The 72,089-nt window shown below is 41.5% G+C and overlaps 2 long non-coding RNA genes across 2 annotated transcripts; one reads left to right on the top strand and one right to left on the bottom strand.

Moving 5' to 3' along the window:
• Positions 1-16,471: 16,471 nt before the first annotated feature.
• On the bottom strand, positions 16,472-37,640 carry LOC144728910 (uncharacterized). Its single transcript, XR_013587628.1, has 4 exons — positions 37,558-37,640; positions 37,090-37,166; positions 22,057-22,117; positions 16,472-18,008 (listed from the first exon to the last, which is right to left on the bottom strand). It is a non-coding gene; the product is annotated as an uncharacterized LOC144728910 (long non-coding RNA).
• Positions 37,641-37,932: 292 nt separating this feature from the next.
• LOC144720613 (uncharacterized) lies at positions 37,933-51,483 on the top strand. The gene is made up of 2 exons (XR_013585783.1): positions 37,933-38,910; positions 50,234-51,483. It is a non-coding gene; the product is annotated as an uncharacterized LOC144720613 (long non-coding RNA).
• The last annotated feature ends 20,606 nt before the right edge of the window (positions 51,484-72,089 follow it).

The raw sequence follows: 72,089 nt of genomic DNA, 5'->3' as shown, positions 1-72,089 counted from the left end.
ACCTATTGCTATCATACTGTCCACCATGTGACCTCTGCCCCAGCAACTGTGACCTTCTGTTAAAGCCCCCAGTTAGACTCCATTCAAAGCAGCTGATGTTTGGAATTTCCTCTCTGGATGTGGACACTTCTAATACCATCGAATACAGACTTAAAACCTTCCTATTCTCCTCTGCGCATTACTCTCCACGTGTAAAATATATTGATCAGCAGTGATTTTACCTTCCTCAAAACCCTACTCTCCCAAACTATCCTATTTCGTATTCTAAAAATAATATATAAATGTATTCCCTAATCATCCCCACGATTTAGTAAATGTGCATGTTCTGCTATTTTGCAACGCGTCTTGAGATGCAGTTGCGTTAATCTGCTTTATAAATTCAAATTGTACTGTATAGTGTTGAGTAAGCAAGGCAGTGTTAATGTATTTTTACAATTCCTGCTTAGTTTTGCTATGCACCGTTATCTACCATTCCTTGAGTTCATGTAATTAAAATAAAATAAACGGCAAAGGATCTGTGTAGTTTTTAATAAAATACGCACTGACCCTCATATTGCTTGGTCAATGTGTGGTAAAAGTATGGTGAATTACATCAGAGTTCTATCACAAGTGAAATGTATTTTCCGACTGAAGAAATGCATATGAGTAGTATATGTCATCATTTCTAAAAAAATTCATAGGCTCCCCGGGAGGTCACAAGTCAACTGTGCAGCAGCTGCAGGATCTGGCAGAGGGTAGATAGCATTGGCAGGGTTTATGACATCTGTATCTAGATTGGACTGCATATGACATGCCTGTCCATCCAGCCATCCTGAGACACCTCACATGTGTTTGTGAAAAAATACACAACCCCAAAACCAATAGCTGAAAAACCTACCGTACAGATTACCAATATAATTTATTGTATCTGTATTGTGTTTGTTAAAGATGATCAATTAAATACTTGTCGAAAAAGTGTGCTTAACAAAAAATGTATGCTACTTAAGGTTATAAATGTGACCATGCGGGTTTAAGTCCATATGCTTGGTGTATGCGTCAATTTGCTTGTGTTTGCATGTTTCCATGTGCACATTTCTTAGTAGGGCTGTATGCCCTTATAAAACACATTAACAGACTGTCTTGCCAGCTTGTTGACTTTAATAAATTATACCAATAAATATCAGCTCTTCTAAACAAGCAGTTCATTTCATAATTGAGATGTCACATCTACACAGTATTGTATCAAAAAGACTCAGATGGTATGCATGAATGTTATGGTATAATTGCAATGTGCTACCTTGTTAAGTCTGAGGGCAGATCAGTGACCTCTTTTATATATATAGACCAAAGTGTGCATTATATTAACATCAAACCATTTTCATCATATTACAAAAATATATATTTTGCAAAAGTGGTGTTGTTAGTTTCAGTGGAATATGTGGATCTCTGTCATAGATTATAGAGTTTTCTTGACATTAGTATGCTGGGTGTGGAAAACTGACGTGACTTGCAATAACAACCAAATCTGAAAATAAAACTTTAATTATTTTGCCATTTGTTAAAATAATGTTCACGTGATAGCCTGATATATATAGAAATATATATATTTTTTATAGACTTCTCTTATAACAGCATCATATGGTACTGTATATTTACTTTGCTATATTTGTTTGTCTTTTCCAATTTTATTACAATTGTACGATCGGCATTATGTCATGATACATTATATCTTGCAGACAAGAACAGTCTGCATAAGGAAATTTTAAATGACTACTACTGGGATTCTTTTCAGTGACCAATGTTATCATGATCATAATAATACATCTGATTCATATTATGCACGTAATTAATGTAGTGAATGGCTTTGAATTGTATTTGCTTCATTGCTATTTTATTTTATTTGCTTTTGTCAGTTGTGGTAACCCAGGTGACTAGTAAATAAGCCTCTTTTTCTAGTCTCTTGAGTGCTCACCACCTGGTTAAACAAAATCAACGTGAACTGGACCAGCAGACATTAGTGGTACCCAGTTGATAGTAGAAACAATGGGACGAAGGGGTGTATCTTCTTTATGTATCTTTGGTAAGCCATATTATCTTGGTGGCCTGGCCGCTAAGATGCCAGCGAGCAACATCAGCAAAGAAGAGCGTTTTGAATTATCTCAATTAAAAATGAGGGATGACATTGTCATCCTCTCAGCCGACAAGGGCAATGCCACTGTCATCATGGACAAAATAGAATATAACAACAAAATTCAAGAACTACTCAACGATGGCAGCTATACAAAAATAAGAAGAGACCCCACCAACAGCCTCGTCATTAAATCCAACAAAATAATTTCTGATTCAACCGCATTAATTGATCAAACCAAACAGTTCTCGTTGAAACCTTCTGCGGCCAGGCCACCAAGATTATATGGCTTACCAAATATACATAAAGAAGATACACCCCTTCGTCCCATTGTCTCTACTATCAACTCCCCCACCTACAAACTGGAAAACCCACCTCTGCGGTACTAAACTCTACTCACTTGGTATCGACAATCAAGGGTATTTCCCTGTCTCCAGACGACCTGCTGGTCAGTTTTGATGTGGTTTCCTTGTTCACCAAGGTTCCTGTACCTGACACCATCGCAATCATTGAAGGCTTTGTTCATCAAGGACTTAATACTGATGTACCCCCCCCCCCTGGTGAGACACTGCTTAACCAACACATACTTCACCTGGAATATAACTTTCTACAAACAAACTGAGGGCACCCCAATGGGCTCCCCCCTATCTCCGGTTGTAGCCAACGTTTTCATGGATAAATTTGAGACTGACGCCATCCAGAATGCCACTCTATGCCCGACCTTATGGAAGAGGTACGTGGATGACAATTTTGTCATCTGGCCACATGGCCGGCCGGCTCTAGACCAATTCCTCGACCACATCAATTCCATACACCCAGCCATCAGATTCACCATGGAAGTCGAAAAGGATGGCAAGCTACCCTTTTTGGATGTCCTAATTAAAAGGAGACCTGATGGTTCAATGAGCCACTCTGTCTACAGGAAAGCTACCCATACAGATGCTTACTTAAAACCGAATTCCCACCACCATCCATCTCAGAAGAATTCCCTCATCAAGACTCTACACCATAGAGCCCAATGCATCTCTGACCAGGAACACATTGCCAGTGAACTCAAGCACGTACACCAAGCTCTCAAGGCTAATGGTTATTCCAACTACACAATCCGCAAAGCCATCACTCCATGAAGAAGGATCCTCTTGAGGAGCCATTCAAAACCATCACCTTACCCTACATTGCGGGGGTCACAAAAAATATCTCCAAAATCCTGAATAAACACAAGATCCAGGTCCGATTCAACACAGTACATAAAATCCATGATCTGGTCCCGTCTGTAAAAGATGTGGTTCCAGACATACAGTACCCGGGCGTCTACAAACTAAGTTGCCTCTGTGGTAGCAGTTACATTGGAGAAACCAAACGACATGTCTCGGACCGAATCCGTGAACAGAAAGCAGACCTGAAACACGGTAGGACGAACACCTCAGCCGTGGCAGATCACTGTTATAATTCAGTGGGATCACATGATATTGACTTCTCCAAGACGGAGGTTCTCTGCAAGCCATCCGGCTACCATGAGAGATTCGTTCACGAGGCAATCCACATATACAAACACAGTGACAATTTCAACCGAGAAGATGGATTCTGGCTCAGCAATTATTGGAAGGATGTGATAAACCATTTCGGGTCTTGATTGATTTTGTTTTACGGTGACTTTCAGACTGCAGTCCATTCGCTGGCATTGCCTCTTAGTACTTTTCACGCGACGATCAATGGTATGGTTTATAGCAGATTGTATAATAATAATAGTATAACAGTGTAATCTTTAATATAATTCATGAGGTAAAATATAGTATCGTAATTGCATAATGAATATACAGTAGTGTGGTATACAGTAAGGTTTTTAGAATAATACATAGTGTAATATTACAAGTCTAATATTATTATTGTTTATAGTAACGCAGTGTATAATTCAATGTTGGGGTCTGTCTATGGCAGTTTATAATACGGGGTATAGTCGTGTGATGTAAGAAAAAAGATTAGATGGAGGCATATTATAATAATTTTTGCGACATTGAAGTGTAATCTATAATGACGTATTGTTAGTAGCTCAGCTTATTGGAGATTATATTGAGTATATTGATGATATGTATGTAGTTTATATTTTAATTTTTTTATCGGTTCACTATAGGATAGTCATTATATAGTGTATTGTATACCCAGTTACTTAATGTTAATAGCTCAGCTTATTGGAGAATATATTGAGTACATTGATTATATTGATGTAGTTTATATTTAGTTTTTTCACATCGGTTTATTGTATGATAGTGGGTGGTTGCAGTTCTTTAGTGTCAACATACTAAATGCCTCTGTTGATATGTAAACTCTGACTTTAACATAGCCACTTCCATCACCAGTTACATGCTAATTCCTCACATTAACATCATGCTAATCCCCCAGTTACATGCTAATTTCTGACTTTAACATCCTGCTAATTCTCTCACATTAACACAGCTTATTCAATGCTAAATTATTCTGTTGATATGTAAATTCCTTTGTCAAGGCGCTCTTCTCCTCCCACCCAGCTTAAAATACGCTGCCAGCCTAGTAGTGTTCATTGGAGCGTTGTCTTTCAGACAGCTCTGTCTTCACCTGAGGACGGCTGCTTGTATTGTGGCTGAAACGTCATGAGAATTTGATTTTATTATGTTTTATTTTTTTTATTTTATTATTTCCCTTCTACGTGACTTTACCGAAAGAACCAAGAAGATGAATCCCTGCAGTCACGAAAGCTTTAAATCGAAATTATATTTCATAACAGGGTTCTTCAATAATCCACACAATACTTGAAAGGGCCACGGAATAACGTGTTCTGGTGGGCCACGTGATGTTGTTTCTCATGTGATGTCTTCACATCAATAGAACACGTAAGGATATGGTCTAAGCGATGTAGCCCCTCACCTGAACCCTAACCGGGGGATACAAATAATTAGGAAGGGACAAAACGGGTATCGAATGTACCCTGGTGTGAACAAATGTTTGTTATCCTTTGGGAACACACATTTGGTGGAACAAATATAAATTTACTTGTGGGTTCAGAGGCTAGAGCACTAACCATTGCACCAACGCCCCATTGTATTATCAGTTTATGTATTTTAAGTGCACTTATACAAATGCCAATTGTATTACTTTTATAGGCACACTAAAATGGAATAAAAATGTATAGACTTTAACAAGTTTAAGCAACTTATATTAAGTGCAATTTATTTCAAACAGGATATATCGTAAGAATAAACATGTTCATGATTTATAATAGCTTTTTCCTTTCTAGCAATAAAGCAGGTGTTAAAATGTTCAAACACCAAATAGAAACCTTTAGTAAGGAATCATGTCTGCAGTAACCACACATACTTGTGGTGAACATGCAAACAAAAACATGCTGTGGTAACATATGCATTGTCTTTGAAACTGATTGGTTTACACCAGAGACAGTTTTCTTTAGGGCCTAGTCTCCACTAGTGTTTGACCAGAGAACGCCAAAAAGCAAACAGCAAAAATACAATGCACTGTCAAGGATAGTGCAAATTTGTTAAATACACATACAGTCTTTTTAAAAAAGGTCTTGTAGACGTTATTTCAATACCATAAACAGAATGGTTGAACATACACAAACCTCACTAACAACTTATTCATTTTGCCGCATTCTGTTACACACAGCATTGTGAAACATATGAATGATTCCGCTTATCAACTACCGCCAAAGTATCTAGTGCTTTATGAAAAGGTGGTAATTATCATAAACTGCTAGAATGCATAACTGGTGCAAGTAAAAAAAAAATTGCTTATTGTGCGTGCAATAATACTTTCTTGAAATGTCTTAAAACATATGACAGTAAAATTGACAAATGGTAAGAGCAGGTTGTTCGGGAGGAAGATAAGGTTGGCCACATGGAATATTGGAACAATGACAGGAAAGGTCAGGAATTAGCGGAATGTTTGAGGTGGAAGAATGTCGACATCGCACACATCAAGGAAACAAAATGGAAAGGCAGCAGAGTGAAAGAGATGGGCTGTGGTTTTAAAATGTTATACCATGGAACAACAGGAAGGCAGAATGGGGTTAGAGTTGTGCTTATTGAGGAGATGAAGACAAAGATGGTGGAAGTCAGAAGAGTGAATGACAAACTGGTCATAGTCAGACTGGTACTGGAGAGTGGGGTTGTAAATGGTGTGTGCGTATGCCCCGCAGATGGGCTGCAGTGGGTGAGAGAATGATTCATTTTGGGAGAGCTTAGACCAGGAGTTTCAGAGCTTACTGGTAGATGAAGCAGTGGTGATGGGCGCATACTTAAATGGAAGAGTGGGAAGAAGTAAGAACGGATACGAAAGGAACCATGGAGGATGTGGATATAGCAGTAGGAATGGAGGAGGAGATGACATTCTTTGAATGGCCCAGACAAATTATCTTGCAGTGGTGAATACCTACTTCCAGAAGCAGGAGGGACATTTGATGACCTACCAGAGTGGAGAGGTGAAGAGCCATATATATTGTATGTTGGTGAGGAAGCAGCTGAAAGGAGTGACGAACTGCCATGTGATCACTGGAGAGTGTGTGACTGGACAACATAGACCACTGGTGGCAGATTGCGTTGTGAAAGAAGCTAGGAAGAGGAAGGTGAGACAAAATAACTGTAGCAGGGTGAAGTAGTGGCGACTAAAGAATGAGAAAGAAAACTTCTTAAGGCAAGCTTTGGAGAACATGGTGGTGGAGTGATTAAGTGCAACAAAAAAACAAGAGCGAAAAATGCCAAGTTTAAGAAGTGACAGAACACGAGAGAGAATGACCATCTGGATGAATACCTGGCAGCAAAAATAGAGGAAAAGCGAGTGGTAGCATTGGCAAAGACAGCATTTTCACAACTCTACCAGAAGCTTGACAGCAAAGAAGGCGAGGCGATGGTATGCCATTTGGCAAGAGCCAGAGAGAGAAATATTAGGGACATCGACCGTGTAAATCTCGTTAAAAACAGTGAAGGATAAACAATCTTGGAAGAGATAAATGTAAGAGAGAGATGAAAAAAATACGTTGAGAAGTTGCTGAATGTGGAAAACGCATGACGTGAAATGGTTGAGGAACATCAAATGATTGAAGTAGTTGCAGATACTATAAGCAGACGAGAGGTGGTGAAGGCTCTGGGAGCATAATACATCAACAGGCAGTGGGACCAGATGACATTCCAATTGATGTGTTTAAATTCATGGGAGAAAAGGGTGTTGAGATATTGATGGGGCGGTTTGGGAAAATCTGGATGGAGAAGAAAATGCCAGATGTGTAGAGAGAGAGTACATGGTTCCCATCTTTAAAGGGAAAGGTGATGTACAAGAGTGTGGGAACTACAGAGGAATAGCATTGATGAGTCACACCATGAAACGCTGGTAAAGATCATAGAAAGGAGACTGAGGAAGGTGGTGGATATTGGCGAGAGTCAGTTTGGATTCAGACAGGGAAGGTCAACAATGGATGTAATCTTTGCACTGAGAGTATTGATACGGTGTTTATTGATCTAGAGAAAGCGTACAACAGGGTGCCAAGAGAGCTCATCTGGTGGATGAGAAGAAGAGGCATCCCTGAGGTATATGTCCGGCTGATACAGGATATGTATGAAGTAGGGGAAATGCATGTGCGAAGCAGCTGTGGGGTGTCGGAGAGCTTTCATGTCAAAGCGGGAGTGAAGGAATCCTACAACCTGAGCCCCTTCCTGTTCATCCTGGTGCTAGACACACTAACGAGAGATATTCAGAGGGAGTCACCCTGGTGTATGCTGTTTTCAGACAACATTGTGCTATGCAGTGAAAGCAGAGGTGTAATGGAAGATGATTTGAAGATCTGGGTGCAAAATATAGAAGGGAATAGGTTGAAGATCAGTCGGACAGAGACGGAATACATGGTGACAAATTTCAGTGGAAATAATGCAGGATTGCAAATTGGAAGTGACCAGTTAAAGAAGACGAACGAGTTGGGTGCAACGATGTGTGCTGATGGTTCACTAGAAGGAGAGATGAGAACAAGAACTGGATGGGTTAACACAAGGACAGGGTGAGAAATGAAGACGTGAGAGGAAGACTCAACGTGGTAGAAATCACAGAAAGATGAGAGAGAAAAGGCTGGTGTAGTTCGGGCATGTGGAGAGACAACAGGTAAATTATGTGGGTCAGAAGCTGCAAGTAATTCAAGTTGGAAGGAAATAAATCAAGAGGAAGACAGAAGAAGAGATGGGGGGGGGTGATGTAGTGCCATCGGACATGGTGAACATCCATCTCCAAACGTATTTAATGAATTGAACGAGGTAAAACTGATGGAAAACACAGCACAAATACAGCAACTGTTAATACTTGGAAATATCAATACAATGAATGAACACTATAGCATCATAACATTGTCTTAGATAACATGAAACTCAACAATAGATCCTGGATGGACTAGGCACCTACATTAGTACTGAATAGCTATACAAGAGAATAAGCCACTGTGTTAAGTAAGGGCAAATCGTGTAATCACCATACTGCAGCCTACATGTACGGCGCTGCACATAACACTGAACTGTGGATGAGATATTTTGTCATCCTTGCTCTCAAGATCGCAATAAGGTTACATGGGTACAAGTCTGACTCGACTTATTCAATTACAAGTAACATTCACAATAAGGCAAGTGGCAGGCTTCGTTTTTAACTAGGCCTCATATTTATCATAACAATTTAACAGCATTTTAAAGGCATTTACAGCATTATAACGGCCATTCTAACATTATAACAGAATTCCCAGTATTATAAGAACATAAACAAACGTACAGACAATGCATCTCAAAGTCCCACAATGAACAGTTGCACTATCTTCACTGGGACGCTATTTGTGTCACCATTATGTACTCTGTGTAATGGCTGATACCCTGCCGCATAGCTTAGCCTTAGAGGATGTCAAATCGTAACTTCCTGGTCACGTGACCAAACTCAACATCCAAACAGAACATTAAGAAAATGAAATGGTGGGGGGGGGGTCACAAGACCTGGACCACCCTGTAAGAAAGTAGCCTGGGCTGTTCAAGATGTCAGGCAACAAGAAGAAGTATTATTATAGGGCCTGGTCGCTTCTTCTTCCTCCGAGCCTTTCCCCCCACTCACGTTATCCTCTCTCTCTCCACTCATTCTTGTCCTGACATCTCGCAGCAGCGGCGGATTTTGGCTTAGCCATTGAACAAAGACGGTCACTGCTTCACGCACTTTCAGATGCGCTTCTGGGGCCGTCTGGAACGCTCTTCCTTTCGATAGTATGCCGTCACTGGAGCTATGCACTTTTAAATTGGATCGAAAACTCATTCCTTTGGAACTGATTTTTGTCTTTAGTTTGTTCTTCCCCCACACCTCCGGTTAGCATGGTTGGCTATGCACGACGTGAAAGAAGTTCAACATACTTATGTACATTTCCATTTCCTCATTTGAACACACACTTGTCTCGATCCCATAATCTTTAGATCCTCTTAATTTTTGGATAAAAAAAAATGGGTTACATTTTTTATGTTCTTTGGGTCTTTCGGTAAAGTTACATAAATAGGTTCAAAGAAAATAACAAAAAAATAACAAAAAACTACGACGTTTCAATCACAACACAAGCGATCATCAGGAGGAAAAAAGAGGGGCTAAGTCAAGATTTACACTTTTAATGTTGGGTAAAACAGTGGATACGCATGCAGCAACGGTCAGAGTAACCATCCGCTGCCGATAGGTGTCAGTAAATACAAACTACAGTGTGTACATGACAACGCAGTTTATCTCCATCATCGGACCTCCTTTGCCAGTACCAAAATATGATAATAGGGGTTTCCCCTTTTTTCTGGAAATCAGTTGTTAAGATGTTAAAACACCACAGTTTGGTGTTTTAACATCTTAACACCTGTTTTGTTTCCAGAAACAATGGGAAAACCCTATTATCAACGCTGTTAATGTATCTGAAACTGGTTTTCATGGCCGTGAGTGCCATCTGGCGGTTACACTACTTATAGTGAACATTCCAGTCGATGAAAAGGGATTCTTTCGAACAAATGGTGTTAAATTTTAGAGCCGTGGTTACCTTATTATTAACGGCGAGTCTCTTCCAGCATTATATACGTATACATATCATACATTATTTGGTGATGCTGCTTCTGCTGTGGGCACAAAAAACCTAAACACATTCGTCAATAACACTGCATTGAAATAAAACATATTAGACGACGTTTTGGTTAATGGCCCTATTCCCAAAAAGTCGATGATTATATATTTTTCAATTTAAGGCGACAGTGTTGTTGATTATTGTTTGAGTGTTTTATACATATAAAATAGTTACTATATTATTCACACATTTTATGCTTAACCTGACCTTCATAAATACCAGAAAATACAAGTCTTTAAATATTGAATATAGTTTATCAGGCAGTCACCAGAGTGGATGTAACATGTTCACAAATGTAAGAAAATTAAATTGACTTATCAGATGTGGATTCACACACGCATTTACCTGCTGACATAGCACATTTTGAATCCTAACACAATGGGAAACACAACACTTAAAGGGCTTGACCACTGGCCAAAATGTATCTATTACTGTACTTGCATAAACAGTCCAGCTTTAACTACAGTAAAAAGGCCCCCAAAAGGTGATGTAAATCTGAGAAACAAATATATCTAGAGTTCCTTGATTAATCATGATATTTTGGGATTTGGCAGTCAGAAGAATATTGTCCAGTGGACACTCTATGTGAACTTATACCACGTTAGAAAATTAGCCTTTACAATATTTAATATCACATTCAATTGTTTTTTTCATTGAATGTAGCAATGATGATTCAGAAAGTGTGAAGGCCTGGTTTTAATGGCACTTCATGGCAAATATTACAGTAAGTTAAATCGTAAGTTGCAATATAAACATGAAGCAACCTAAATGAGGTGTTCTGGCCCCGTGGCTCAGCGTGAGAGGAAGTAAATCCAATCAGAAGGTTGCGAGTTCAAATCCTAGTTGGGGGTTCAATCAGTCCATGATCTCTCCAGGATGGACAATATCAGTACCACGTTGCGGAAATATCAAAAATGCTTCTCCTCTGGAGATATTCGCTTCTGCCGCAGGAATGTGGAATTTAAACCACTGGCTCAGAGCTGTAAACGGGAGTTGAACACCACCTCAATGCTTATTTGAGCAAAAAATCACTTTTTTGAGAAATGTATGGTTTCAAGAAACAACACAGCCTACACATATATAGTATTCATAATATTGTCTGGACGTTTTCATAAGTCATAGATGCTCACAAACATGTATATACTTGATTTGAAGCTTTCATGACTGCAGAAATCCATACTCTTTGGTTCTTTCGTGACTTTACCAAAAGAAACAAAGTATGTATATACTGTAATTAGTATTGTATGAGGATCAACATGTAAATATATAAATATAAACCCATGAATACATAGCTGCATCAAATTCTGTAAACTCTCAAACTCTTTTGAAATATATTTGCACAAGTACGAATAACATTGAAAATGCGAATTCGTTGAATTGTTGAATGCTAAAGGTTTTAGCCTAATTAAAGCTGATGAAAATGTCTGTCTCTTGTAACAGACGTTGTTACATAGGACTGTTTTAAAATGGTGGTTAAGTTGCCGTTTACTAAATTTATTGTAAAATTTTAACTATACCTGTGATTATCTCACAGCCATGTAAGTGTTGGTTGGCCATTTTATATAATACCAGAATTCTTAAAGTAGTGCATGGACAGCTGACATACCTTATTTCACAATTGAGCTCAGTTGATATGAATTGAGGTCAATTAACTTGGCCTGTGCTGCTTCCAGAATTGTGGGTTTGTGTGTATATCTGCCCACACTAAAAATGTATGTGTGCGCGTATATTCAGAACATCATTAATTCCAGTTACCCAATGAAAACAGGTTAACACATGTCCTAAAGATTTGTCATACGCAACAGCGATCTCGGCACATGCTACAGTGAAATCGGAAATGGGGAGTGAATCAAACATGCGTTCCATTAAATTGTAATTACAAACTAAGCCAACATTTTCCATTTGATAAAGCCTGTATTTTCATTTTACTTGACATTTCATTACAATTCCAAATACAAGATCCCGTTGACATTTAAAAAATAATTTCCAAGGTGCTTTTGCGGAGTAGTGGTGGTGTGCCGCTGCTGCCGTCATACTGTATGATCAAATCGGTTTGCTCACTTAGTTTTTAACCAAAGGAAAAACGATGATTATTTTTTGATGGAGTGGGTGGTAATAAAAGTACCGAGCCACAAATTGAAAAACATATCAGTCAATCATCTAAATGTTATAGAGGGCAGTGTGTTATGGGTTAAGTAATCATTTTGTTGAATAACACAATTTCGTTATTTCTGCATATTAAAATCACCACTCATAGAAAAATATATAAATAGTACACTCTCGGAATAGTTTAACGACTAAAATAAATGTATATAAATGCGTTTTAAGATGTATTTGTCAGTGTCCATGTTTCCTATCCGTATGTCATAGCAGGTAATATAACTCCTCGAAAACATTCTTAAAGCATATTGGAATGTTGGTGTTCATTATCCAGTTCGGTTTTTCCAAAGCACTTCAACCTGCTATTGTACAATTCTTTATTTCATCATCCATTCATTCAGCAGTGCAATGATCATGTTGAATAATAATTCATATTTCTTTGGAACAAAGATTTATTGTATTGTTTGCACATACAGTTATTAATTGAATCAGGTGATATTTAATTGTGAGAGAATCAATCAGAAATATTAAACAAGCATAAAGCCATGATAGATTGCAACATTTCATTCAAATGTACTTAAATAGATTTAATTTTCCGTAAGAGTTCATTCCTATGTTGTGACTGAGAAATCTCATAACTGCATGATGGAAATTAACATCAGATGTTCACTCATTTTTTAAATCAGAATGTGTATTGTCCTCTTTTTCATGGTTGTTGTTACAGTTTTTTTTTAAATGAAAGCATAATTGTTTTTTTTAAATGTAATTTATTTGGAAGCAAATGGACATATTATTTTATTTAAATGCTGCCTTACATTTTTCCATTGATGGCTAAATGATAGCCATCTTGTAATCGTTTCTTAACACAGGACTGTACCAATGTGTCAGCGACCGGTGTCCTCCGAGGGAATATTTGCATCAGCTCGATCACATCAAGGCAAACAAAACCCACACTATAATTTAAAGTGTTGTGGGTTGAAATCGTCATGCAACTTAACCACAATCATCAACACCAAGGGCCAAAAACACAAACAGCACAATGTATAGATGCTGCAGTCTCTGAATTGGTTTCTTATCTGTAATATCAAGTTTGCAGTTCAAAGGAGCCTATTAATGTGATTAACATTAATTCCTATATCCTTTTATCTTTATTTTTAAAAACAATTGTTTAGAGTATTTCAGTTTTTGGCTTGCTGTCTTGTCAATCTTTTGAAGGAATTTGGTTGTTTTTGTACTGAAAATCTTACAGCTCATTTAAACTTTATATATATTTTTCTTTTTGGAGTGGAGGAAACTACTAGGTGCCAGCAGACGGCTGACACATTACAAGGATCCAGTTGCCCAGACTATTTTGGGATGTGTCTATCGCTAGCTTTCATTGAGACATACTATGCAAGTGGATTACTGGTCTAAGTTTGTGCATTATCTCTGCTCAAGCAATATCGAGAGACACGTCATGGCTCACAGCAATGACGAATGAATAAGGTAAAAATAAACATTTAGAATCAATGAAAGGAAATACAACTAAATAGAATGGCATTTGAGCCTTCGACAAGCATTTTCTGATAAATATAGCATTGCCTTTTTTTACTTAATCAAATTTCATTGTAGAGGTGTGACTTTTTTAGTAAATAGCCCTGGGTATACATACCACTGTTATTGATTGGAGCCATCAATTAACAATGTAGAACCTAATATATAGAAGTAACATCAGAAATCCACAAAGATTTCGTCAATCATTGTATTCACGATAATCATTGTATTCACGACAGCAGTAATATTCGTGGAAATGCATACACTCTAGTTGGCCACTTTGTTAACGACTAATGCAACTATATATTTTAAATTGAACACGTTTCATATCCCTTATTACACCTATTAGCACATTTGTTTCTCATCATATTTATTCCACAAAGGTATTATCTTAACATTCATTCCATTGCACAGTGCTTTATATGGTGTGCAGACTTCCTTTGCAGGATTATGGCAATGCTGGCATCTGATTAAACACTTCCAAAGAACTACGCTTATCAGAGAACAAAGAATGTGCACCAACTGGCAGACATCACATTTCCTTTGGTATTATGGAGCAACATAGCCATGTTTTTTTTTTATTAAATGTCCTTGTTTTAGAATAGGAGTTTTACAAACTAAGCTACGAACCCCTCAGTCTAAGTTGAATTCAAAGCAACTGCTCATGATGGTGAGTGATATCTCGATTGACCTTTCTCTAGCCCCCCTTCAGTAATCCACACTTGTGGTGAAGTATGGTCAAACCCCCTCCATGACTGACAATGTGCAGGCATTTACATAGTGGAATATCTGACGAAGGCCTGAAAAAAGTTTTTATAATGTGTAATTTCAAACCAGTTGCTTTCACACGTAATGTATATATTCAAATGAATGTACTTAGTGTTACTTAGTCCGAACTACCCCATAAAACATTGACATTGTTTGAGAAATAATCAAATCATATTTTTGGAGTCATGAAAAATGTTTGTTTTACTGATTGGGAATTAATCAAATAATTTCCATTCCGTTTTAATAACATACTCTTTCCACATCCTCTTAAAAAATTCTAACACTTTTCACAGCCAGTTGATATTTATGATAATTGGTTCTTTACCCTTCTATCTGGCAACAAAACTGACACCTTTTTACAAGGAGTCATGTTTGCATAGACCGCAATACCTGCAGTCATAATACAAACAAAAGAACATAACTCTGATAATGTGCACTGTCCTTAAAGTTGATTGATCCACACCCGAGACAGCTTTCCTTAGAGCCTAGTCTCATATGGGTTGGACCAGATGACGCCAAAAGGCGCACAACTCAAAGACAATGCACCATCAGAGTATGAGAGCTCGGGGCAAACATCTACACTATGGGAACCTCATTTGCCAGTACAAAATATGATAATTGGTTCTTTACCCTTCTATCTGGCAACAAAACTGACACCTTTTTACAAGGAGTCATGTTTGCATAGACCGCAATACCTGCAGTCATAATACAAACAAAAGAACATAACTCTGATAATGTGCACTGTCCTTAAAGTTGATTGATCCACACCCGAGACAGCTTTCCTTAGAGCCTAGTCTCATATGGGTTGGACCAGATGACGCCAAAAGGCGCACAACTCAAAGACAATGCACCATCAGAGTATGAGAGCTCGGGGCAAGCATCTACACTATGGGAACCTCATTTGCCAGTACAAAATATGATAATTGGTTCTTTACCCTTCTATCTGGCAACAAAACTGACACCGTTTTACAAGGAGTCATGTTTGCATAGACCGCAATACCTGCAGTCATAATACAAACAAAAGAACATAACTCTGATAATGTGCACTGTCCTTAAAGTTGATTGATCCACACCCGAGACAGCTTTCCTTAGAGCCTAGTCTCATATGGGTTGGACCAGATGACGCCAAAAGGCGCACAACTCAAAGACAATGCACCATCAGAGTATGAGAGCTCGGGGCAAGCATCTACACTATGGGAACCTCATTTGCCAGTACAAAATATGATAATTGGTTTGTCTTTGAGTTGTGCGCCTTTTGGCGTCATCTGGTCCAACCCATATGAGACTAGGCTCTAAGGAAAGCTGTCTCGGGTGTGGATCAATCAACTTTAAGGACAGTGCACATTATCAGAGTTATGTTCTTTTGTTTGTATTATGGCTGCAGGTATTGCGGTCTATGCAAACATGACTCCTTGTAAAAATGTGTCAGTTTTGTTGCCAGATAGAAGGGTAAAGAACCAATTATCATATTTTGTACTGGCAAATGAGGTTCCCATAGTGTAGATGCTTGCCCCGAGCTCTCATACTCTGATGGTGCATTGTCTTTGAGTTGTGCGCCTTTTGGCGTCATCTGGTCCAACCCATATGAGACTAGGCTCTAAGGAAAGCTGTCTCGGGTGTGGATCAATCAACTTTAAGGACAGTGCACATTATCAGAGTTATGTTCTTTTGTTTGTATTATGACTGCAGGTATTGCGGTCTATGCAAACATGACTCCTTGTAAAAAGGTGTCAGTTTTGTTGCCAGATAGAAGGGTAAAGGACCAATTATCATATTTTGTACTGGCAAATGAGGTTCCCATAGTGTAGACGCTTGCCCCGAGCTCTCATACTCTGATGGTGCATTGTCTTTGAGTTGTGCGCCTTTTGGCGTCATCTGGTCCAACCCATATGAGACTAGGCTCTAAGGAAAGCTGTCTCGGGTGTGGATCAATCAACTTTAAGGACAGTGCACATTATCAGAGTTATGTTCTTTTGTTTGTATTATGACTGCAGGTATTGCGGTCTATGCAAACATGACTCCTTGTAAAAAGGTGTCAGTTTTGTTGCCAGATAGAAGGGTAAAGAACCAATTATCATATTTTGTACTGGCAAATGAGGTTCCCATAGTGTAGATGCTTGCCCCGAGCTCTCATACTCTGATGGTGCATTGTCTTTGAGTTGTGCGCCTTTTGGCGTCATCTGGTCCAACCCATATGAGACTAGGCTCTAAGGAAAGCTGTCTCGGGTGTGGATCAATCAACTTTAAGGACAGTGCACATTATCAGAGTTATGTTCTTTTGTTTGTATTATGACTGCAGGTATTGCGGTCTATGCAAACATGACTCCTTGTAAAAAGGTGTCAGTTTTGTTGCCAGATAGAAGGGTAAAGAACCAATTATCATATTTTGTACTGGCAAATGAGGTTCCCATAGTGTAGATGCTTGCCCCGAGCTCTCATACTCTGATGGTGCATTGTCTTTGAGTTGTGCGCCTTTTGGCGTCATCTGGTCCAACCCATATGAGACTAGGCTCTAAGGAAAGCTGTCTCGGGTGTGGATCAATCAACTTTAAGGACAGTGCACATTATCAGAGTTATGTTCTTTTGTTTGTATTATGACTGCAGGTATTGCGGTCTATGCAAACATGACTCCTTGTAAAAAGGTGTCAGTTTTGTTGCCAGATAGAAGGGTAAAGAACCAATTATCATATGTTGTACTGGCAAATGAGGTTCCCATAGAGTTGATATTTAATTTACAAATACATAATATATTTTGTTTAATCATGTGATCACTATACAAACACCTGCTTTAATATAAACAATACATTATTCTTTCAGATGGCTAAATGAAATTTAACTGCGAAGAGATTAATATCTAAGTTAGTTAGCCATTCAATTGCTTTGTGTGAGAGCGGGTGAATTACTGCTACACGGCTTTCAAATTTATATTTGAGGCGGTGTGAAATGATGTGATCCAGGGTTTGGTACTCGTAGTCGCAGTCACACACAGGAGTATTGTATGACCACGCCATTTCGATTCTGAAATTGGCATCACGCAGAGTTTGTACCGCGTATTTCCAAACAGGCATTGTTGATCTCGGGCCGTGGATGTGAGATGTTGTGGAGATCATTGATTGGCTTGTTTAGGTCAGCTTCTTGGCGATGCAGCTCATGCAGCGTTGCAGCTTAAAGGGAATATTTGGTTCCTGCGATATCTGACAGCACAGGGTGCCAAGGGAATGGCGTAGATTTGTTAAGTTCTCATCACGTTTAGTTGGGTATTAATGAGCCAACAGTGGTAGCTTTTTTCCAAAACTAGGGCTCAGTTCTCTGCTGTTGAGTACCCCAGGGAATCCATCCCGCCGCTCGAACCAACTAAAAAAAAACACACACACACGAAACAATTAATTTATTACATTTCATCTACACAATGTAATAACAAACCGCTAGGATTGACCAGTGAATGCAAAGTGTATTAAATGCACCATGCAAACAAAAGCACCTTAGTGGATGTCATGGAGATAACAATTCTGTGTAACATCAACAGTAACTCAGCATTGTATGATATAATGCTACAAAAATGGATTGTATTATAAATGCTATATATTAATCAGTCACAAAAGGCTTGCTTACATTCTATAAAATGCACTGGTTCACACTAGTGTAGTTTCCTTCTCATGTATAATATCTTTGAAATCCTAAATATACATACATTTTTGTATAGTTTTCGTATTCTTTTTCTTACGGCTGTCTTAAATGTTGTGCATCTCATCCCACCATTTTGTTTGACTTTGTATGTTGGTGGAGATTGTAAGTGTACATTATGACAGCTCATTTTAGTAATACAACGATGATGATCTGGGGCAAGCACTCCCTGGGCACAAATCCTGTAGCTCAGTTCCACAAATGAGAGCTAATGTCACTACTCTACCCAAAAGTAAAAGTGATTTCAAATAAGCATTGTGGCAGTGCTCAACTCTTGTCCACAGGCTTGAGCCAGTGGTTAAAGCTACACATTCATATGGCAAGGGCGATTATAGCAATAGACACAACGATGTTGACTTCTCCCCACATTTCATTTAATCGATCCCATAGAGATAATGGGCTGAGATACCTGCCAACCAGATGTTGAACTTGCACTTTTCCGATTGTGAGCGAGCCACTTCACTCTACCACTGAGTAACCTGGTTGAATAATCTACCCCATGCTCCGAGAGAATATTGCAAAGTACATCCATATGCATGTCTATGCATTCGTTGCTATGTATGCTATAAAGCATGTGCTTTTATTCCGTTAATATTGTGTCATATATGACTCGACATTCCACACCAGGATACCACACCAGGATATGCATTAACCTTACACCTACTCAGCATCAAGGCACAATTGCCAATCCTAATCTCAAGCTTGTGCGTGGGAAGTGGATAATCTATGAACATGACCACTGCACAATGTCTGTGTTATATTAATTATATTTAAAACAATGTTAAATATTTTAAATATCCTACCCTTTGGCAGCCTACAAAATATGGTGGTAAAATGCATATACAGCAAATGATCATAAAATACACTTAACAGTATGCGACTGTATTGTTTTCAGGAAAAAAACTCTAATTAGGACAAACTGAATATGAAATAAGAAATAATGTGAAATAACATGCTTGGAAAATGATCGCAAACAGGCTATGTTGGAACGTCATGATGGCAATTCTTATATTTTAAGTTACCTGTTTTGCATATTGAAAGTCCATTATTCATTATTAGCAGACTTTTAAATGTGAAATTATGTTTGCGATAAAGCAAAAACATGCACAATGGAAAATTAACCAAACAATACTTATTTACGCAGCGATAATTGCGATTGTGCTTCTGCCTGTGTATTTATGGTTAACAATGATAAATAGTTAATAAACAAATAATAGAGTGTTTTTCAGGCTGACTAAATTTCACCTGTGGCATCGTTGTTTTCTCAGTGAGAAAACAAAGAGTGGTTCAAGCAGTGCTATGAACCTGATGATTCCCAGCCACAGCTGACATGACCGGCGAGCGAGATCTGAACTGGTCCACGCTCGCCAACGCCTACCACCCCCCCCCCCCAAGACAAAGATCCCCCATACATACTTCGCAGACTCTTGAGGCAAGAACTGTTAGCGAGCACCTATGAAGGCTGGCACGCCACACGAGGGGGTGGTTGGCCAGCACCACCACGCCCTGCCGCTTTTGTCTCCCGAGTGGCGATGTTTACATACTCCGCAACAAGCACTCATTTGAGGGGAGGCCCAGGACCGGTTCAGATAATCGTCACTGGCTTTGGTGACCATGAGCGGAAATCGAACTCGGGCAGCTGGATTCGTAGCACAGCGCGCTAACCACTGCTCCGCCACTCTCCAGATCTCAACTGGTCCTCCCTCCCCATTTTAACCCACACCGACCAGTTTAGTGAAGTATGGCCACACTGCGATTGACGTAGGGCAGCGAAATGTGTTTTTCAGACTGACTAAATATCACCAATGACATGTGGCTACTGTATGTTCCCTCAATTGAGCAAAATTCCCTTTGGTAGGAAATGGACATGAAAAGTGCTGAGGGTTTAACTGTGGTGGAGACGCCTGACGCTGCTGAAGTGACTCATGACTGGCTCACTAGAGGGCTATGGTTCTAAGAAGTACACAAACGAGCACAATCTAATTCGCTGGCCAATTCTCACAGCAGTTAACACAAACACGTTAATGATCATAAAGGGCCCGTATTATTAAAATCGCTCGAGTCCTCATGCATGACAACAGTTGATAATGTTATATTCGTTTTCAACGTGCACTACTCTTTCACACCCATTTTAAACATACTCTGTTTAGTGGCATCCTTCATTGAAATTCAAACGAAGCTGATATTGTTGTTCATGAGAATTAGGTGGGGAAACGGTTTCACTGCGGTAACGATCGGCCAACAGCGAGTCTGATTCACAATAAAACTTTACTCAGCAGAGGTTGAGTCATCCGCCAATGCCGTTGTTAGTGTACATGCTTATCCCATATGATATTAATAATCAGCATTTTTTTGTTTAAGTTGTTTCACTTTTCTAGTTATTTGTAGTATGACTAAATATTTCCAAACACTCAGTCAACGAAATGAAAAATATGCAATGCCATAATCAGCCATGATCTATCCACTGCTGATTTAAGGCCTCTGCAGGCTGTCTCCATTGCTCACTAATATGCTATTAAGCTCATTCCCTCCTTTAGTAGCCACTGCCATTTAGTCTCAACCACTGGAAAACATCCCATATCGTAATGTATCATGTTGAAGCTCATTTATTTTTCTTTTCATTCGAAATTAAGTAGTTAATTGATAAGCAGGTATTTAACCTATATATGTCCACTAATCTGCGTTCCTCTTTCTCTCAGTGCAATTTCAAACGTGCAAATCTCCAGGCTTCCTTGCACAATTTTCTAATGATATTAATTTTGTTCATTTGTTTTGTTCAGTGTCAGTTTTTTCTGATCCTAGGTCACATAATGTAATATGCACTGATTAAAAACGTTATTTTTCAGGTATATTGGTTTTCATAATCAAGTAACAATTTTCAAGAGTACTCCAACCTGCTTTCATCTGCCTCTTCATTTCCTCAATTTGATTGCAGTCTGCCTTGACTAACTATCCAAAATATACATACTCTGATGTGTTATCCAATTGAATCCTTCCAACAAATAACTGAAACAGTTTTTCGCTATATGTATAGCAAATATTACCTTTCAAAACAAAACTATATCTATCTCAATGCCCGATTGAGGGATAGGCTCTACTAATATTTATTTGGGCCTCAGAGCCAGTGATTATTATAAATGCTGCATTCCCATGATGGATGTCAGTTTACCTAAATATCAGGGAGATCACTGTTCATGTCCTATGAAGTGATACTGATTTTGTCAACTACATAGGGATGATGGGTTGAGTTGTCCAATTATGAGGTCCGAGCACTCAAACCGCAGCACTACCTTGCCAGATACTGTAGGAAACCATTATAAAGGTGCTAGAACATAAGAACAGTTTTACGTAACGCAAAAACAAAATAGTAACATGAATTTAGAGTTTTGTAGTTTATTTTGATATGTTAAATGGGCTGTAACAACTGTATAAGGTGGTTTGTCAGTCTTTTTTGGAAATATACCAACGCAGAATACAGCATCGCGTGCTTTCAGATGCGCTTCTGCTGCCGACTGCAACACTCTTCCTTCAAATATTAGGAAGACACTGAAGCCGTGTACTTTTACATATAATGTAGATTGAAAACTCTATTTCCTTACAACTGCTTTTGTGTTAATTTGTTGTCCTTCCCCCACACCTCCGATTAGCACGGTTGGCTATGTGCGGTGTAAAATAAATTCAACATGTGCATTATTATGACGTCTATCACAGCACCAACCTGCTCCGATGGAGAGATGAGTATGAAGGTCTTGGCACGGTGGTACAGGTTTATTGAACAGCTGTGGGACAAGAGGTACCTTGTAAGGTGCCGAGCAATATACATGAGCAGTTTATTAGTTTCAGTTTTTTGGGGGACAATTTGCAATCATTACCATGAGATTATTTCTCTAAAGTGGTCAGTTGCGGAGATTGATTAAGTGTGCTTTGAATGCACGACTAGCTTCTGTACACCTCCTATGCCATTGCTGAAACTAATAGGAGTCAACAACACAGTAATCAACAAAAGACAGGCGACCACACCATGGAAGTTGTGTGTATGCGAATAGGAACACTTCAGGATTGTCTTTGAATCACACCCCGATGAGAACGTATACAGTATTCAGGATTGTCGATACGAAATATAAGATGACTACACTAATAATTATTATAATTGACACAGCAATAACTGCGAATATTATATATATGTGAAGAAGCCAGTTAGTATTCTCACATTTCAGCAGGATTGCATTTGTGCTTACATTTAGTTTGTTTATTTTTTTGTTCATAATTGAGGGAGTAAAAGTGTGAAAATCAATGCCATTACAATAAGAGTGTGCACAATCCGGATGGTATAATTGAATTAGTATGCATACCATTGCACGTGTTTTTATATTACCATATTTGTTTGTTGTTCAGTTTAACACGTACGCTTTCGCGATCAATATGTTGTTATTCAAATTGATCATGGTAAACAGGCACACTTGCTTCTCTTGAAATGTATTATTAAAGTAAATGTGCTTCTAACCACGCACTATTGCACATTGGAGCCATATGGAGTGAAGACGTACTATATACAAACTACGTTACATTTTATTTCAGTGTTTTAGTTGCACATGCAATACTCTAGTAAAGACAGTTGTTTCTCTTTCGTCATGCATTACCCTACACCTTTATATCTTACACCAGATGTATAGATAATAGGCACCATTCCAAGACCATTGTCCTTTTTGCACATTCATTTTATGTCATTAACTCACTTTTTGTGCTAACACTGCCCGTACCGTTTAGGCTTCTGTAGGAGCTGTCCTTTGTCTGTGACCCTGATTGCTGATAAATCTCCCAGTTTGTAGTGCACCCTTAAAAGTAAAATGTTCTGCTCATGCCGTTCCTCTAGTCATCTGATTCCTGTGATATATTATCCTACCCAGCATAAATTATGCATTAAATTAATTGGATTAAACAAAAACATTATCGTAAAGAGAGAAAAATCTTGAATAATTAAGTTGACTGATATTGTTGATTCCTGCAACATTAATGTTTTTTATATTTCGTTTTATATAATAATGTTATAATAATTGGAATAAGGCATGGATTTAAAGCGAATGGAGGCAAGTTTGTAATAACGGTTCAAAAAAGTAGCGGTGTCTTATAATGGTAATTCATGGTAATTGCCTGCAACTTTGAGGTGAACAATGTAAGCTACCATATAATTACCAGGTTAGGCTTAGATTTTAGACCTATATTCTTTGTAATTGCCAAGTAACCCGAATACTAAACCAAATATAGTAGTCTTCACCAGACACTTTCAGGCAATTACCAATAAAAATTGCTTCATTATTTTTTCTCCTCATAGGAGAGTGTTTTACCGATTTTGCTTAGAGGACAAATTATACCACCACTGAATGCACTTCGTCACTTGAACACAAATCTATTCTTTGCTGGAAAGGCAATTATTTTAGATGCCACGCTCCAATCACACGGAGGTACGACTATTGCATAGTCAAGCACTACATGTGCAATTTTCACATTGCAGTATTCATGACATTGTCAAAACATTGTCATCTGTGGCAACTACCATACAATTACACACATGACACACAGTCAGGTGATGCCTGGCATTGGATGTGGTCCATACACAACACAGTCATGTGACTCAGTGAAGCTTCCTGGGTAAACAAGCATAATAATAATAATCAGTGAAACTTGGACTGCAGTGATATACTGCCAGATTAACAGTTATGAAATGAAAGGCACTGTATTCAGCTGCTTTTGCAAAAAAATGACAGCTATTTTGCATTGGGTACATTTATGAATTGGAAGTCATTTTCCAAAACTTTTTAGTCGCAGCAGTTAGATGTGCTGATATATAGCGACAACCTATTAGAGTAGTTTAATGCGGTGATATATGCAGTGTTATGTATCAGATTTTTTTGTTAGGTGCAGTAACATGATCAGACTATGTTTTGGCAAGGTATTCATCACATGAGGTAACACCAATTTGTTTTTTTTTTGCTTATTATTTTATGTATCCTTCAGATAAATTAGCTGTTCTGTCTCATGAGTCAAATCATTTAAATCTGATCCACACACATGATTATGGCACTTTTATGGAGAAGTTGATTTAAATGGTTAGCCATTGTGGCCGTAATGAATTTATCTGTCTCATCTCATAAACAACACCATAGACTTCTGCTAACCAACTTATATTACTATTAAACCAGCCAATTTTCTATGCTTTAACTCTCACTTAGTATTTTCTGAGAAGTTATTTTGTTTTGCCAATTTGCAATCGTGTTTAAATAATATACATGAGAACATGTCTACACATTATGAAGACCTGTAATTCGTTTTAATGTAGGGTTAATAGCAGGATTAAAGAACTGTAATTTGCAATTAGATCGTAATATACGGGATATAACACGAATAGATAACTGACAATTGCAATTAATTGTCACATTGTAATGTTTAATTTGGAGTGAATTAATTTATACACTTTAAACTTAGCTTCATAGTTTTGAGTTCTACACTTTATTTTGTTTGATATTAATTTTTCTGACTTTGCTTTGTCATGTGAAACAACGAGATATATATATATAAACAAATGTCCAAGCAATATTACAGTGTAAAACAAATTAATTAGTTTATTACTAATCTATTTTTTTCTGAAATTCTACGTTATCAACAGCATTATCACCAATAAGCGTGACTGCAATGATTGTGTAGTGTCGTAGGTCTCTTCTTCTTCTCTCCCTCGAGGCGTGTGTGTGTGGGTGGCGTGCAGCGCACAGACTCAGTCGGAGACGAGGTAGCCTCAGGAGGCATCGTCTTTCTTTTATTAAGTTCACACCAACAACTCCGGCCTCCTCTCTCACGACCACACTGCTATACGGCCCAGCCCAGACACGACCCTGCCCGCATTGCACCGACAGCGCCGACCGAGACAGCCAACTACTTTCCATCCACGCAATGATCGGGCGAAGACGGTAGCGACGACGAGACGAGTCCACTCCCAGAACTGTCAGCCCAGAGCTCTCGCTCTCCACTGCTTATATTCCCCTCGGCGTGGCTTGGCTCCACCTGAGCCACGCGTCCCTTCTCGAAACCACCAGAAGGTTCCAGGGGCCTCCCTATGAGGACTACCGTAACCCTTGCCCCAGTTTTTCTGCCCTGCCGGCACACATACAGCCGTGCATATGCTCAATGGCGTGTGCGCCAAGTGTCCACCTACAGTTGCTGCTGCTGCAGAGCAGTCGGCACTGTGTATATATTCCCCTCGGCGTTTGTATAAAAACATATCTTGGCTCAGCTTCTACTTGGTATCTCTACATGTCAGAGGTGCAAAGTCCAACCATTAAATAAAGGTGAAATAAAATATACTTCCCAGGATACAACACAAGTGGGAGTGTCTTTTTATGAATTGATTATTATCTATATATATAAAATCGCAAATCTGTCTGTCTGTCTGTGTGTGTGTCTGTGTGTCGCCGGACCATACGCAGTTTCATTGGACGAAATGTGAGGGATTTGCGAGACACGATTGGTCCATTTGGTTTTCCACGGCAGTTGCCCCTGGCAACGGGTAGCGACGCATTCGCTGCGGGGTGGACGCCATTTTTAATTCCCGTTAAAAATATGCGCACGCATTAACATGCGACTCTGAGGTAAATTCATCAAAGTTTCACGTCCTCTTCACTCCCCCCCCCACCCCAATGTGTGCAATTACTATTATAGGGTCGGTAGATAATAAAATTATAGCGATTAGACAGTATTATTGTAGCGCGGGGGGGGGGGGTAACGGCCCCAGTACCCAGCCTCAGCCGGGTGGGCAATCTAGGCGAGGCCGGAGGCTCTGCACGGTACTAGGCCTCGACACCCCACCCGTGTCAAGCGACGACTTTGTGGTATAAACTCGATATACCCAGCGTTGCCCGGGGGGAAAATACATTTAAAATCTTCTGAAAACTTTAAAACATTACATACCAATGAAAATACAACTGTGTAATTACTTTTAAACCCGACGCGCCAAGAATCGATTATCTGAATCGCGCAAAGGAATCGAAGGTTGTAGATTCCTTTAGATTCGGACGATTCCCGTTTACTATAAGTTGGTTAAAGTCGATATAAACTGCTACGAATGGGAAATACCCGGCGTTGACCGGGGCAAAAATGTAATTAAAAACTCCTGAAAACATTAAAACATAACATACCAATGAAAATGAAACTCTATCATTCAAAATGTAAACCCCCAACATGCCAGGAATCGATTCTTTGAATCGCACAAAGGACTAATCGAAGGTTGTAAATTACTTTAGGATCGCGCTTCCACTTTAATATAAGTTGGTTATAGAGTTGATATAAACTGCTACGAATCCGAAATATCCGGCGTTGACTGGGGCAAAAATATAATGGTGAGGGCGGTTGTGAGTGGCGATTGTGAGTGGTGATTAGTGAGTGGTGAGGGGAGGTTGAGTGGTGAGGGTGAGTGGTGAGGGTGAGTGGTGAGGATGAGTGTTGAGGGTGAGTGGTGAGTGGTGATTGGTGAGGGTGTGATTGGTGAGGATGAGTGGTGAGGGAGAGTGGTGAGGGAGAGTGGTGAGGGAGAGTGGTGAGGGTGAATGGTGAGGGTGAGTGGTGAGGGTGAGTGTTGAGGGTGAGTGGTGAGTGGTGATTGGTGAGGGTGTGATTGGTGAGGATGAGTGGTGAGGGAGAGTGGTGAGGGTGAATGGTGAGGGTGAATGGTGAGGGTGAGTGGTGAGTGGTGAGGGTGAGTGTTGAGGGTGAGTGGTGAGTGGTGATTGGTGAGGGTGTGATTGGTGAGGATGAGTGGTGAGGGAGAGTGGTGAGGGAGAGTGGTGAGGGAGAGTGGTGAGGGTGAATGGTGAGGGTGAGTGGTGAGTGGTGAGGGTGTGTATACATGTAAGGTTATTAAGAAATATATTTTTCACCCAGGCAACGCCGGGTACTTCTGCTAGTTATAATATATTGGTAAACGATTAAAAGAGACAGCTGCCAATCTCGTTTCGATATTTTATCAAGAGCATGCTCTCATCAACCGGCTGACATCATAAACAGAGCACACACATGTTTGATGTTGACATAAATGGTTTGGCCAGACGTTTGATAAAAAAATATATACATTGCTCAAGAAACGCGTGTTATCGATTTGCTTGGTCATATCATTTTAGCATCTGTCCACTTCGTACTGATGTGCATTGATAGGCAGCGGCGTCACGTGGCCATATTTACAAATGCATATTTGCACTCAATTTCCCAGTGCCAGTAATTCTCTGCATGTTCCCAGCCTTCACATCGGGGTTTTCAACGGCAATGCAAATTCTTAAATTCACTCATACAAATTTTTTGCATCTCGATTTATGTGAGAGCTTATTTAAAATTGAATATTTTACAGTGTGTGTAGAGTTTATACATTATTCTTAAAATTCAATTTCTTGCAAATGGCATGCAATTATTTTCTTTGCAACAATCCAAGAAATACTCCCGACCGCATATTCAGCTAGATAACAGGCTGTAGGTAATGGGATACGAAAAGGTCGCAGCTAACGCTACATGCTCTGACATTTAATTTTGCCTGACTTTCATTGCTGTGCAGAGGTGGGATGATGAATCTGGTTCTTTGTGTTAGCCTTAAAACAATCAGAAACATTACTCGCTGCAGTGCACTTTATTGTGAGCTATAATCGTTACGAACAGTCTTCGTATTTAGATTAACTCCTTTATTTTAATTAAAAACAAAGCAGAACTTACATTTTTGCTGTTAATTTGGGTGATTTTTTTGACAGACCCATAATAGGTGTAGCTCGAACATGCCATATTCAATTGAGGTTTTTAAGAATGTGACTTCACCATCCGTGTGACTTTCTGAAATGTTAGTGCTTTTTAATGAAATGAATAGATTTGATTAAATTGTACGATTTTATGGCCACATGTATTAGATAATGAGATAAATGTCCCAAACTCATTAACAATGGGGAACGTCATCTGATATGCGAAATATTTCAGAAAATTGTATACGTGCTAAAAACGATATATTTTATGTTTATTATTTGATGTTAGTGGTTGACATACATTTTATGTGTTTTGGAAATAAAACTGGAAAAAGTGACAGTGATGTATACATCTTGCAGGGACTTTGGTTTAGAAGTTGGTTTATTGGCTAGCTCCATTGAGAAGCAATTGTATATTTATTAACATCTCTGACAGCAAACAGTAGTGTTTATTGATGGCATGTTGACTTGGAGTAAGCGAGCATCCTGCTGGAAATCTTTAAATGATGAGAACTACAAATAATTCTAAATTATGTTTTCTGTGCAGTATTTATAAGCATCATCATAACTCTTTACTTTGTTTTAATAATGCGACAAAATACTTCATTGCGGCCAGGGTAACATGTGGCCCTTGGACAAAGCACTACTCTTCTTTGAGTTAAATAACTGTGTGTTTGATGAGATTCTGTATAAGAGTGTGGTGATTTTGTAAATTGTCTACATAACCTGCAATAGAGTAATGAGACATTGTGGCACGATTTAAGTTGTAAGTTACATAACCACCACATTGCATACATTCCAGACCCTTCGTAATTCCAGAGTTTTTCAATCACTGCTGTTCGATACTCTGAATATTTGCGCAGATTAAATAAATAAAAGACAATTATTATCATCTTGACTTAAAGTTTTCGTGACTGCAGGAATTTATATTATTGGGTATTTCGGTAAAGTCACGTAGATAGGTTCAAATAAAATAACAAAAATAAGTACGAGTCACTGGCATCAGTAACCAAAAAAGTTTTGGTTATTTTCTTTATCATTTAATTATTATCATTTTCAACTGTTATAGTTCCCTTCACCCAATTGGTACCACAGCAACCCTAGGCCCACCACTACCTGTGTCTAGATAACTTTACCCACTGCCACCTTCACATTTCCCACTTTATACACGCAAAATTGGACTCATGTGCACCAGTAATAATGTTTTATATATATAATTACACAATTTCTTCCATGATTGCATAGTTCCTTGTGAACTTGAGAGATAGAGATTAATACAATACACTATTATTTAAAAGGAACTATCCTGAATCGTGAATTTGCAAAAAGTGCAGATCATTCGGAAACATTGCAAACATTTCCATAAAAGAATGAATATGCATGATACAGTATTTTAAAGTACGAGTCACTGGCATCTTAACGGTGTATTTCATCTTTTATACATGTTCCTGTTTACCACTTAACAACCACAGAAAATTAGTAGGACTACATATAGCATACAAATATCATCACATTCCAAGACGCTGTACATAAACATGAAAAAATTTAAAGTTTGTTTAAAATAAAAAAAGCCCTCATGCCGCCGATGAACCCCCAGCAGGGATTGGGGCTTGAAACAGAGCTGGGACCAAGCCAGCATCAGGGAATTCGAAATAATGGAAAATGTTTGGAAAAACACAATTCACCAAAATTGTCAAAATCTTTATTTATCCTAACAAATATCGATGAGCTATGAAGTTATTATATTCGTAGTTTCACAGATATGCAATGGAGAGGATGAGAATGGAGAGAGGATGAGAAATACAACAAAATAAGGTCTCACAGATTGATAACTGTTTAATTTAAACAGCTAAACTTCTAACATTGTCATGCAGTTTTATTCCATGTCTCTGACCGTACAAAATCATTATCACGTGAAACCAGACTTTCGCCAGCAGATAAATATATTCACAAGCAGATACATCTGATGGAAACATATTTTATGCAACCAGCTATTATTGATTCTAGATTTGAAGCTTTCGTGACTGCAAGGAATCATATTCTTAGGTTTTTTCGGTAAAGTCACGTAGGTAAAACATCAAAATTAATGAAAATAAAATAAAATAAAAACAAAAATCACGACGTTTCGGAGGCAACACAAGTCTCCGTCATCAGGTGGGACCGTCACAGCCAGATTAGCTGCATCAAGTGATGCAGCTAATCTGGCTGTTGATGCAGCTAATCTGGCTGTGACGGTCCCACCTGATGACGGAGACTTGTGTTGCCTCCGAAACGTCGTGATTTTTGTTTTTATTTTATTTTATTTTCATTAATTTTGATGTTTTACCTACGTGACTTTACCGAAAAAACCTAAGAATATAGCTATTATTGAATGGCTTTGTGAATCGCATGGTGCATCTCATCAATAAAACAAGAGACATGTCTTGTGTGTTTAACTTCGATAGAGCCTCGATAAAGTTATTATTATCATGGACAATTGGTAATAACAATGCTTGATTTCTTTAAAAGAGTTACTGACAAGTGTCTTTAATATGAAGAGTTACTGACAAGTGGTGAAGAGATATTTTCATCCTAATTCTAGTTACCAATGCAGCTATAAAAGTGTTACGTGATGGACATTCAATTCAAACGTCTGCAGTGTGCAATACATTGGGTAAACAAAAAGTCGTAAGGAGTGAGTTTTGCGTTATGCTGCATAGAGATGGAAAAGGACATTGTATTAGAGATCGGTATAAAAATATTAGCAGAATTGACATTCAAAATATAGAGAATCTGAATATCGAAATTAGATTACTCTCCTGTGTATGTGATTTGTCAAAATGAAATACACATCTAAACAAATGTGTTATCAATATTTAATTAAATTGTCTAAAACCCATGTCTATTATTGTTTGTTTTATGCTTATAAAAACAATGAGCTTGTCATGAATACAAACTTGGTAGTTATGAATATACCCTTCATGTCGACTATCTACTGTATGCACTACTCCCCGTATTCATGCCTTAATTATGTAAGAATACACGTATGTCCTCTAGGGGGCAGTATATTACAGGCCATGCTTTCAGGGATCATTACAGCAATAGGCTGTTTGTATTTTAGAGATTACTTTGCAGGGACATTTTAAGACATAAAAAATACCATTGGCATAACATTTTTAAATAAGACGCATGTCACCATGTATGCATTTAGCAACCATATATTATGCATGTAGCCATTGTCATAGTAAAAATTATCACAATGCTTCCTATGTTATCCCTAAATTAAAACAAATTTCACATGAAACGCTCCTATATTTATTCGATGCATAAACCATGACGGTCATCCTCGCAGCGGCTTTTGACTCGTTATCGAACAAAGACGGCCACCATCGCGTGCTTTCAGATGCCCTTCTGTGGCTGTCTGGCATGTTCTTCCTTTCAATATTAGGAAGCCACTGGACCTATGCACTTTTACATCTAGACTGAAAATTCATTTCTTGAGAACTGCTTTTTGTTGTCCTTCGCCCCGCACCTCTGATGAGCACGGTTGGCTATGTACGGTGGTGTGAAAGAAGTTCAACATATGTACAGAAGGGTTTGAAGGTAATGTGCATGGGTTTCTCAAAGCAACGCTGAGTTTTCCCTCATTCCACACCACTACGCTGTGCAATTTTCGTCGGCGAAGCAGTCACTGCACAAAGAGCCCGTTTTTTTACATAAAATCTGTCGGAAGCACTTTGGCTGCAGAGGGTGCCTGTGACCTTGCGGCAGCATTTGAACACGCGTTTCCCGTGCTCTAATAAAGCAGAAGGTAGGAGAGGGTGGCTGTGGAGGACGAATGTCTCTTAGGGGATTTCTTTTTGCATCAAATTTGTCTTGACAGGATTGTGCAGAAGCAAGCCCTGGGTAAGCTCTTGCAATCAGCACCTGCCAACAAAATCCAATCAACTCTAATGCCACCTTGAGAACAATGTGTCAAAAGACACTCTGAGGGTGTTCAATACACGTGCCTTGTGCAAGCCGTGGCCAGCAAAGATACAGTTTGCACTCTCCAACCATGGAACCCTAAATACCTGCTCCCCCCTATGCAGTGAAGCTGCTGAATGATGATCACACTTAAGCTCTTACTTTATTAAATCTCAGTGCGACACACGTCACTTTTTTTTCCACAAAATGTAATCAAGCAGGAGGATATAGGGGATGTGTATGTTTTGTCAAGATACTTACATGATGTAACATCTGCATGTCCAATGTGTTTGCAGAGTTGTTGAACATTAGGAAGCAAAAATCTTGACTTAAAGCTTTCGTGACTGCAGGAATTCATATACTTTGGGTCTTTCGGTAAAGCCACGTAGATATAATAATATATCACGACGTTTCGATCGCAACCCAAGCAATTGTCATCAGGTGAAAAAATAGTGGGAGAGCTGAGGCAGGAAAAAAATAATACAATGGCCACCTTCACAGATTCGTTGTCGTGGAGGAGCTCAGCTCTCCGATCTTACATTTACATGAAAAATTTCATCTCTAGCCCCACCCACTTCGCTTATGACCCTTGGGCTACACCCATCTCAAACCTTTATAACACCTTGGCTCAGCAGTGCTCCCGCTATAATTTTTTTCCTGCCTCAGTAGCTCTCCCGCTATTTTTTCACCTGATGATGATTGCTTGTGTTGCAATCGAAACGTCGTGATATTTTATTATTTTTTCGATCTACGTGGCTTTACCGATAGACCCAAATAATATTAGGAAGCAGAAGATAAAATAAAAGTCATTTTTTTTACAAAGCTACAAAAACAATCCTGTGTATCGTACTGTTGGTTGGGATATTGTTACACTTACGCTGCACCGATGTATAAAAAATAATATTGTTTTGTTGTCATGTACATGGACACTTAACATTAGTGCTGTGTTGAGTCCCATTGCTAGTTGTAAAGATAATGTGTAAAATCCACTGGACATATTTTCCAGATATGATGAGCCTGTTGTGTAATTGAACCATAATTCGTGTGCTTTGACTGATTTGTTTTATTTTGTATTTATTATGTGTACACAAACACTCATCTGTTTCCACTGTCGTGTGCAATGAGGAAGACAGCTTTTCACGTAGCTATCACAGTTCACTTTAATATGAAAAATTGTCCTTAAATACATGCCCTCGGTCTAGCCAGACGTAACTGTATTTATATGACATTACTCACAAAAAGCAGTTCCTGAGTGTCAATCCTGGTTGCAGGTTAGCGCCATCTACAAGCCCTCCATGGTCAATAAAATACCACTCTGTAGACATTCAATAGTTGTTCTCTGGGTAGAAAGACCCTTATAATGTATTTGTGAAATTTCAATCATTGGCGGATGGCCAATACTTGATTTTAGTTGGGAGACTCTTTGACCTCAATACTAATTGCAATGTTAATTGCAATTAGTATTGAGGTGAGCCTAAGCTTGAAGACTCTGTTTACGAGTCCTGCATTGGGATGTTTGGAATGTTAGACAAATCCTGGATGCCCAGAGAAAACGTATTATCATGAGGGGATAACACTAAAACTCCACATGGATATTGGGTATTCTATCCACATTCCAGTGTGTGGACCAAATATTTCCGCGGATCACACCTACTGATGTGTCGCTATCTCCTGGCACTACACAGCCCTTGTAACTCTATGCCTCATACCTGAAAACACTGTTGGACACCCATATAAGCTCTAACTAGGCTCAACACTGCTTAGCTTCCGAGGTCCAGTAAGATCAGTTTTCAGTAATGGTGATTTGGTTATAGATAAATTAGTGTTTTGCAGCAAAACGTTATGTTATTGGCATGAATACATTGGTAGGTGTTAAAATTATACCATGGCTGAATACATAGAGCAAGTTCATGCGTATTTCTTCGTTGGCTTGCTTTATCACCACAGGCTTATGTAATGTAGAATTTAAGGAAGACTGCAATTATCCCCACTTGTCTGCTTGTTGACATATCTTTCTGAACATTATTTATATTGATGTAGCAGAGTTTTAATTGAAAAAGGATAAGATAAAATGTATTAACTTGCTCATGGTTAAGGTTTACGATGAGGGCAAAGTATATTCTGCTTAGGTGCGAGGCCTTGAGCCAATGGTGGGAGTTGGATATTTGCCTGATGGGGGCTAGTTTCTACACAGAACAACCACTGTTTACCTCGCACAAAGTAGTACTTTTCTCAATTTAGCGAACCCCAAGTGATGATGGACTGATTTAAATTTAAACTTTTAATCCTCATTGTGCTTTCAACCCTATGCTAACAGTGCAACCTGGCCAGATAATTAAGGATTTATCTAATTCTTTATCAATATAAAGTTGCTCATGTCTAAATTACCATCAGTTAATTTGATAACTTTTGTAAAATGTCTCAGTTTTGGCAGTGTCCCACAAGTAAAAATTTCTTTGTTCGTTTCTCAGTCCGCTTGTCCTGGTGAGGGTTCGAGCAGCAGCATGTTGAGTAGGGAAGTCCAGACCTCACTTTCCCTAGCGACCAACTCTAGCTCTTTCTGGGGAATTCCCAGGCGTTCCCAGGCCAGCTGAGCGACATGTCCCACCAGCGTGCCCTCGGCGGGCCCCAGGGTCTCGGCCCAATGGGACATGTAGAGTTCCAGGGGGAGTCTATCCGGGGGCATCCTTAACAGGTGCCCGAATCACCTCAACTGGCTCCTTCTCAATCCGGAGGAGCAGCGGCTCGACTCTGAGGTTCTCCCAAATTACCAAGCTTGACACCCGATCATGGAGAGTGAGCCCGGCAACCCTGCGGAGAAACCTCTTTTCGGCCCTTTGTACCCGTGATCTCATCCTTTCAGTCATTACCCAAAGCTCATGACCATAGGTGAGGGTGGGAATGTAGATCAACCTGTAAAGCGAGAGCTTTGTTCAAGAACTCAGCTCGCGCATTACTATCACAGAGCGATACAGTGCCCGCAACACTGCGGACGCCGCACCGATCCGCCTGCTGATCTCACGTTCCCACTTCCCATCACTGGTGAAAGAGACCCCGAGGTACTTAAACTCCTCCACTAAGGGCAGCTGTTCAATCCACCATCTCCCGTGAGTGAACCATGACCTCAGATTTGGAAGTGCTGATCCTCATCCCAGTCGCTTCACACTCGGCATCAAACCGTTTAAGTGAATGCTGGAGATCACAGACTAACGAGGCAAAGAGGACAACATCATCTGCAAAAAGCAGCAACGCCATGATTCATTATTTGCTAGTGCCATACTGTGGTCAACACAATGCAAGTATTGTACGCAAACAACGATACCATTGTGTAATAAACTTCTGCTCCTCTAGATTCAAATTCATACGGACACCAGCACTGCAGAGTATTTTGTCATCACGAATGCCAAGGGCACCTTAGCATTACACCAACATGCCTCCTGTTGTCTCACTTTGCTGAATGCATATAACTTGGCCACAATTGGAATGCAGAATACAGGCTCGCAAACATTGGAAAATTAGGCTTTAATTAACCAATACTGGCCTGTATTTTTTTATTTTTATATCTACGTGACTTTACCGAAAGACCCAAAGAGTATTGCCTGTATCTATGCATGCTTCTTTCTATCATTACAAACGTTTGTGCGTTCCTCCCCTGCCGTGTGTATACTGTATAGTATATCAAATGTTGTTCTTCCAGAGGTAGCGAGATGCCCCATATACCCACATGAAAGCACAAAGCTGGCTTTTAACCTGTGCAGCCGTACATGATTGAAATAGTTTCCAGTGTAGGGAGTTGATCATCTCTGCTGACTTACCACTGTCTCTACAAAAACAACATATCTTCAGAATATTGATATATTTGATAAACGATTATGCTATATGTGATTTTGAGGCCAAAGTTATATTTCACTCCAAACCCCTGTACAATTTATATGACGTCTGAGGGAATATCTTTTGAAACAAACATTGTCGTGGTGTATTTAGAAATGCATAGTAAATTACTGCACTAAGTGTATTTTAATTAAATGGTAATTCGGCACAGGAATATATTGCCGGAGGGTTGTGCCTTGCTTGCTCTCACGTGAACGAACCGTGCCACAATGCATGCATTGGCAATGTTGTTGGCACAATGCATGTATTGTGCCAACAACATTGCCAAATGAGAAGTCAATTGATATATAAAGTCACACGTGTCACCGTACTAGATGGGTGATTACACCTCTCTTGCTACGCTTGTGTGGTTATGAGATGAAAAACACTCCAAGCCATACAATTTACGTGGATTATTGGAGGCTCTCTCAGACGAGTGTCCGAAGTCAGGGAAGGATCGTTATAGGTAGAGGAGTGTGTTCAGGACAGAGCACAGCACGTTCTGTGGAGAAGTATGACTGAAGAGTGATACAATTGAGCAACCATGTATTACCGGTGTATCTTATTGCATGCAAGCAATATTCACCGAGTCATTCTAAAGCCATATTATTCTAAGTACACCTCGAAAGGTAACGGTACTGTATAGGCGGTCCTCTACTTACGTCGGTTTGACTTAAGTCAATATGCACCTAGGCAAAGTCGCCGGTGGCAACACCAGTTTTGCCACTCACGGCAGTCGGACCCACACCGATGTCACGACGCCGACTCAGACTCCATTTCTGTGCACAAAGGCATGCTACGTCGCCCAGTCAGTCTGCTTCCTCCTGCACTCCCGTAGTAGAACCTCTGTGCATTCTTAGTGATTTGTAAGCGTTTTTTTCAATTGATATTTCAAAATGGCTGATAAAAGGAAAGGTCAGTGCCCCAGTGATGATGTTGAAAAGAAAAGTAGCAGCAAGGCCATTGCTGTATTCAGTCCAAATGAGCCAGGAATTACCAAGAATCAAGGCAAGAACGTTCTAAACACACTATGGTAGTTTATATATTGGTATTTGATTAAATATGTTATTTATATTCATATCGATACACATTTGCATATCATACCCTTGGTCAAGAACATAACCCCCTATTATTATATCATTATTTTTCTAGGAATATCGCTCTCGACTTACGTCGTTTCCACTTGTGGCGTCGTTTCCTCTTCTTGCACCTCTTTAGGAACATAACCCGACGTGGGTCTGAAGAGCAACTGCATTCGCAGCGCCAGAAATTGAAATAATTTACTGGGGGATGGTAGAATTGACGAACAGAATAACAAATGTCTGTTTCAGCGCATTCGTTGCAATAACAAAGTATATTCACATACCCTTTAGACGGATGCTTGTGAATAATATATATGTAAGATACATGTACGGACTTCCCTCCACTACACGTGTCGTTGTGTTCCTTGTGGAATGTAGTTGGGCTCAATTGTTTACTGCCACCACCACGGCTCATTCTGGTTCAGTTCCACCCCAGAGTGTGAGAGTAGAATCTTAGGTGGGATGGTAAACACATTCTAGGTTCTACTCAATGCTTTCATGAATATTTCATAAGTTATTACTCCGTGTGTAAAGACCGAAACACAACAGATTGCTTACCTGACAGTGCACGCGGTGTGTGTGTGTACAAACGCGGGCAGTCAGGAAGCCAAACAAGGCCTGTGATTGGTGCGCCGAATCTGGGGGAAGACCACGTGGGGTGGATGGCGGAGAAAAGGGAGATACAGAGAGAGAGACCTGCAAGGGGATTGGTTAGAGGCAGATAATTGAAGGCGATTGGAGGAAAGATAGAAAGGCAAAGGGCGGGGAGACGAAGGTTGACTGACAGGAGAACGGGTGAGAGCCGTAAGAGAAGGGGGGAAACGATGATTGGCTGTGGAAAGTAAGGTGGGTGGAACCTTCGAGAAAGGGGCGCTCGAGGGTTATAAAAAAGGGAAGCACAAGGGGAGGGGGAAGCTTGGAGAGATGACTGAGTTCGTGCTGCAAGGCTGTTCCTGTCAACAATAAAGGCTCGTATTAATTGAAGAACTTGTTTCAGTCGTTCGCCATTACACATATTTGAAGCACGCATTCCTCTTACATGTTTTGATGGAAAACTTTGGCCGATACATAGAAAATAGTTCCCTGCAAATGTTATTGCATTTAACCAATTATATTGTTGCTTTTGAATGTTTATCCATTCTCTACAATATATCGGTTTGTTAAATAACCCTGAACACACATTGAGAAACATCTATTGGAGTTATACCATTTAAAAATAAAATCTGATTTCTTAAATAATTGTTTTAACGGTTAATTCTGGTATTTGTATTTTACATGAAAAATCTTATAACATTTTAGTCCTATAAAATAATGTGCTGTGGCATAAAGTTCAAACGATTAATTATACGCACAGTATAGGTGGATGTGTAATAGAAAAGGTGCACCTCCCGATTTGTAATATCAACAATGAATATTGTCGAAATTGGGCCAAGTAATTTGTAATAGATTCATACTTTATACTGCTAAATTCGTAAAATGATGTCTTAAAAATACGTCTAAATAATCACATTACTTGGATAAACTTGGTTACAGCAGTGCATATCTCTTTCTGTACCATTCCATCATCACTGGAAGAATCTGACACTCTCGTCTTCCTATATCAAGGCACCGAGCTTGCGACATCACTTCTTTTTGCCAATTAAATTTACACTACAAAAATGAGCAATGGTGCTAATTGGAAAAAATATCAATGCTATTCATATAGACAATGTACAAGAATCAAACTACTATTGGCACCGGCTGCTGTGAAGGAAAGATTGTTAATGGTCTCAAGGAGCTGTGCATCCTTGCTGAGCTGGAAGACTGCCCGCTCACGTCTTCCATCAAGGCAGGACACGCTGTGAGCATCTGGAGCAGTCAAGCTCATTGTCTTTTCCCTGCTGCTTGCAAGGGAATGACCACAGGGGCTTGGTGAGGATATAACATCTTACTGAAATGGTTACATATTTTACAGTCATAGTAAATGCATAAACAATTGGGATAATTAAGGAAATTTTAAACAAAAATTCTATTCATTTAAAGTTCAGGTAATGAGGCAATCAAATTTATAAGGCCAGTAATATATCGTGCAAGTATATTTGTATGTATATATGTCTCTTACTAACATTTTATATCACGATTACACCGTTGTCCTTTGTGCCATTAAAAAAACAGTCTCTCAGGAACTAATGCCCATTTTATTATAATAGATATTCTTTGGTTCTTTCGGTAAAGTCACGTAGATAGAAAAATAAAAATAAAGTGAATAAAAAATATAAATAAACCACTAATGTAGACTGTAGCCTGGTTCTTAATCTGAGTGAGTGTATTGGCAGTCTATAATGTAGACTGTAGCCTGGTTATTAAGTTTCGCGAGTGTACTGGCAGTCTATAATTTCGACTGTAGCAATGGTTATTAGGCTGGGTGAGTGTACTGGCAGTCTATAATGTAGACTGTAGCCTGGTTCTTAACCAGCTTAATAAGAATATGAATCCCAACAGTCACGAAAGTTTTAAGTCAAATTTTATTATAATAGACTTATAGAATCTGAATTGTAAATTATATAGTGGTTTTGACCACGATAAAATATTCTACATTCATACTGTATCGTTCAGTGTGTTATTTTAGCCGACTTGCGAGAAAACATAGATTTGCATTTATGTTTTGTTACGAGTTTCTTAATCAGTAATATTTGAAGTCAAGGTCCATTAATGGTTTGCTACAAAATACGTGGAGCATGAAAGCAAATTACCTGTCATATGAGGAAGGTTGTTAAAATACAGTTGAATGTGCACAGCATAACTTGGCAGAATATTTGAAAAGAGTCTATATGTTCAAAACCTAGCGCCATCCACCAGCCATTGGAAAACAATAAATCAAGCAGACTGAAAAACTGACCCACATTGGAGACGCTAACGTGCATTCCGAATTATCTGGCAATACTATTGTCCATAAAACACAGTATTCGTGAAGTATATAGTGCATTGAAGTGAAATGTTTCAGGCAATAACACTATATAACAGAGTAAAGGAACGATACACGATCAAAGGTATACTTGGATGACCTGTGAAACATTCCAATGTACGCCTTTATTTCCTGTTGGCTTGGGCACATACCTGTAGTTTTATAAACGCATTTTATTGTAATGCGATACACATGTCATATTTATTTTACTTATACACTCAATAGGTAACACAGACTATTATGTTTAAGTTGGACGGTGGTGGTGCATGCCTGTAATCCAGCAATATGGAGGTCAGGATTGGTGGATTGTACACATTTTTCAAAAATTCGTTCATCAGGGCTTCGAGGAGGTGCCTTACTCTGGCTCACCAGTAGGAGGCAGTACAGCCCATGTAGACTAATGATTGTCCTACCTGGATGGGGATATAGTGTTGCTCCCTCGCAAGCATTGAGTTTTCTATGGGTGCTCCTCCCACATGTATAAACGCTCGTTCATTGTCTGAAATTATCTTAATTATTGTGCCTTCTTGTCTACAGATGGAGCAGCATTTTGTGATGCGGTTGCATATATGACTATATACAAACTGAATATTGTTTATAGGGTTTTCTGATATATCCCATAGTTGTTGGAGAGTTGACACCTAACATACAATGTCTGTACTAACAATATCCCACTATCTGGCTTGAGATCATCCCCATGGATGCCAACCCCTAGCTCTCCTAAAATTTAACTTTCTGTTCTCAAAAGGCAAAATGGACAACATCATTGGTAGGATTAATTATTTTTTACAAATTATTTATGTTGTGGCCTATGGTTGGCAATACTGTACAATAATAAAATGACCAAACTATGCCTCTGCACATGAAAGTAATACAAGCAAATGACATTCTAGCATTTGAGGCTTCTCAACCAAGGCTTTTCAGCAGCATTTATTTAGGGAGGTCAATACTTTCAATCTAAGAGTCTCATCAGCAGTAACTCGAAAATGGGAAATAATGTAACGACCAGTTGGCCAATGCCACAACATCAACGTAGTTAGACCCTGGGTAATGATAGCATGTCTGACAACCGCCACCACCAACTGCAATTTAGGCACTCCTCACATCATTGCATCATCTGATGAAATATGACTTCTCATGAAGAAACTTTGGTGGCAGGTACATGTTGGGCAGGAAAGAATTGCATTCTTAAGCAACTCCTTGTTGGGCTATAGGAAAACAATAACACATTGTTTAGAAGTAAACGCTTTGTCTCTGGAGGTAGACTGAAAAAAAATCGGTCATGCCAAGAGTTACCTATTAAGGCTTACATATACCATATTTTAGGAGTCCCATGGTCCTCATTGCCTCAAGAAGAAAATATAATTATTAATTGCCAAGTAAAATCACTCCGAGGGTCTCTGCACACCCACATACTACAGGGATGGAAGATTCAACTTTAACCACTCTATTTTGTGGACATCTTGTGTGTTCTATTCAAAATGTAAATGATGCACATTATAGTCTTGATTCACATCAGACATTTATTGGCTTTTTTCACGTACAATTTCCTCTATTCTGTCATTTATTTCAGATTTTAGTTTTGACTTTATGTTGTGGAGATGTTGCACAAGGATGGTAATTGAAAATATGCCAAATTATCAGCAGCCATACAACATAATTTTATTTTAAGACATGCAAGATCACAATCTTAAAGCATTTATAGACATTCAAATAAAATGCAATGTTTTTCATCGTATAATTTTTCATTCGTGATTACAATTTTCAGTCTGCGGTGCCCTGGCTCCATACATTGGTATTTTATATATATTTAAGTGGTTTTATAAAATTCATATTTGGTAAAGGCAAGGTGAATTTGCAGCCATGCATTGGCTCATGAGGTGTCTATGGTGGATGCGTGTATAATCCACAGCGAGTTGTGAGCAAATTGTTAACTCAGCTCTGAACGTATAAAATCGAATGAATGTCGTGGTTCACCAGCTTGACAGATGAGTGATTTTTTTTATTGTAACAATAAACGTGTATTCCTGAAACTCCCGTGACAGAGGAGTGAGATTTCCCGCATGCGCTTGAAATACATATTTTACTAAAGCGCCCTTATGTCCAGTGGCATAAAAAGAGGCTCTCTACTAATGGAGCATTTGGAAAGGGTGTGTTTTGAAAGCTGTTGGCAAAGAGCAATGTGGGAACGCTCATCGTGATATCGCATCATTAAATTATATACTGCTGTAGATAGCTGGACAGATGCATTGTAAACCACTACAATGCATAATTTTGTATTGAAAATATTAAAGTTAAAATGATAAACGTAACTTTTGTGTGGCTAATGACACTTAGTGGGAAACATAAAGCAACAGCAAATGAAACGGTTTCCGAATTGCAAAATAATTTTAGACAATGCTTCTTGATTTGTGCAGAAACAATACACAAAAGATTCCACAAAACTCATTGCATATTATGCTTTGAGAAGCTACGTGCTAACAGGTCCTTAATTGCAATGAGAAAGAAGCCATAAGCAGTACAGGCCTAATTACGATTTTTTTAAAATATATATTTCAGGCTGCTTGGGCAGATCTTATTCAGCAGCTATTTCTTACACACATTCGCCAAGGGTATTTCCATTACCTAATCAATGAAATTCTGAATAAACCTTTCACATAATTGTATTCATTAGTGGCTGTGGGTTATCTGTGCTTTGTATATATGTGGTGTATAGTGCCGGCTGGTGGACAGCAGCGGCAACTGTGGTGGACAGACAGTACACACGCCGGTGAGGGTGTGCATGGGGCATGGGCAGAGGGGAGGAACTAGGGTAAGGGTCACGGAGGACCCCGTCTGGAGGCTCATGGAAACTGCTAGCGGATTCGAGAAGGGAGGCGCGGTCAGGGCAGAGCCAGGCCGTGCTGGTAGCATAAAAGGAGCCTAGAGCGGGAGCTGGAGGCTGCCGGTTTTGAGAATGGACTCGTCTCGTCATTGCTGTCGTCTCGTCGTCGCTAAACGTCTCCGCTAGATATTGCGCTACGAAGGATAGTAGTTGGCTATCTCAGTCAGCGCTGTCAGTGTTAGACGGCTAGTGTAATGTACAGGCTAGGCTGAGCTCCTAGAACCTCCGAATCGTTGACACTACGTAAGTATGTATAATATATACAACATATCCTCCTGCAGACCTTCACTGCATGACACCAGAATCAGTATGCTCGTGCCGTTTCAAGCATCACATGTGCACAAGCTTATGGCAATGATGCCTTTAATGGGTCTTCAGAGGCTTCTGGCTCCGAGGTCACATGCCAGCCATCTGCTGAACAGACAAGCTCCATTCCAACACCAATGCAGCCGGGCAGCCGGGCAGCCGTGTAATTGTTTTTTTCCTGGAAAAACGTTGCGTTGCATCTCGCCATGCGTGCCTCGACGAGTACATGGCCCTGATTCAGACAATGTTTTGATATGTATTCAATAAAATGCTGCCTTTAAATGTCATGTCATGGGAATGGAAATTGGGTATTTATTAAAAGCAAGTCTTCACATTAGCTCTATGGAAAGCGATGTGCTTTTTTGTTGGAATTACGAGTCATTTTGTTTACCATGTAGAAATATGGGCGTTGAATAGAGCCTTTGGTGAAAAAAGTTTTAAATGGTATATACTGATAATGGGAGACGGTTTGAATGCATGAGTTTGAATGCAGTATGAATGTAATACATATTGCAATTACAAGCTGCTGTATGCATATATATTATTTGGGTCTTTGGGTAAAGTCACGTAGATAGCTTCAAAGAAAATAACCAAAAACTACGACATTTCGATCTAACACAAGCGGTCGTTATCAGGAAAAGGGGGATTAGCTTCGAAAGACAACTGCTTATAAAGGTTTGAAATGGGCGTAGCCCAAATGTCAGCAGCCAATGCCAATGCAAGTGATGGGCAGCGACCGCGGTGGTGGTGGGCTTTCCACCAATGAAAGGGCTGCCAGGCAAAATTAGTATGTCAATGCAAGATCGCCAAGCATTGTCCATAGCGAACGCGCCAAGGTGGCTATGTTAATGTGAGAGATTGTTTACCAAAGTTCCAGTGCCTAACACCATTGCAATCATATTCTATGGGTCTTTCGGTAAAGCCACGTACAGTGAGGGGAAAAAAGTATTGGATCCCCTGCTGATTTTGTACGTTTGCCCACTGACAAATAAATGATCAGTCTATAATTGTTATGGTAGGTTTATTTGAACAGTGAGAGACAGAATAACAACAACAAAATCTAGAAAAACGCATGTCAAAAATGTTATAAATTGATTTGCATTTTAATGAGGGAAATAAGTATTTGACCCCTCTGCAAAACATGACTTAGTACTTGGTGGCAAAACCTTTGTTGACAATCACAGAGGTCAGACGTTTCTTGTAGTTGGCCACCAGGTTTGCACACATCTCAGGAGGGATTTTGTCCCACTCCTCTTTGCAGATCTTCTCCAAGTCATTAAGGTTTCGAGGCTGACGTTTGTCAACTCGAACCTTCAGCTCCCTCCACAGATTTTCTATGGGATTAAGGTCTGGAGACTGGCTAGGCCACTCCAGGACCTTAATGTGCTTCTTCTTGAGCCACTCCTTTGTTGCCTTGGCCGTGTGTTTTTCGCCATTGTCATGCTGGAATACCCATCCACGACCCATTTTCAATGCCCTGGCTGAGGGAAGGAGGTTTTCACCCAAGATTTGACGGTACATGGCCCCGTCCATCGTCCCTTTGATGCGGTGAAGTTGTCCTGTCCCCTTAGCAGAAAACCACCCCCAAAGCATAATGTTTCCACCTCCATTTTTGACGGTGGGGATGGTGTTCTTGGGGTCACGGACAGCATTCCTCCTCCTCCAAACACGGCGAGTTGAGTTGATGCCAAAGAGCTCCATTTTGGTCTCATCTGACCACAACACTTTCACCCAGTTGTCCTCTGAATCATTCAGATGTTCATTGGCAAACTTCAGACGGGGATGTATATGTGCTTTCTTGAGCAGGGGAACCTTGTGGGCGCTGCAGGATTTCAGTCCTTCACGGCGTAGTGTGTTACCAACTGTTTTCTTGGTGACTATGGTCCCAGCTGCCTTGAGATCATTGACAAGATCCTCCCGTGTAGTTCTGGGCTGATTCCTCACCGTTCTCATGATCATTGCAACTCCACGAGGTGAGATCTTGCATGGAGCCCCAGGCCGAGGGAGATTGACAGTTATTTTGTGTTTCTTCCATTTGCGAATAATCGCACCAACTGTTGTCACCTTCCTACCAATCTGCTTGGCGATGGTCTTGTAGCCCATTCCAGCCTTGTGTAGATCTACAATCTTGTCCCTGACATCCTTGGAGAGCTCTTTGGTCTTGGCCATGGTGGAGAGTTTGGAATCTGATTGATTGATTTCTTCTGTGAACAGGTGTATTTTATACAGGTAACAAGCTGAGATTAGGAGCACTCCCTTTAAGAGTGTGCTCCTAATCTCAGCTCGTTACCTGTATAAAATACACCTGGGAGCCAGAAATCTTTCTGATTGAGAGGGGGTCAAATACTTATTTCCCTCATTAAAATTCAAATAAATTTATAACATTTTTGACATGCGTTTTTCTGGATTTTTGTGTTATTATTCTGTCTCTCACTGTTCAAATAAACCTACCATTAAAATTATAGACTGATCATTTCTTTGTCAGTGAGCTAACGTACAAAATCAGCAGGGGATCAAATACTTTTCCCTCACTGTAGATAGAAAAATAATGAAAATATCACGACGTTTCGATCGCAACACAAGCAATCATCTTCAGGGGGCTTTACTCGAAAGACCCATGAAATATGTATTCCTGCAGTCACGAAAGCTTTAAGTCACTATTGCAATCATTGAAGATTTGGTCCAACAAGGACTGAATGCTGATGTACCAGCCCTGGTGAGACACTGCCTCACCAACACTTCTGCTGGAATGGAACATTCTACAAACAAGTTGAAGGTACCCCAATGGGTTCTCTCTTATCTCCAGTTGTAGCCAATGTTTTCATGGAAAAATTTGAGACATGCCATCCAGGCATTCACTCTACTTCCGTCGTGGAAGAGGTACTAGATGACACGTTCGTCATCTGGCCACATGGCCGACCAGCTCTGAATCAATTCCTCAACCACATAAATTCCATACACCCAGCCATCAAATTCACTATGGAGGTGAAAAGGATGGCAAGTTACCATTCTTGGATGTTTTAATCGAAAAGAGACCAGATGGCTCAATGGGACACTGTCTACAGGAAAGCCACCCATAAGGATGCCTACCTAAAACCTGACTCCCACCACCATCCATCCCAGAATAATTCCCTCATCAAAACTCTACACCATAGAGCTCGATGTATTTCTGACCATCATCACCTAGCCAGTGATTTAAACGTCGTAGTTTTTTGTTATTTTCTTTGAACCTATCTACGTGACTTTACCGAAAGACTCAAAGAATATGAATTCCTGCAGTCACGAAAGCTTTAAGTCAAGATGTATGCATATATGTTGTCATATGGGTCTATTAATGTGTTTTTTACTATTAAGAATGATCACTATGTTCATAAAAATAACATACGTCTGATGTTGCTTTATAATACAGTTCTGAAGGGCTTAAGTAATGAAGCCATTTTTAAAATCAAATGTGCATGTAAGATATAACCACTACATGTATTATCATCATAATGATAGTTAAACAAACCACAGTTTCATTGTAAATATTTGTGTAACGACCACTGGAGACACATTTCTTGCGATTGTCTTTTATTGAAGGCATGAACACTCGAACAGGCCAAGACCCCAACTTCAGCAGCCACCCCTTGCCCCGTGGAACCTTCTCGTCAGCTCTCGACCCCCGATCCACACCTGTTCCCTTCTGTCACTTGGCCACAGCCCTACTCTCGATCCTTCCTGTAGAACCCAGATTGCTGACCCTGTCCGTCAACTACCCTGTCATTACCCCCCGTGGCTCCTAGTCTCTTTCCATGCTAATTCCCCTGTCATTACCCCCCGTGGCCGCTAGTCCCCTGTACTGTATTTACATTTGTAAAAGTCATTGATTTATTGAACTAATAATGAATGCAAATACATTTATGTCAGTATCAAACATTCTGAATGTTATTACATACATGAACATAATTACGTAAATACAGATACAATCATAGATACTTGCTCAAATATAGATCTAATATATTCATAGCATTTGGTCAAAATAATGTTATTTTGTATGCATGAACTTGTGAAATCGCTGTCCGATTGTACAAGCTCCATTGGAGTAGATTATTTTCCTGAAAATGAAATTACTTCTATCTTAATGTGCACCTTAGTATGAAAATGGTGGTAGAGGGAAACACACGAGCATAGGTAGCATTCATTTATATGGCATGCTTGAATGACATACATAGCTTGTCTTTAAAGATAGGGACAAACTCTGCTGTACGCGCAGAAATTATACTTTTTATCTCAGGCCCAACACGATGATTTTTAAAATACAGTTAATTAGTCAGAATTGATGACGTGTATTGATTGCCCTCTGCTTATGATATTGACTGCCCAGTGAGCTCTCAATCAAAATGGTATCACACCAGAAACTAAACTTATCTAACACGTGATGATTGTGTTAGTTTGTGAGAAGAAGCACGAATTTAATCATTATAAGTAGGAAATGTTTAATCACAAATTGGAAATGTCTGGAGGAATTCACGATTGCAGGAATTTAGTATTCGTGGCCTCGATTATTTTTACATTTTACAATACCTTTATTTCCCTCGTGTCAGTATTTTTTTAATTACATGAATAGAAGTTAAAAGTAAATGCAAATGTTATGCCCGCAGAATTCAATCGCATTCATTAATTGTCCACCCACGTTATTATTCAACATATATATAGACAAGCATGACAAATGAAGGCAGATTTTTTTTTATGTATTGCAATATTAGGATATTAAGTTTTAATTTACAACATCGTTTATAGCACATTCAAATTGGAACAAAGATATTGTTGGTCCCATTCAGCATATTTATTTAGAATTTTAAAAAATAAAATTTCCTATCATCTGCCCTTGCAATAATTTGTATTAACTTTTCTATTGCATTTCATTCACGTAACGTATTGTTATTTCTGAAAATAACTGCCAGAAGCTGCATTTTTCTATTAAAATCTAACTCCATTGAATGAGATACTCGTATTTCTGTAAACTGCCAATCAACTTATGCATTCACAACGCTGTATCACTGCAGCTGCCTCTTAACATGCAGCTATTGCTCCTCAATGATTGTCCCTTATACAAACCAATACCCATATCAATATTGCCTTGTAACCAAATGCTGTGTCGTGCTTGTAGTGCATATACTGAAGTGAATAGTCTTATATATAAACGTCATTTTTTGTATGTCTGTCCGTCTGTCTGTCTTTCCATCGGTCCGTCTGTCCATCTGTCTGTCTGCCCGTCTGTCTGTCTGTCCGTCTGCGTATGCGCGCTTGTGAGGGATTTGGCTCTGAAACGGTGGGGTATACGTAGAAAAAACTTAAGCCCCGCGGTGGGCATAGGCTATTCCCTTTTCCCATCCGTCAACTTTAAAGTAGTTAAATTAGCAATTTTGTGCGATGTTTCTTTTTTTAATTATTTCCCCGCCCCGCTCATGCTGCTCGGGGGTTGCCCCTGGCAACGCACGCGCGTCATCGATGGAGGGTGGGTGGGTGGGTGGGGCGTTTCTCGTTCGCGTTCAAAATGCAAAAAAAATACACCCAAGGCTGAGGTAAATTCATCACAGTGTCATGTCTTCTTCTCTCTCCCCCCCCACCCCAATGTGTGCACTTACTACTATAGGGTAGGCAAATACTAATATAGCGCTTAGATAGTATTATTGTAGAACGGGCGGGGGATGGGGGGGGGGGTAGCGGCTCAGCCCCCAGCCTGGCAATGTGTCACCTCCTCCGTCTGGGCAATCTAGGCGAGGCCGCAGGCTCTGCACGGGACTAGGCCTCACCACGGCAATGTAAAGTACAATTTTATTGAATCTTTTGCTAAGAACTCAGGTTCATTGTTTACTATCAATAAACAAATAAGTTGGCAAATATTACAATAATAATGTTTGTGTGCAGATACAAACTCTGGTTCATTATTTACTATTATGAAACTAATACGTTAGCAAATATTATAATAATGTTTGTGTGCACAAAACTACATTTTCATTATTAGGTTGCTAAATATTTCCTTTTTTAGGTGTGTTTTTATGACGCTGAGACGGTGTACTGCCAGTCTGTGCTGTGACCTGCTGCCTGCTGATTAATTAACATCAGTGCATTGGCACTCTATTATTTACACTGCTAATTTTGTTTTTGCCCATTATGAGTGTATGCCAGTCTATAATCTGTTGCCTGCTTCTTTACCTCACTCAGTGTACTGCCAGCCTTTTATGTCGACTGTATCCTGCTTTTTCTGCTGCTGACCGTATTGCCAGCTTTTTATGTCGACGAGCAATGCTTATGTCATTGAGTCGCTGTACTGGCAGTCTATAATCTAGACTGTAGCCTGCTTCTCAAATTACCTGTGCGTACCGCTGCTTTTTAATGTACACTTATTTCAGCTTATTTCTTCAATTAATTTCTGTTGTTTCTATTGCTCACGTCACGCTTTTTACTGATACGTAGTACTGCGATACTGATTAATATGTTATACTGCTAAATACGTTGGACTTTCTTAGCTACAGCCAATTGCATTTCCTGGGAACATCACCCATTTATATTTTGTCGTACCACACCTTACTTTCCACCAAAGCGGGGAGCACACAGGGAGGTTCAATGCCCCAAATATTGTTGACCTTGCTTTCTTACAGTGGGTGAGGAAAATCGTGAGAGAGACATTGTTCTTCCATACCAAGAAAACACCATCGCACGATTTCCTGACACTAACAGAGCATACGATGCCCTACAATAACACATTATTCTGTCGCAAGGCCAAGATGGGTACCACGTCAACATTCCTCCAATTACAAAGCTGCAGGACAAAGACATCCTCACAAAACTGTCTCCTCTGCGCCAACCTCTTTCACCAGTATGTTGTCGCTGAGTATGCCAACATTGAGAGTGAGCGCTTTCTTTACATTCAACTGAATCAAAACCACCTGCATGTGAACACTATGCTCATCTCTGGGACGCCATCAATGCCGAAGGAGATGCAAACATGTCAGTCCATGTGTGTGTGTCAGTCGTTGTGTGTGTGTTAGTCGATTTGTGTGCATGGCTCCATGTGAGTGTGTAAGTCACTGTGTATCTGTGTCTATGTGTGTCAGACGAAAAACCACTTCGTGTGGCCACGTGGAATGTTCGAACGCTCACTGCGGAGGAGAGGCTGCCACTCCTCTGTCGGGAGCTGGACCGGTACCGCCTGGATCTCTGTGGCATTCAGGAGGTCCGGTGGACCGGTTCTGGCTCCTGCCACCATGAGGGGTCGACAATCCTCTACTCAGGGTAGGAGACTGCCAAACAACAGGGTGTGGCTCTTCTTCTTCGGAACAAAAGAATGAAGGGGGCGTGGGAGCGTGGCGGTGAGGTGAGGGAAGCTGTAAGCCCCAGTATACTTCCCATCAACCGGAGGCGAGGAGTGGTGGTCGTGGTTACTTATGCCCCCACCGAAGACGAACATCCGTGGAGTGATGCAGGCAAATCCGATGAGTCAGATGCCTTCTATGACCTGTCACAGGTCCTGGCTAAAGTGGTCACTCGGGATAGAGTCATCTTGTTGGTTGACTTCAATGCCCGAGTTGGTCATGATGCTGGCACCTGGTCTGGAGTGATTGAAGGGCATGGGCCATTTCTTGCCTCACGGCAGATGTGGAGCGTGCGTTCACAGGAAGTTCCTGTTTTTTGATGCTAATGTTGGTCACGTGACCAGGAAGTGACGATGTTAGATTTCCACTGTACCACGCGGGCGTCGGCCATTACACAGATAAGTCAAGATGGCGGCACGCATCGCATCTCAGTGAGACCACAGCCGCACTTGTCCATTGTGGGAGCTTAAGAAGCATTATCTGTAAGTTGTTTATATTCCTATAATATTGGAAATGCTGTTGTAATGTTGGAATGACCGTTATAGCAATGTAAATGCCTTTATGGTGCCGTTAAGTTGTTGTAGTAAATACGAGGCCTAGTTAGTAACGAAGCCTGTGACTTTCCTTATTGTGCATGTTACTTGTGATTTAGTAGGTCGAGTCAGACTTGTGCCTATGTTGCGATCCTGAGAGTGATGACGAAGTATCTCATCCACAGTTTAGTGTTAAGTGTAATGCTGTACATTTGGGGTGCAGTGGGATGAATACACTATGTGCCTGTATGCAACGCACCAGCTTGTGCCTTTGTCTAGTTGTTCAGGGGTAATGTGGGGGCCTGGTCCTTCCAGGATCTATTGTTATCTGAGACAATGTTCTGATGCTGTGGTGTTCATTGTGTGGGTGTTTCCGAATTATAACAGATGCTGTATCTGTGTTTTCTCACCAGTTTTACCTGTTACAATCAATAAATGACGATCGGAGTTGGACGGTCATCCTGGCTCCGAGGGTTTATTGAACACATGGTTATCTACTCGACTAGCGGTGCAACGCAGCGCACAGCGAGGCCGAGATAGTAAAAAGATATTCTTCCTGAAGCTCCCAACCAGTGCTGCAGCCAGCTCTCTGCAGCCAAGTAAAAAAATACTCTTCTTAAAGCTCCCAAGAAGTCCTGCAGCCAGCTCTGCAGCCAGCCCTGCAGCCAGCTCTGCAGCCAGCCCTGCAGCCAGCTCTGCAGCCAGCTCTGCAGTCAGCTCTGCAGCCAGCCCTGCAGCCAGCTCTGCAGTCAGCTCTGCAGCCAGCTCTGCAGCCAGCCCTGCAGTCAGCCTGCAACAAGCAAGGAGCTCTGCAACGAGTCTACATTAAAATCGTGCTGCAAGCATCGCAGCATGGAAAGCCACAGTTCAGCAGGGAGAGATGCTGAAGAAGGTGAACCAAGCAATCCAGGATCTCCCATCCTGCCTCAAGAGGACCAAGGGAGTTCAAGGCCCCAGAGGGAGGTCAGGTTGACGCAACGGGCCTTGGAAAGCTATAAGGCTGAGAAACAGGACCTTGATGCCAGGATACAACGGGCATGGAACCGGGTTGAAGCAGATTTATCTGAAGCTTCAAATGCCTCAGACACAGTGGCCTCAATTCAGCGGGCCATCCAGCGAGTGAATGTGAGCAGCTCAAGCTACAAGCTCCTGGCAAATAGATACATCTCCCTCCTGATGAAGGTGAAAACAGATGAGGGCATTGAGGGAGTGCGCAGACAAGAGCACTTCCTCGAACTGCTCGATGATAATGTGCAGGCAGTGATACAAGATGCAATGGACCGTGTGGAGGGCTTAAGAGAGACACAATCTCAGCACTCTGTCTCATCCAGGTCCACCACAAGATCTAAAGCCTCAGCGCACTCACAGACATCATCTACTAGTATGGCAGCAGCTCAGGCACGCGCAGCAGCAGAAGCAGCAAGCGCCCGTATTGCCTACATGGCTGAAGAGGAAGCCATGCTAATTGAAAAGGCTCGCATACAAGAAGAAGCAAGCATAGCAGAGAGTTCATTAGTGGCTACAGTGGCTACTGCCACACGGAAGAAAATTGAGCTGGATGCTAAGTTAAGCACCCTACAACTCAAAAGGGAAGCAGCTGCTGCAATGGCCCAGGCAGAGGTGCTCGAGGCAGCAGCCAACCTGGATAAGGAAGAGAATTGGAGTGAGTTTGGCACTCAGAAACCTGTCAAGGACCGTGATCAACTCACCAGAAAAAATATTTTGGACTGGTCTGAACAATGCATCAATGCTCCTCCACCAAACCATACTGAACAAAGGGTGGATGTTCAGGCATTGCCATCTCCACTCCGAATGAACATGAATGCTGTCTACAGGAATGGTGGAAATGCATATCCTGCCCTGGCAGTTAGTCGCCAACTCAGCGTCGCGCACGTGGGGTCAGACGTGGATGCACCAAGTCAGACCCACATTCCAGACAGTCACATAAAGGGATCCAGCCAACGTGATCGAAACCCTTTGGGCCCACAGTCCAACGCCATCGCAAATAACGGCATGCTAGGCAATACAGCCAATAATGCCGCCTCACAAGCGCCAGTATGGACACACCCTGGATCAGCAGGACTAGGAGACTTTGCTAGGTACCTGGCTCACCGCGAACTAATCAACACAGGACTCGTTAAGTTTGATGACCACTCTGAGAACTATCGAGCCTGGAGATCTACCTTCAGGAATGCAATCCGAAATGCAGACATCTCTGCAAGTGAAGAACTCGACCTGTTGGTGAAATGGTTAGGAAATGAATCTGCAGAGTACGCAAAGAGGATCGGTCAGCAAACATTGACGACCCCGCCTCAAGCCTGCATGCGGTGTGGGAGAGGCTCAAGGAGTGCTATGGTAGCCCAGAAACCATTGAGAAGGCTCTCTTCAAGAAGTTGCAGAACTTTCCAAAAATCTCTGGTCGAGACAATAAAAGGTTACGGGAGCTTGGAGATCTTTTGATGGAGCTTGAATCAGCCCAGGCTGATCCCTACTTACCAGGTCTCATTTTCTTGAATACCTACCATGGCGTGAACCCCATCGTAGAGAAATTGCCATTTGACGTGCAGGAAAAATGGAGAACAACGGGTTCAAGATACAAGTCAGAGCATCAGGTTGCATTCCCCCCATTCTCTTTTTTCTCAAAGTTTATCCGCAACCTGGCTAAGACTAGAAATGACCCGAGTTTCATGTTTGGCACCACGGGGATTTCCAGTCCAGATCTCCCAAAAATGGAAAGGACAACGGCGAAACGAAGAACAGCGAGAGGGCCAATTTCCGTACACAAGACTGAGGTCTCTCCTGCGACATTCGCAAACTCCGTCCAGGCAACCACCACAAAGAAAAAGATAGAGGATCCAGAGAAGCAATGCCCATTGCATGATAAACCTCACTCCCTCCAGAAATGCCGTGAGTTCAGGAGGAAGCCATTGGAAGAGCGGAAGAACATGCTGAAAGAATTTGGAGTGTGCTTCAAATGCTGTGCTTCTACTAACCACCTTGCAAGGAATTGCAAGGCAGATATCAAGTGCGAGGAATGTGGCAGCGACAAACACGCAACTGCTCTGCACACATTTTACTCGAAACCCAGTAGCACTAAGGCTTCCGATCCCGAAGCAGAGCACGGCGGGGAGCAAGGCGAGACCGCCGCACTCACTTCGTCAATCACAACCAAATGCACAGAAGTCTGTGGAGAAGTCTTCAAAGGAAGATCTTGCTCAAAGATATGCCTTGTCCGAGTCTATCCCAAAGGACATCCTGAAAGGGCAGTAAGGATGTACACCATAATGGACGACCAGAGCAACAGGTCTTTGGCAAGGTCAGAGTTCTTTGATCAGCTAAGTGTAGGTGGGAATTCCTTTCCATACACGCTCAGAACATGCTCAGGACTGATGGAGACAGCGGGAAGAAGAGCGAGCGGCCTCATGGTGGAAACCATAGATAGCACCATGAAGCTAGCCCTTCCTACGGTGACAGAGTGCAACGAGATACCGGACGACAGGAGTAAGATTCCCACGCCCGAAGTTGCACGTCACCACCCACACCTGAAACCCATAGCAGAGTTCATCCCGCCATTGGATCACGCGGCACAGATTTTACTTCTGCTCGGCAGGGACATGCTGAGAGTCCACAAGGTTCGCGACCAACGCAATGGACCTCACGACGCTCCCTACGCCCAGAGACTCGATCTAGGATGGGTCATCGTAGGTGACGTTTGTCTCGATGGGACCCACAAACCAGACCACATTAGCACATTCAGAATGAGTGTGCTCATGAATGGACGCACGTCGCTCTTCAAACCGTGCCCGAACCACTTCACGCTGAAAGAGAAACTCGGCGAGAGAAGTCAAGGCTGTACCATGCAGGCCGACGAAGGAACCTCTATGCTGAAAGATGATGTTGGACATACGGTGTTCGTGACAACGAAGGACGATGACAAACTTGCTCCATCGCTAGAGGATGAAGAATTCTTGAAAATAATGGACAGAGAGTTCTTCCAAGATGAGTCAAACATTTGGGTTGCCCCTCTGCCATTTCGTAATCCCAGATGCCGGCTACCCAACAATAGAGAGCAAGCCCTCTCACGGCTCAACTCATTGCGCCGCACCTTGGACAAGAAAACAGAGATGAAGAAACATTTTGTGTCCTTCATGAAAAACATATTTGACAGTGGTCACGCTGAAGCAGCCCCTCCTCTAGAAGAAGGACAGGCCAAATTAGCTCAATAACAACGGTAGGAGGCTGCTAGATTTATTTGCAGCCCATGGGCTTATAATTACGAACACGCTCTTCCAGCATCGGTGCATCCACACAACATCATGGATGCATGCCGGGTCCAAGCAAGAACATCTACTGGACTACATAGTGACGGACCAGTGGATGCGAGCCCATGTCCTTGACACCAGGACCTACCATGGAGCTGATCTGCCCTCTGACCATCGACACTGGGCAGAGATGATCTCCCAAGCGAAATGCTGAGGGAGGGTGGCGTTTGTGCAAAGACTGCCATATATGACATCATAACAACAGTCTGGACCACTGGACGGGTTCCGCAGGATTGGAAGGATGCCCTGGTGGTCCCCCCTCTTTAAGAAGGGGGACCGCACAGACTGTAACAACTACAGGGGCATCTCACTCCTCAGTGTGCCGGGAAAGGTCCTGGCAAGGATTATTCAACATCGCCTTGCTAGGCACGCTGAGGAGAGGCTTGCAGAGCCCCAAAGCGGTTTCAGGAAAGGGTGGTCCTGCACAGATGCCATATTTTCTATCGGTCTGCTACAGCTGAGGTGAAGGGAATTCCTACAAGACCTACATCTCTGCTTTATTGACCTGGTCAAGGCCTATGATACCATCAGTAGGCCTGGCCTCTGGGTTGTTCTGCGTGCTTTTGGAGTCCCTCACCCTCTGCTCACGATCATTAAGGACCTTCATGATGATGAGCGGGCCCGGGTAAAACTACGTGGCTGGGAGTCGGAGCCATACCCTGTACACCTTGGGGTGCGACAAGGATGTCCTCTGGCTCCCACATTATTTAACATCTATTTTTACCACGTAGTTCGTGAAGCCTTCAATAGCTCTACCGGAGGAATTTTCATCTGGTACAGATACAATGGGAGGCTGATCGATGCCTGGGTGCGGTCAAGGGATGGCTCCCTATTGCTCAACCATGTTATGTATGCCGGTGATCTGGTAATTGCTGCTCACTCAGACGAGGAGTTGGAGGCGCTGCTGCTGAACCTGGAGCTTGCCACTAAGAGGTGGGACCGTGCCATCAGCCTCACCAAAACTAAGCACCTGCCTGGGTATTTTGTACCATCGGACACTACACCCCCACAACTCTAAATTGCTGATGGGGCGGTTGTGGAGAGATTGGAAAGTTGCCCATACCTGGGCAGTATGCTTATGACCGGCTCCGGTTTAACAGCAAAGGTCTCACTCCTAATCAGTCGAGCGGCATTGTCTTTTAATCGGTTGCGTAATGCTGTGTGTAAGCTACCTGGTCTGTTGCTCCACACGAAGCTTCAGGTATTCTCAGCCACAGTCATTCCCTCCCTTCTCTACGCTTGCGAAAAGTGGACTCCCCTAATGGAACATCTTCGCCGGTTAGAAATATTTAGGCTGGCCTGCCTACGATCCATCCTGGGTCTAACCAGGCTGGATTGTGTGAAGAGCTCACAAATCCTTTAAAGATGTGGACAAAGTCCCATCAGTGAGCTCTTCCGGCAAGGCTGCGTTGGCTGGCCCATGCAGCCCGCATGCCCAGCCACCGCATGCGTAAACAGCTTTTGTTCGGCCGGATCGTAGGGGCTAAATGGGTGCGACACGGTCTACAGAAGAGATGGAGTGATGTGGTACAGGAGGATGTGGAGCTGAGTGGACTTGCCGATGACTGCTACCAGTGCTGTCAAGATCGGCCTCTGTGGAGGAGGCTCGTGAAGGACGCTACTGCCCAGTTGGAGGCAGTCGTCCTCCAACAACAATGGAGGGCAGAAGAGGGAGGAGCGACGCTCACAACAACGGGCAGAGCACTGGGTGGCTAAATCACAGCAAGTTGGCACAGTAGGGAGCACAGGTGGTGCATCAGCCAGTCGTCTCAGTCAGTCGACCTGTTGCATCTGGGTCTGCCCCGTCACCTCCTGCTAGCGGGCGTTCGACACTTCACGTAGCCTCAAGGTGCACATAGCCTGCCACAAGCGTCGTGGTGACGTCACCGCCACTTAGTGCGGAATGGCGGGTGTTGTTTGGTATTGTGTGATATTTTTTACACTTAATTTTTTTTCTATCTACGTGACTTTACCGAAAGACACAATGAATGTACATTTATACTGTTTGTGTGCAGACTTCTAATTTTACTATTCCTTGCTTCTTTCGCTCAACTCATGTACACACAAACCTGGTATTTTAATAATCACCAAGCAAATAATCACATTTTCGTTTGTGTGCTCACAACTCATAATTTATTTATACCTTGCTCTGCGTTGACATATTTGTTATTGTGTCGCCCGGGCAACGCCGGGTACTTACCGCTAGTTGTATATAAATGGCATTCACAGTTATTTCAAATAAAAAAAATAATGTCATGGCCTTTTTTTTAATAAATATATCACGCATTCATTACAAACAGTTGCACTTTTTAAGCGTTACATTTCCATGTGTTGACTAATACCTGATTGGAGAATAACCGTGTGTTCATTTAATTATGCTTGAGGCATGACCAATATATTTTGCGCTTGTTGTATAGACTTTCCCACAGTTCTGCTCAGTAAGATGTGATATTGCCAGCTCGTGATGCAAACTGTAAACTGCATAATATGAAAAACTCTCTCCCATGGAGAATACACTCACGTCGATGTAAAAAAAAATGAATCGGCAAAAAGTAATACTTTTTCTGCTCTGATAATTGTTTAAGCATCTCAAGTGCAACGAGACTTTAGCCATTCACCCAGGGATATTAGTTCAAATAAAAATAGTCTCCAAATTGCAATGTCGATAACTAATGACACCTCAACTGAGAGGAGTTTAATGAGCCACAAATAAATAATGTTGAATGCTGGTTCTGTGAAATGGCTTTTTCCACTGTGTAAACTAAGATAAATGAACACTGGAATTTTAATACCTATGGTCATATGTTAAACTTGCATGTAATAGGTTGTGCAAAGCAGTGTGACTGGAGGCATGATGTGGTCATTACTATTTGCACTAATGCTCACCTGTCACTCATTGATTCAGACCAATCTATGCATGAGGTCCAGGGATTTAAATATCAACTTTTTTCCAATGACGCTGTGGGTAGATAGATGTGAAAGGAAATCTGATGTCCTCTCCCCCCCTCCATGTGTGCAGATACTACTGACTATTTCTTTGTTGGTGGGGGAGGGGGCGAGAGGGCCGACGGTTTTTGGAAACCTGTTGGATAAACTTTTTGCCTCCACATCTGGGGCAGCGGTTCACTTTCTAGAATTTTTTTATTCCGGCCTTCTGAAAGGCTCTCATAATTTAGTTGATTGACAAACAGAATGCCGGGCTTTTATAATAGATTATATCTTAAATTATTTATAATTAATAACAACAGCAAATGGATTGTATATATGACTACATTTTGTCCAATTCTTCTCATGTCCTGCCATCAGAGTAATATATTTGTCCAGTATCGGGCATGTGATGATATGGCCTTGTCTTTGTCCAATTTAAAACAATGCACAATATAGTATGCAGTTGGCAGCTGTATGTAGAATGCTAATTTAAATGGATTAAGTACTGTATTTTGATAAATCACGTGCAACTTTCATTTTAAGCTAATCCACAGACAACACACACATAGCAACAGCTCTTGGCATCCCTTGCATGCTTGAAATCCCATACTTCTCTGGGGGCTTAAACTGCTATCTGGCACGAAACAGACGTGCCTTGTAGTTTGCAACGTGGAAACACTATTACAAACGATGGGAGATGCGTCACTCATGTGAGGCTTGCCTTACAAGGCAGATTGACGTATGCAGCCTGCCTGCCGGAGAATAAATGGCTTGGCGTGGAAGGATGGCAGCAGGGGAAAAAAATGTGTGGTTGAAACACAATGCTAAGTAGAACTGGTGAAGCGTGCAAAGGGTTGGTTATGCTTAAGTCAGTTGGGGCCAAACAAACCATTTTCTTGATCGGTGGGAGAGCAGATGAGAAAGTAAATCGCCTTGTGGTCTAACTTATTATCGGTAGAAGGAAGGGGTTGCCAAGTTAAGACAATGTTCATGTCTGATCATCATATTTTTTTAACTAAACCTATCGTGCGATTGTTTGTGGCGTCATAACTCATCGAATTTCTCCAGGATAAATAATGATTCTGATCCTATACAGTGTGTTTATTTAGTAATAACATTCATACTGCGTTTATTTATTGTTTATTTTGTTTAACATAACACATTTTATGCTGCAGAAAAAGTGGCATACAAACAGTGTACTTATACCACTCGCGCAAAGTACGTAAGTAGAACATCGTTTGCAGCAATACGTGTGACGCGTATCAACAAATCAATATTGCTGCCTATAACTAAACAGTTTTGAAGGCTCAAGAAAAGTACGACGTTTCTTTACGTCAAATAACTAAAAGGTGCAGCCCTGCAATTTCTCAGTCACCAACTGCTTGCAGAAGGGCCTCAATAATAATTGCCATTTACAATATGCTGGAGCGACTACTTCTCTGGAATCTGCAACCAGGAATTTCCCCACCCACCTATTATTAGCGCTGAACACGTCCTCGGTCCGGTTTCACCTATCACCATCACCGAAGTGGAACAAGCTATCAAGAGAATGAAGAATGGGAAAGCGACTGGCCCGGACGATATCCCTGCTGAGGCCTGGAAGATCCTTGGCAGGCAGGGTGCTGCCCTCCTTACCCAGCTCTTCAGCACCATCACGAGCACCGGTGAGGTCCCAGAAGCCTGGTCGACCAGCACGACGGTTCCAATTTGGAAGGGTAAAGGGGACGTGGCAGAATGTTCGAATTACAGGCCAATCCGGCTCCTGTGTCATGCGATGAAGATCTTTGAGCGAGTTTTGGACACGAGGATTAGAAACATCATCACCCTATCACCCAACCAATGCGGCTTCGTCAAAGGATGTGGCACTACGGACGCCATATTCGCGGCGAGGCTCCTGCTGGAGAGGCACAGAGAGAAGAACAAAGCTGTGCACGTGTCGTTCCTTGACCTTGAAAAGGCATTTGACAGGGTCCCCCACGACCTCATCTGGCACTCGCTTCGATCCCATGGAGTCCCTGAAACCTACGTGCATTGGGTGCAACTCCTATACAAGAACGTCACCAGTGCAGTCAGGTGTGCAGTGGGCATATCACCGCCATTTCCCATCAGCGTTGGAGTGCACCAAGGATCGGCCCTGTCACCACTCCTGTTTATCCTGTGCATGGACACGATCACTGCCGACCTGCACACGCCCCTTCCATGGACAATTCTCTACGCGGATGACGTCCTCCTCTCAGATGAAGAGAGAGGAGAAGTGGAAAGACAAACGCGCCTGTGGAAGGAACGTTTGGACGAAAACGGGATGAGGTTCAACATCAAAAAGACGGAGTATATGGAGTGTGGCCCCCAAACCGACGGCACCATCAGTATTGACGGAGAAGATCTGAAGAAAGTGACGGACTTTAAGTACCTGGGCTCCACCATCAGCTCAGATGGTAGCATCACGACTGATGTGAGGTCACGAGTCAATGCGGCGTGGATGAAATGGAGGCAAGTCACCGGAGTCCTCTGTGATCGGAAAATGCCGGATAGGCTGAAGGGAAAAATATACAAGACCATCGTCCGACCGGTGGCACTTTATGGATCCGAGTGCTGGCCAACCACAACTGTACACGAACAAGCTCTCCACACCATGGAGATGAGGATGCTCAGATGGAGCCTCGGGCTCACTCGATGGGATCGTGTCAGGAACGAAGACGTTCGGAAGCGACTTGGTGTGGCCCCCATTGCGGACAAGATGCTTGAGGCAAGGCTTCGGTGGTACGGCCATGTGATGCGAAGTGAAGAGTCATCAGTGGCCAAGACTGCCTTGCGTATTGAGCCAGAGGGCCGCCGTCCACGCGGACGTCCGAAGAAGCGATGGATGGACCGAATAAAGGAAGACAATATGTTATATGTATTAATTTTCATTTTATACTTATCCTGTGCTAGTAAGTTTCAAAATAACGAGAAAGAGAGAGAGCTTTTGTGTGCTATATTTTATAAGATAGCGTGAATTCGTGTAATTTAATATGAATGCTTTTAAAGAGGATTATTCGTCTTCACATTTATTTTAAGATAGACATTTACAACTGATAAACTCGGTATTTTATTCTGTAAATAAATCAGTCTTAACATTGACCACAGGAAAAAAGAGGCGGGCAAATAAAAAGGAGAATGTGTACATTTTTCATAGGCATAATATTTATAATTGCCCTTCAGTATTTTTCGAATTTCACCACTCTTGCGCATTTGGATGTGCATAGCTGTAGAAGATTGCTTCTTTTGTCAAATAGTATGCATTTTTTTAATAATTTCCGTGACTGAAAAATAAATAAGTCACCGTTTTAGGAAGATAAGAAAAAAACTGATGAAAATGCATACTTTTCAATATCCACTGTAATCATAAGGCAGACAGGATGCAGGATGGAGTGGGAGGTTGACGTTGGGAGGGTGCGTAGTGGTGGGGGGGGGGGGATTATAGGAGCATCAGTGAGGTGCAAAGTAGATAAACAGCAGCCTTCATTGACAAGCACAAGCGTGTAGGATTAATGCATGCATTGGACAAAGAAAGCCAAATCCTGTCACAGATTAATTTCTAGGCAAAGGGCTGAATGAAATAGATAAAGTAGGATTACATAAACAGTTGCAAGCCTTATTAACTTAATGCACAGAAGATGTGAAAAACAGGGCTTCTAAGATTTATTTGTCAAATCACATGCCAAATTGAGTTTGCTAATTTCTTATTTTTAAGGAAGCGTCACAAAAACAGGCTTTACTGTCCCTTCGTGGATGAAATCAATTATTGACAAATTGACAACAATTTGGCCACTATATCATTTAGGCAACTGTTTTCTTGTTTTTACAAACCCACTGTACCCGTGGCAAGGACACACGTTCATATAATTTGATATGAGAAAACACTTTGAGACATGATGAATATAGCACTGCAAGACGCTTCTGCAGTGGGAAACTCAATACACATCACGTGATTTTGAGGCCAAGTAAATTACAAGAGGCCTTCTAAACACATTCCTGCGGAGGGAGCTGGTAGGAACGTTGGGTTGCTCGGTCAATGGCCAGGGTCAACGGCAGAGTGGTGTATTCCGCAAATATGCCCGACTGTGAGGTCGGGCACAAGCCGGCGTGAGTAGGTTAAACGTTGAGTTTTATAAGGGCACCACGAGGTGACCAGCCCCTCCCCACCCAGCCCCACCCTTCCCACCCCCACCCAGCCCCACCTTCCCCACCCAGCCCCTCCCCACCATCCCCACCCAGCCCCTCCCCACCCCACCCAGCCCCACCCTCTCCTCTCCACCCTCCCCTCCCAGCCCCTCCCTGCACGACGGACGCAATAATCCCCTGTGGGCTGGTGTAACCAGGAGGTTCCTACCAGTATTACTTCGCCTCAGCCTCCAGATACACCTAGACTGACCACATCAGACAATACCCATTCATAACTACACAGCTTCCTTTGCCAGAACCCTTTGTTTTTGAACCAACCAATGACCTGCTTTTGTGTGTCACATGAGCCCCTCCCGCTGGCATGGCTGAAAAAAAACGCCTATTAGCACCATCTTCTAGCCATGCTTTCAGAGGGTCTCAGCTCCACACGAAGGAAATATGAGCTGGGATTTGGCCCCAGTCCGAAACGTGTAGAGCAACTTTGACCACCTTTTCTGACTGCAGAGGCATCTTGCATTGTTATTTTCATCATAAATAGATATACTATCTACTCGTGTGTGTTTGTTATTCGCCTATCATGCCTATGTGGGAAAGGATGTGGTTGCTTGTTAATGTCTTAATTTGTCACCAATTAATTACATTATTTGAGCAGTAGATATGGACAATCACACGTGAGAGTATGTGCACTAGATTTAGAATAATATTTATAATTCACAGAAGCAGCCATTGTTGGTAGCTTAATCCTCTGCACGCATTGACGTGCAGAATATAAATTCATCACACTGACTGCACTTTGAGCCATCCTAACACCAATTTAAAATGCACCCTACTGAACAGTACTCTGTACAGCCAACAGCATACTGCCATAGCAATGATAGTACATATGCATTGTAAATGCAGTGCTGTACAGTATAATAATTATGCCCATGTGTCAATGCATATGACAACATAAATACGAAAAGGTGATTCCTGTTTTAACTCCCAGGCAGTACAAAAGAACTATATATACTTAACGGAATGCAAATGCATCATCACACTCCAATGCCCTGCTGCCAACACTTTGCTAACAGCTGGCACTCTCTTGTTCCACTCTATATTTAAATTCAACTTCAAACTGAAGGTGGATAAAAATAAGTGTTGCATGGATTAAATTAGTATTTCTGTAGTTCATCACTCCTTTTAATTGTATGCCAAGAAGGCATCCAGTTCTGCTTAAACATTACCAGTTTGGGGTAACATTCAGATCATTAAATCATCTGCTGCCAATCAGAACAGCAAAAACGTAATTGTGAGCCGTCCTTGTTCTGATTTGCCATCTCCTTCAGAGAAAATGAGTTAATGTCGGGCACAGAACGGCGGAACAATGGAATATTATCAGCACCACTACTAGTTAATGGAAAGTGCTATCTCAAACACCATCAGCAAAAAAAACCCGATTGTCCTCAGGGATCTGAGGCGAGCCTCAAACCGTGCTGACGTGCAATGTTAAATGTCTGCATTGCATCACGATGGAAGATTTCATCAAATGAGGTCACAGCAAGTCAAATGTGGCGTATAATCATCTGTGGCGTATTTAACAACGTTGTGACCAGCCTAAGTGGATCTCCAAGTATAGATTGTTACAATTACAAAATTTGTGATATTGGGGTGTCAGGTTTTTTTGCAAAGAAATTAGTCATTAAAGTATTTTGACACTCATGGAAATGTAGACATTCTATTACAATTAACTGCGATTATTAATTTAAATAATACTGAAATGTATATGAAGCACTTGAGTAACATAAAGAGGCTGCGACTACAGCAGCATTATGGTTTGCAGAAAAATAGCGTTGTTGACTTGTAGCGCCCATATCTCTATAAAAGATTAGCATTCTCAAAACAATATAGAATGATATGAAAGGATACGCTGCCTCAAAAATACGATTGCAGTTTCGATTTGAGACAGTTCATGTCTCGGAATTTAACACTGCACATGTGATCTCACTCGAGCTGTGAAAAACAAATTTAACACATCGGCAAAGGAATATAATGTTATATTTTATAGGAATTATGTAATGTTCTCTGTGTATATATGATATATATATGTATGATATATATGTATATATATCATACATATATATCATCCTGCTTTGTGCGATATATTTGTGTATCACAACATTGGTGGGAGTACAAAGCACATTGAATTTAAACAAAAGCCTACATAGCTATAGGCGTCTTAGGAGGCTGTGTGCACTTGATTTAATATGATTATGTGGAGAATCTTGGCTGAGATGATAACAACATATAACTTGATTTAAATTGTCTAGGTTTGTACTATTATGTAGAGTAATACTCATTATCCCCACAGGCACAAAATTATAGTAAAATTGTCTCCATCAATCCAACCATCTAGCCTCTCATCCACCTTGCTTTTCTCTGCTCTTTAGCTATCCTCGGCTCCATTTGTGTACCCAAGGTAACATTACATTTCTTATGGAATGACAAAGCAGGCCAATCCAAATTAGGATCATAAGATAAACACATGTCTCTCGAGTCCAAATTGCATGCCGAGCTTAGCAACGAAAGTCGCTTAATGTTTATCATTATTTATTTAACAAAAAATGTTACCCGAGCACATGAGATGTATACAATGCTCCATTGTTCTGTTGTCAGTAGAGGTAATTTTCAGAAAAATCTTGTTTACTGTACAGTAACGTGCTCCAATGTCTATGAACCCCCCACCTTCACCAACCTGCACTTGACCAGCATGGGGAAGAATAGACACATAACCCCACTACTTACATGGTGTGTGGAGGCCCTCATGTCCAGTGCCCTCTAACAAATGTCTGGTAAACCAGCAGTATTTGACAACACACGAAACCTGGACTGTGTAAAAAATGCTTCCAGCCTTATGTATTATGCAAACCTCCAGTTCCTGAAGAACTGAATTGCAGTGATCTGTTCTTAAGCCACCACCAATAAATTGAGCAAGTGTAGCTAAGACAGACACCTCTAGACTGGTTTGGTTCTCATGAGGAATCATCAATACAGTACAGTCACCAATGCTCATTGCTGCATTATTTGTAGAGACCCCCACTTCTACACCATGGGGACCCACTAGGCAAGCTGATGGGTCCCAGTGGTGTGTCAAGTATTTAGTTAGACACAGCTAAATCAGCTTCACATCCACGTAATTTTATGTTGTGGCAAGCAAGTTCATCAGCCATACTTGGGTGCAATTAGGCTAGACATAGAATCCAATGGTACTCATGTTACCAATTAAACTCTGTATAAATCAATAGGTAGTCAAATATTATTTTAGCCTTCGCTCGTTTGTGCTTCAGCCAATGTGCTCCACAAATGTATTCTTCAACCACTGTTGCTCCACATACTGCAATATATAAATAGGAGCAATACATTTATGTAAACGGTGTTTTACGTACAACGGTTACACATTATACCTATTGTATTATAGGGATATCAATGCTGAATTCACGTGCACTGCAGTGATATTGCATTTTTATGAAGTTCAAATATGCACAAACCATATCTATCCCCGATTGGAAGTTAATGTAATGCATTAAATATTAATCGTACAAACGGTACGAAATCAAGAGACTAACAACGTTGTAACAATCCCATATTAACTTTTTCTATTGGTTTACAGCACTGTGTGTATAACGCGCAGACATATGTAGTGACATCGCGAGATGTCACTGTGTCATGCCGGGCCTAGAGAGGCACGGCGTACAGTGTATTGACATCGCGGACACCACTAGGATGTGGATGCAGTTAAATGTAAGCGCTGATTGACAGCACTGGATAGCATCACGCTTGGCGTGCAATGCCAGCCCAAGAGGATCGGGTGGGAGAGTGTTAGCCATAGGGAAGGGGTTACTGGAGGCCGTGCACTCTGGTTGACCCAAGAGGACACGTGACCGGTTAAGTCGACAACGGGGCCCCAAGTGGGGGCTAGGGGTGGTCACGTGGTCCGGGTCGAGATCCTGCTCGAGGATTCTAGAAGGTGGTTGTGGCCAGGGGCGGAGCCGGCCACGCCGCAGAGGATATAGGCCGGGTCCCCCAGAGGGACCAGCGCTGTAGTTCATTCTGAGGAAACCTTCATCTACGTTCTACGTCCTACAGAGTCTCCAACACGTGGACCTGGACCCAAGCTGTGGTCCGGTCCATTGTAGCTAGTTACGGTGTAATTAGTGTAATTAGCCTGGAGGTTACCACCATAGGTTATTATTCTGTTAAGGTGCAGTTACCCCGTGTGTTGGTGTTAATAAATGTGTTGCCTCCAAAGAGTACGTCTTCGACACAGTTGAACTCACTACATATGTATTGTGTTTGTCATTTTCATATTTCCGTTTCTTTTTCTTACCGTGCATTTTGTGCGTAGGCTCTATTCTGCCCCCCCCCCCTCCCACACACTCTATGTGTGTGTGCTCCATCCACGGCAACGGTAACTCCTCGCTTCTTTAAACTGGTGACATCCAGGTTATAAGGAATAGATTAAAATTATCTATAGATTTTAATCTATTCCTTATAACCTCGTGGATTTTAATCAGGAAACATAATCTGTGCTATAATGAACGACATGATTGTGAAAAGTGTTATTTTTTTCGTTACATTTAATAAAACAGTTTTTCTTGTTTTTTTCCCTCAGCTTTTTTTTATTCCATACGCTTTATAAAATGGTGTGTAATGAACCAACAACCTATTTCGCTTTTTCATGAACATGCTTCGCATAATGATCAAGCCACAATGTTGCTCACGTTTATGCTGTGTATTTCAGACTAACTTCGTTATGCACCTTGTGTTCCAAAGCAGTGTGGTCTTTAATTTTTTATGATTGAAAAAAGAGTAGTTTAATTTCTTCTTTGGCATACTTCTGAAAGTCCATTTTAACTTGTGTCCTTGCTAGAAATCTTGAAACTACAGTAAATTCAGGGAATACAAGTAACCTCTGTTGTAGCATATTTGGGGATGCTGCCTTGGTGTAATGGTGAGGAAACTTGACTTCCAATCCAGAGGTCACTGGTTCGATCACGACAGTTGATACAATGAGCAAGCTTCTTATATCTCCACACCTCAGTCCAATCAGAGGTATATATAGGTACACCACAATTTGTTGATCGGCAGGTCAGCGTAAAAGAGTAGGCCAAAATACATTCTCGAGGGGCCAGCAGTGGCATGAACAATTATTTGCAGGGCTGCACTTTCACCTTACATTTTAGAGCACCTGTGTGTTCAACGGTTAATTGAAATAAATAAATATATGCTGCATATTTACGTCGAGGCTGTAAATTTGTTTTTCATTTGGTAAAAAAAATGTAATTTTCTGTGTTAGTACAGTGTATTTAAAAGTCATTTTCGTACATTTATTATGTGGTGCTAATTGTGAAACTGTCAATACATTTTCGTGAATCTCTGTAAAAAAAAAATTTATTGTATAATTTGTATTATTCTTAAGGTACAATTTTAATTATTGTGATCTTTCTTATTCTCGGTTCACTCAGTTGAATGTATTTGTATTTTAATAACTTATTTAATGCACATTGTCATGAAAGTTATCTGAAAGCATTATTATTTCCATTGGTTTTTCCTGCTGTGAGAAATAGAGCTGCTATTATCTTTCTCAGAAAACAGACAGGAAATGAATTACGTCACTCCAGATAATATCTCTACATCTCTGTGGAATTCCTGAAAGGGCTTCTGAAGGGCATATCCCATGTCCTTGAAGTTCACAGTTGATTTCTTTCACTGCTCTTTGACGAATTGAAGTTCTGTGAACTGTGATACTGAGATTTGCTTGAGAACTATGGAAATAAAAAAACATGTAAAAATGGTAAAAAAATAAATACGGCGTGTTGAATATACAATGGCGATTGCGACATATTGCACCTAATGTAATTATACAGATTTTTATTTTTATTTCACAAAATTAATATATTCCAATATTTTTAATGGAACTTATTTGAAAGTACATTTACTTTTATACGAGCAAAATAGTCGATTTTAGACTTTAGCTATACAAAGCTATACAAATGATGCCTTGGTGCGAACTGAAATTGATTACTCATCCCCTTTTATAGAGACGACATTAAAAAATTCTGAACAGAACTATCTGAGGACCCAATCAAAACCATCACCTTGCCATACATAGCAGGGGTTACCAAAAATATTTCCAAAATCTTGAACAAACATAAGATCCAGGTTCGATTTAACACAGTACACAAAATCCGTGACCTGATCCCATCTGTGAAAGATGTGATTCCTGACATGCAATACCCTGGTGTCTACAAAAATGTCTCGGACCGTGTTCGCGAACACAAGACAGATTTTAAACATGGCAGAACCAATACCTCTGCCGTGGCTGATGACTGCTTGAACGCGGTGGGCTCACACGACATTGTTTTTTTCCGAGACCAAGGTACTCTGCAAACCTTCCGGCTACCATCAAAGATTTGTTCATGCAGCCATACAGAAATATAAACACAGACATAACTTAAATCGAGAAGATGGGAACAAATTGAGAAATCATTGGAAGGACGTTATTAACCAGGTAAAGCCTTGACTGGTTGTTCATGTTTCCATCCTACCTGCCATTGTCAACAGTTATTTCCGACTCTGAGTCACATTACCAAGTTAAATGTTTTTACATTAGCGGGCTAAATGTCTCACTAACAAAGCCAATGTTGTCCCTTTCCCTCGATGTGGCGGTGGCTCTCGTTTTTTAGCAGACTATAACTGGTTGTGATGTTGTTGTATGTGTGTCTCTGTCTGTGTATGGGTGTGTCTTTCTGTGTGTCTCTCTTTCTGGCTGTTGTACGACCGGGAGGAGCTACCCTGGAAGTCGCCAGCCCTTGCCCTGCTGAGGAATACAGGGGGGTGCCTCGGGTATGGAAAGGAGCTCTTCCTGATGGACCTGAGCCTGGTCGACTACACGAGGCTGCCAGGTTATCACCAGTCTTTTGGACGCGTGGCGGAGCTTCCAGTGGAGCAGAACGCACGCGCCCTACGACCTCGTGCAGTTCCTGAACGAGCCCTTCTTCTGCAACGGCCTCTTCTAGGGGATCAGCAGGGCTGCAGACAGTCTTCGACCTCGTGCAGGCCCACCAGCGGAAGTGGAAGACCGCAGCTGAGATCGCCTGCACCGCGGGACTCCGCTCCATGCTCACCGGGGAGAAGCTGCTGCGGGACGTGCACCGCGCCATGAAGGAGCTGTGCCTGAAGTTTGAGGTGTCTGGGGATGGTGGCGGCCCTCCCCCACCCCTCTTCCTCCTTCCTGGAGTTGTACGTCTCCTGCACGCACCCCCCTGGCCACAGTGACTCCGGCAAGCTACTGAAGCTCCGAGGCTGCAGGAACATGCCCCTGAAGAGCGTGCCGAACAAAGTGCTCTACACATCCTGTGTCAAGGCGCTGCATTCCCGGGACCTGGTCAACCTACCGGACACAAAATAGAGAGATAATTTATCTCCCTTCATTGCGGCCTCCTCCCAGTGGAAACAAATGTACAAGTCTCCCATAGCCAAACGCTGTGGTCACCTCCAGTGGAGATTGCCACATTGCACGTTGCCATTGGCCATGTGGCTCAGTCGAATCTTGCCGGGCTAACAGACTTGTGCATTTCCTGCGGTGCCAGGGAGGATCTGCCCCACTAGGTCTTATGCTGCCAGCGGCTCAAACCAATGTTCCGCCTTTTGGGGGACATCTTCAGGAAACTGGGGGTGCCCTTCTACAACAGTAGCTTCGTATATGGTGTGCCGTACCTGGCTAACAAGCGCCATGACCTCGCCAACTTCGCCTGTGCTCAGGCGAAGATGGCAGTGTACAGAACGAGGAAAAAGATGCTGGAAGGTGACACTGATGGCTGTTCTGTGCTTCTAGTGTTTAGGGGCCTGTTAAAGGCACGGCTCCGGCTGGAGCACGCATACCACACACATGCCGGTGATGTGCACGTCTTCTTCGAATGCTGGGGACCCGGAAAAGCCCTCTGTATTTCGTATCGGAATCGCCTCCAGTGCTGTTGCTACTGGCCGCAATAAAGTTGTTTAAAAGTCAAAAGTCTAGGTGTGTCCCTCTGTGTACATCTCTGTGTGTGTCTCTCTCTGTGTCTCTCTGTGTGTGCGCCTCTCGGTGCGTGTCTCTCTCACCTTCCCTCAAGGTGATGTTGTCCCTCGTTTGTTTCCCTCGTTTTCTAACAAGCTGGATGTCGCACTAGCACAGCCACCGTTGCGTTGGTTCGTTTACATTGACATGCTAATCTCTCACAATACAATGGCCACCTCCTCAGCTCATCGTTGTCGTGGAGGTCATCCTCCTTTCCCCCCGTATCTCGGTTCCCATCTTTGGATTTCCCACTCGCTTAGGCACAATCTCTAGCCCCCACCCTCTTGCCCGATGCGGCAATCCCCCTTCCCCCCTCGTGCCTCTATATATAAGGACTTGTTTCAGCAGCCTATCTCTCTCTCTTACCTGTAGACGGTTGCTTGTGTGGCGATCGAAACGTTGTAATCTATTATTATTTTCTACCTACGTGACTTTACATAGGTAAGAACTAGTATATCATACAAAGTGCATAAATATAAGTACAGACAAGTGAGGTTTTATTTCACGAAGAGGATTGTCTTTAGAGAAGTTCCTGGAGGATATGTTGCATCCTTATGTAGTGGGTCAGGAACCAGAGGAGAACGTAGGTGAGGCAGCACAATATTTATTTAACTACACTGAGTACAGGGTCCCTAACACAAAGGGGTAACGGCCCCCTACACCCGATACCTAAGGAGGTATGGCCTCCGGGCTACACTGCCTCCTAACACTGGGACCACCCTAGCTCTGAGCCTCCAGCTAGGGGCCCTAGGAGAGGCCACGCTGACCCGACCGTCCCAAGGTCTCCGGGTCTTGACTGCTGGCCTCACTGAGCTCTGGCCCTTAGAAGGACAGCAGAATTTGGGGTCCAGCTTCCTATCTACGGCTCCGTCTTCGGTCTTCAGCTTGGAGATGACTAACTCAGACCCTTCAGAGGTCCGGCTTATATACAGGTCCGTGGCTTGCTCCGCCCTAGCCACACCTCCTTTCTAGAACCTTCTAGAAGGTGACATAATCACCCACTCCCCCCTCCCGGTGTTTGGGGATTTGTGTCCCAGGATCCATTTTCCCAGGGATTGGCGTTGGCCCCTTGGGCCATGATCCTTTACACTGGCGTGACCCCGCTTCCGCCCCCTGTTGACGAGATGCATGCAGCCGTCCCGGCTGCAACAATTAGAACGAATATAAAAAAATGTAAATACCAAAAAACGTGTGTGCCTCATAAAAACGCAACAACAACGACAACAACAACCCTACATAAATACCCCAACCCCCTGTACAAATATACACACTCATACACATATATATATACACCTAGGGCAGCATACAGTCACACACATGATCCCTCACAACGCAACCGTCAATGCAACAAAGAGGAGAACCCCGCACGACCGGCGACAGGCAAGGACAAGGCAACGACGTAAGTAGCTGGCGGTGCAAGGTAAGGGGGCAACACGGTGCGTGTGTTTGTGAGGAAAAATTAACAAAGGTCATCACGAAAACCATAGAGTTTTAGCGCTCGTGTGTGTCGCTGGGCCATCTTAGGGGACGGGAGGCTTCCTTGGCGGTGCAGGTGG

The sequence above is a fragment of the Lampetra planeri genome, chromosome 1 (genome assembly GCF_965212315.1).
Source record: "Lampetra planeri chromosome 1, kcLamPlan1.2.h2, whole genome shotgun sequence".
Taxonomy (NCBI): Eukaryota; Metazoa; Chordata; class Hyperoartia; order Petromyzontiformes; family Petromyzontidae; genus Lampetra; species Lampetra planeri.
Note: the sequence above shows the minus strand (reverse complement) of the source record. Positions and strands in the feature narration are given on the sequence as shown.